This window comes from Patiria miniata, unplaced genomic scaffold, assembly GCF_015706575.1.
Source record: "Patiria miniata isolate m_02_andy unplaced genomic scaffold, ASM1570657v1 HiC_scaffold_8, whole genome shotgun sequence".
Taxonomy (NCBI): domain Eukaryota; kingdom Metazoa; phylum Echinodermata; class Asteroidea; order Valvatida; family Asterinidae; genus Patiria; species Patiria miniata.
The window spans coordinates 4,545,376-4,617,235 of NW_024037075.1; the positions used below are offsets into that span (position 1 = coordinate 4,545,376).

Consider the following 71,860-nt stretch of genomic DNA (forward strand, 5'->3'; position numbering starts at 1 on the left):
GGGTCTATCGACCTGCCGATTTGCATGCGGGTTGGCCCATTCATCCGCTTCAAAATGGTACCGAGTTTGTCCAGATCCATCAGGTTAAGGTACCTTCAGGCTGCGATACATGGGAGCCATGCGGGTTGGCGCTGACAGGCCTCCCTATGGGACTTACTGCACAAAATGGAAAGAAGGGGCATCCGCCGCTACTTCTGGGATTTTCTCCAAAAGTTTCGGGTCTATCGACCTGCCGATTTGCATGCGGGTGGCCCATTCATCCGCTTCAAAATGGTACCGAGTTTGTCCAGATCCATCCAGGTTAAGGTACCTTCAGGCTGCGATACATGGGAGCCATGCGGGTTGGCGCTGACAGGCCTCCCTATGGGACTTACTGCACAAAATGGAAAGAAGGGGCATCCGCCGCTACTTCTGGGATTTTCTCCAAAAGTTTCGGGTCTATCGACCTGCCGATTTGCATGCGGGTTGGCCCATTCATCCGCTTCAAAATGGTACCGAGTTTGTCCAGATCCATCCAGGTTAAGGTACCTTCAGGCTGCGATACATGGGAGCCATGCGGGTGGCGCTGACAGGCCTCCCTATGGGACTTACTGCACAAAATGGAAAGAAGGGGCATCCGCCGCTACTTCTGGGATTTTCTCCAAAAGTTTCGGGTCTATCGACCTGCCGATTTGCATGCGGGTTGGCCCATTCATCCGCTTCAAAATGGTACCGAGTTTGTCCAGATCCATCCAGGTTAAGGTACCTTCAGGCTGCGATACATGGGAGCCATGCGGGTTGGCGCTGACAGGCCTCCCTATGGGACTTACTGCACAAAATGGAAAGAAGGGGCATCCGCCGCTACTTCTGGGATTTTCTCCAAAAGTTTCGGGTCTATCGACCTGCCGATTTGCATGCGGGTTGGCCCATTCATCCGCTTCAAAATGGTACCGAGTTTGTCCAGATCCATCCAGGTTAAGGTACCTTCAGGCTGCGATACATGGGAGCCATGCGGGTTGGCGCTGACAGGCCTCCCTATGGGACTTACTGCACAAAATGGAAAGAAGGGGCATCCGCCGCTACTTCTGGGATTTTTCCAAAAGTTTCGGGTCTATCGACCTGCCGATTTGCATGCGGGTTGGCCCATTCATCCGCTTCAAAATGGTACCGAGTTTGTCCAGATCCATCCAGGTTAAGGTACCTTCAGGCTGCGATACATGGGAGCCATGCGGGTTGGCGCTGACAGGCCTCCCTATGGGGACTTACTGCACAAAATGGAAAGAAGGGGCATCCGCCGCTACTTCTGGGATTTTCTCCAAAAGTTTCGGGTCTATCGACCTGCAGATTTGCATGCGGGTTGGCCCATTCATCCGCTTCAAAATGGTACCGAGTTTGTCCAGATCCATCCAGGTTAAGGTACCTTCAGGCTGCGATACATGGGAGCCATGCGGGTTGGCGCTGACAGGCCTCCCTATGGGACTTACTGCACAAAATGGAAAGAAGGGGCATCCGCCGCTACTTCTGGGATTTTCTCCAAAAGTTTCGGGTCTATCGACCTGCCGATTTGCATGCGGGTTGGCCCATTCATCCGCTTCAAAATGGTACCGAGTTTGTCCAGATCCATCCAGGTTAAGGTACCTTCAGGCTGCGATACATGGGAGCCATGCGGGTTGGCGCTGACAGGCCTCCCTATGGGACTTACTGCACAAAATGGAAAGAAGGGGCATCCGCCGCTACTTCTGGGATTTTCTCCAAAAGTTTCGGGTCTATCGACCTGCCGATTTGCATGCGGGTTGGCCCATTCATCCGCTTCAAAATGGTACCGAGTTTGTCCAGATCCATCCAGGTTAAGGTACCTTCAGGCTGCGATACATGGGAGCCATGCGGGTTGGCGCTGACAGGCCTCCCTATGGGACTTACTGCACAAAATGGAAAGAAGGGGCATCCGCCGCTACTTCTGGGATTTTCTCCAAAAGTTTCGGGTCTATCGACCTGCCGATTTGCATGCGGGTTGGCCATTCATCCGCTTCAAAATGGTACCGAGTTTGTCCAGATCCATCCAGGTTAAGGTACCTTCAGGCTGCGATACATGGGAGCCATGCGGGTTGGCGCTGACAGGCCTCCCTATGGGACTTACTGCACAAAATGGAAAGAAGGGGCATCCGCCGCTACTTCTGGGATTTTCTCCAAAAGTTTCGGGTCTATCGACCTGCCGATTTGCATGCGGGTTGGCCCATTCATCCGCTTCAAAATGGTACGAGTTTGTCCAGATCCATCCAGGTTAAGGTACCTTCAGGCTGCGATACATGGGAGCCATGCGGGTTGGCGCTGACAGGCCTCCCTATGGGACTTACTGCACAAAATGGAAAGAAGGGGCATCCGCCGCTACTTCTGGGATTTTCTCCAAAAGTTTCGGGTCTATCGACCTGCCGATTTGCATGCGGGTTGGCCCATTCATCCGCTTCAAAATGGTACCGAGTTTGTCCAGATCCATCCAGGTTAAGGTACCTTCAGGCTGCGATACATGGGAGCCATGCGGGTTGGCGCTGACAGGCCTCCTATGGGACTTACTGCACAAAATGGAAAGAAGGGGCATCCGCCGCTACTTCTGGGATTTTCTCCAAAAGTTTCGGGTCTATCGACCTGCCGATTTGCATGCGGGTTGGCCCATTCATCCGCTTCAAAATGGTACCGAGTTTGTCCAGATCCATCCAGGTTAAGGTACCTTCAGGCTGCGATACATGGGAGCCATGCGGGTTGGCGCTGACAGGCCTCCCTATGGGACTTACTGCACAAAATGGAAAGAAGGGGCATCCGCCGCTACTTCTGGGATTTTCTCCAAAAGTTTCGGGTCTATCGACCTGCCGATTTGCATGCGGGTTGGCCCATTCATCCGCTTCAAAATGGTACCGAGTTTGTCCAGATCCATCCAGGTTAAGGTACCTTCAGGCTGCGATACATGGGAGCCATGCGGGTTGGCGCTGACAGGCCTCCCTATGGGACTTACTGCACAAAATGGAAAGAAGGGGCATCCGCCGCTACTTCTGGGATTTTCTCCAAAAGTTTCGGGTCTATCGACCTGCCGATTTGCATGCGGGTTGGCCCATTCATCCGCTTCAAAATGGTACCGAGTTTGTCCAGATCCATCCAGGTTAAGGTACCTTCAGGCTGCGATACATGGGAGCCATGCGGGTTGGCGCTGACAGGCCTCCCTATGGGACTTACTGCACAAAATGGAAAGAAGGGGCATCCGCCGCTACTTCTGGGATTTCTCCAAAAGTTTCGGGTCTATCGACCTGCGATTTGCATGCGGGTTGGCCCATTCATCCGCTTCAAAATGGTACCGAGTTTGTCCAGATCCATCCAGGTTAAGGTACCTTCAGGCTGCGATACATGGGAGCCATGCGGGTTGGCGCTGACAGGCCTCCCTATGGGACTTACTGCACAAAATGGAAAGAAGGGGCATCCGCCGCTACTTCTGGGATTTTCTCCAAAAGTTTCGGGTCTATCGACCTGCCGATTTGCATGCGGGTTGGCCCATTCATCCGCTTCAAAATGGTACCGAGTTTGTCCAGATCCATCCAGGTTAAGGTACCTTCAGGCTGCGATACATGGGAGCCATGCGGGTTGGCGCTGACAGGCCTCCCTATGGGACTTACTGCACAAAATGGAAAGAAGGGGCATCCGCCGCTACTTCTGGGATTTTCTCCAAAAGTTTCGGGTCTATCGACCTGCCGATTTGCATGCGGGTTGGCCCATTCATCCGCTTCAAAATGGTACCGAGTTTGTCCAGATCCATCCAGGTTAAGGTACCTTCAGGCTGCGATACATGGGAGCCATGCGGGTTGGCGCTGACAGGCCTCCCTATGGGACTTACTGCACAAAATGGAAAGAAGGGGCATCCGCCGCTACTTCTGGGATTTTCTCCAAAAGTTTCGGGTCTATCGACCTGCCGATTTGCATGCGGGTTGGCCCATTCATCCGCTTCAAAATGGTACCGAGTTTGTCCAGATCCATCCAGGTTAAGGTACCTTCAGGCTGCGATACATGGGAGCCATGCGGGTTGGCGCTGACAGGCCTCCCTATGGGACTTACTGCACAAAATGGAAAGAAGGGGCATCCGCCGCTACTTCTGGGATTTTCTCCAAAAGTTTCGGGTCTATCGACCTGCGATTTGCATGCGGGTTGGCCCATTCATCCGCTTCAAAATGGTACCGAGTTTGTCCAGATCCATCCAGGTTAAGGTACCTTCAGGCTGCGATACATGGGAGCCATGCGGGTTGGCGCTGACAGGCCTCCCTATGGGACTTACTGCACAAAATGGAAAGAAGGGGCATCCGCTGCTACTTCTGGGATTTTCTCCAAAAGTTTCGGGTCTATCGACCTGCCGATTTGCATGCGGGTTGGCCCATTCATCCGCTTCAAAATGGTACCGAGTTTGTCCAGATCCATCCAGGTTAAGGTACCTTCAGGCTGCGATACATGGGAGCCATGCGGGTTGGCGCTGACAGGCCTCCCTATGGGACTTACTGCACAAAATGGAAAGAAGGGGCATCCGCCGCTACTTCTGGGATTTTCTCCAAAAGTTTCGGGTCTATCGACCTGCCGATTTGCATGCGGGTTGGCCCATTCATCCGCTTCAAAATGGTACCGAGTTTGTCCAGATCCATCCAGGTTAAGGTACCTTCAGGCTGCGATACATGGGAGCCATGCGGGTTGGCGCTGACAGGCCTCCCTATGGGACTTACTGCACAAAATGGAAAGAAGGGGCATCCGCCGCTACTTCTGGGATTTTCTCCAAAAGTTTCGGGTCTATCGACCTGCCGATTTGCATGCGGGTTGGCCCATTCATCCGCTTCAAAATGGTACCGAGTTTGTCCAGATCCATCCAGGTTAAGGTACCTTCAGGCTGCGATACATGGGAGCCATGCGGGTTGGCGCTGACAGGCCTCCCTATGGGACTTACTGCACAAAATGGAAAGAAGGGGCATCCGCCGCTACTTCTGGGATTTTCTCCAAAAGTTTCGGGTCTATCGACCTGCCGATTTGCATGCGGGTTGGCCCATTCATCCGCTTCAAAATGGTACCGAGTTTGTCCAGATCCATCCAGGTTAAGGTACCTTCAGGCTGCGATACATGGGAGCCATGCGGGTTGGCGCTGACAGGCCTCCCTATGGGACTTACTGCACAAAATGGAAAGAAGGGGCATCCGCCGCTACTTCTGGGATTTTCTCCAAAAGTTTCGGGTCTATCGACCTGCCGATTTGCATGCGGGTTGGCCCATTCATCCGCTTCAAAATGGTACCGAGTTTGTCCAGATCCATCCAGGTTAAGGTACCTTCAGGCTGCGATACATGGGAGCCATGCGGGTTGGCGCTGACAGGCCTCCCTATGGGACTTACTGCACAAAATGGAAAGAAGGGGCATCCGCCGCTACTTCTGGGATTTTCTCCAAAAGTTTCGGGTCTATCGACCTGCCGATTTGCATGCGGGTTGGCCAATTCATCCGCTTCAAAATGGTACCGAGTTTGTCCAGATCCATCCAGGTTAAGGTACCTTCAGGCTGCGATACATGGGAGCCATGCGGGTTGGCGCTGACAGGCCTCCCTATGGGACTTACTGCACAAAATGGAAAGAAGGGGCATCCGCCGCTACTTCTGGGATTTTCTCCAAAAGTTTCGGGTCTATCGACCTGCCGATTTGCATGCGGGTTGGCCCATTCATCCGCTTCAAAATGGTACCGAGTTTGTCCAGATCCATCCAGGTTAAGGTACCTTCAGGCTGCGATACATGGGAGCCATGCGGGTTGGCGCTGACAGGCCTCCCTATGGGACTTACTGCACAAAATGGAAAGAAGGGGCATCCGCTGCTACTTCTGGATTTTCTCCAAAAGTTTCGGGTCTATCGACCTGCCGATTTGCATGCGGGTTGGCCCATTCATCCGCTTCAAAATGGTACCGAGTTTGTCCAGATCCATCCAGGTTAAGGTACCTTCACGCTGCGATACATGGGAGCCATGCGGGTTGGCGCTGACAGGCCTCCCTATGGGACTTACTGCACAAAATGGAAAGAAGGGGCATCCGCTACTACGTTAGAGAAAGTAGGTAGTGGAGGGTGCGTACTGCTCGAGATCCTGGGGACGAGGTTGATGGCTACCTGACCTTAGATTCATTAGGGTGCACTGAACCAATCAAGCCCCAAACAGTGTAAAATCAACAAAGTTCAGAACCAAATAACCTGCAAGCCGACATCACTGGGGTTTCTCAAACAAAAATTTAATTATTGTCTTGTACTTCATCTTTTTATTTCATTTCAATTTTGGGTAGTACTAGCTAATCGGCTCGCGTAGAAATTCTCACTTGCATTAATTCACTGCACCCATCAGGAATAATCAGAATCTTTTGGTCTGGGAACCAGACCATCAAATTGTGTAGGGTAGCAGACCAGTAAATAAACTTCCATAGACCCCAATGGTAAATGCTCACACTTCGCAAATTTGGGGAAAATACTCACAATTCTGTTGTTCGAGACACATCAAATTAAAGCTAATTTCATCATGGAATAGAATAGAAATTCATCTTTCATTTTCTTTTCAATTTCCGGGGGGGGGGGGGAACTAATGACCTTCAGGAAAAAATTTCCCTCCGAAGATAATCACCCCTGAAAAATAGTCCTGAAGCCCATCGCCATGTTGAAAACGATGCCTACACTCCATTGCAAAATAGAGCTCTTTAAGGGCCACAATTTCGTCCAAATTGAACGGAACTACACGTTCCCAGTCCTGTGCACGGCTTCCACCCTTATTTTTTACAAACCCTCAAATTCATGGCCCACAGCATGCTTAAATACTGAAGATTTTGAGGGCATGCAAATCGTGATTTAGCCAGCGCAGGCAATTTCGGACCGATTTACTGGTCTGCACGACACACCTGTAGAACCCATAGAACCGTCTTTCGTCAATGTGGCATAGCGCCCTCATTTGTTCAACTTTGGCGAATGTTGTCATTTAATTTTTTTTTTGACGTGACCCACATGCGTTTTTGACATCAAGCCGAAAGCCCTCTCGTGGGAAAGTAAGCGCAGAAAATATCGTCGGTAAAATGCTCGATTTTCATCAGTTTCTGAGCAAGAAGTGGTTTTGTCATTTGTGGATTTTGATTCTCTGCGTGTTCGTCGTCGAGTCTATGGTGGAATTCTGGAGAAATCTGGATACAATTTGGCCGAAAATTCATGCAGAAAGCGCGACTGTCCGCGGGATTTTTTTCGGTAAGTTTATTTACATGTACCCTCGGTGCATACATGCGTGCATGTGTGGATGGTTTATGGTGCGTCATGTGCACGTACTTCGACATGTGGCGTGTTCTGTTCAGATGTGTCAATATATGAATACTCTTTAAGTCATCAGAACCATTGTTGATACATGTAGCTCAAGTGTTGAATTATGAAAGGTACATAATTTGGATCCAATCTGTACACAGCATGGTATAAAAAATTAAGAAGTCAAGGAATTAGAAATGTTTCAGTGTTTGTGTTAGTTTTTGTTTTGGTGTCAATTGGGAAACAAAAAAAGTATTGAATTACATATTTATTTATATCAAATCACGAGGTATTTGTTAGAATGGGAATAAATTATCAAGGTTTATTAACACTAACAGTGTCTGATGGTCACACAGGTTTAAATCTCGTCAGTCAGTTTTTCTTTGGGTTGAGTGTAGTATCGTTTCCCCTTGTTTTCACAGCATGTGACCAAAATCAAGGAGGATACATGGGGGAAGGAGTCATGTCATTGTGATGTTATTTCCTTTAATTTACAAACGTTTTGGGAAAAGAAAAACGAATCCATTGTAGAAAAATTAACAAAACTTGTGTGTCTTCCCATTGACTTTTTTCATGAACATCAAAGTGGCATCAGTGTACTAATTACTATTCAGTGTACTAATTACTATTTTTTCCTTTGTTTGCCCTGTAAATTAATGAATACCGGTACTTTAATTAAAGCTAAGTTGATGTCAAAAAAAATATTTTCATGTGAAAGTAAGCAACAATTTCTATGTATTTATTTTCAGTTTTAGGTCCATGTAAGCACAGTGCGTCACTTTCTCCATGGTGAAACTAACATTGTAAATTTGTGTTCCACGTACACAGATTACATTTGAACTTTGCACTGTCAACACGTGTGCTTTCATGTACACTGCATGTACCATGGAAACAATACGGGTTTTCCCCTTCAGTTCTACAAACGGCCAGGTCTATTCTTCCTATTCATTGAAATGTTTATTTTTAGACATGAAGTCAATATATGAATGCATCCATTCTCTGCTGAACAAAAGTGCAGAATGGGGAAGTGACGGACAGGAGTGGATATAATGATTTATTTAGATTCCTGTGTGGGACTGCTTCTGTAGGCTGCTGGTTCCTGGCCCGGCGTTAATAGCATTATGCAAGAAGGTCAAGTTGTGGAAGTTAACTTCCTATAGCAGATCTGAGTTGACAGATACTGGATTGTTTATTGAGGGATTGAAACCTAACCACCTGAAAACTGTTGCAGCTATAACACCCATGCTTAAATAAGTAGGATTAAAGGAAGTATGGCCATGGTAGGGCCAAGTCTGAAAATTTGGGACTCTCAATACTGTGTATGAGAGTCCCAAAAATATTGAAAACATGCAACACAAGAAAATAGACTGGCACATGAAACAACCAGTCCAACAACTCTTCAGTACTGCATCTACCGGTATCAACTGTCAGCTGACTGCCAAAAGAAATATGTAGGATATCAGATACTAGGTCACTATTTCTACACATTTCCCCATACTTAGGCACCAGACTAATGACAATGAATGAAGACGTCAGTCTTGTCAAACAGTTGGACCATGGATGGACATGTACAAAGCTACATGTAGTAGTCTTTAGCCTTATTTTGAAATCACTTAACTTCCCTCTCATGAGCAAATTCTATAAATTGCCTCGTCTTGTCTAAAGTAGGGTCAGGGAACCAGACTACGAGGAACATTTTCCTCGATTTTTCCAGCATCTGTGAACACAAAACTTTGAAAGAGGCAGTGGAACAACTTTTAGTATAAAATACTAACCCCCAAATCCATCCATTCCTGAAAATTACAACAATTTAGCAAATGTTGTATCTATATGTAGTACCCTTAGCCCAAGTCTGTACAACCACAGATAAGGGAAAATGTGTTTCCTTGGCTTTGTATGTTTTCTTTACAGCTCAGCCACTGTTTACATGTAACATTGGTTGGATTGTGGCTCCATCAGGAAGGCTACTTGCACAATCAAAAGTTGCCTTTGGAGGCTGAGGTGTAGGGAGATGTAATCGACAGTTAAGATAGCAGTCCTGAAACTGTTTATTAGGAAAAGTCAACTTACAAGTCATGGCAGATGGCATCATGTACATTTTGAAATCCAAAATGCATTTTACATGCCAATTTATAATCTTCAATTGTTGGTTAAGCCCAAGTTAACAAAAAATACCAGTTAATCGTCCCTGCCTGCATCCTACATGTATTTTGAAGCGGCATCCTTTTATTTTTTATATATTTTTTTTCTGACCTCAAAAATCTATTTTTGTTGTGCTTAAAACATGCATAAATTGGGTCAAATACATGTAAACATTGTCCTAACATACCGGTACATGTAGATTACTCCACTTACTTGTAGGATAGCTTATAAAAAAGCTGGAGGTCATTTTGAACTGAAAAGTTGGTGGCCACTTTAAATTGAAATACATGGCAGCCATCTTGGAAAAAAAAAAATATATAAAAGCCCTTCATCCTCTTTTGTGAAGAAACCCGGACGCAGCAGTAAAAGGTCATTGTTTTAAATCCAAATATTTTACTTACCGAATTTTAAAACATTTAATTGTTGAGCATACCATGTCCAAAAGCATATTTTACACCAGAGGATTAAATAAAAAAATTATGAGAATGTATAAAAAAAAAATGAAATTCAACTTAAAATATTACTGGAGACTTAAATTCGAAGAAGAGTATCGGACTTCACAGTGCATATTTTCTTTTACTTGGAATCAGCACAAGACACTAGTTGTCAAGTTTGAGATTATTTCTTATTTAAGTTGTTTTAATTCAAATAAGTAGTCATTCATCAGTGGTTTAATATCCAAGTCCCCCAATGTGTGGGAATTGTAGCAACACAAAGCCACTTTTTGAAACCTTACCTTATGCTGTTATCAACCCTTAAATTCACTTATTAATGTTGCCTACATGTAGGGCTACTTTGGATATGTATTTTGATTTGCAAACCTGTTTAATAAAAAATAATATTGTTGAGGTTCCGTGAAGCTAATTTCTTTTAGAATTCATTGAAATATTTGCTTCTATTACATGCATTACTTTTTCTTCATCATACATGTACTAAAACCACAATCAATTTTGAGAAAAAAAATATGTAAGGTGTGGAACAACGTTTAGAACTTGTGTCCTCATTTGTGTGGTATTCGGACTTTAGTCATGCCTTTCTCAGCAAAATCAAGCCATTGTGATTTGGAATTTGTAATATTCAACTACACAATGGCAAAACAAATTGCTTAAATGCACTGCAGGGAAAAGTGGTCAAATCATTGAGTAATAAGTGTATTCTAGGATCCCCTTTCAATGTCATATCTTGAGTATGGTTTTTAAAACCCCACAACGACAAAAAAAGTTCTGTCATCAGGTGAAAAAAGGTCACAGTAAAAAAATCAGACATGATTTAATATTTGTCCCTGAGTAATATCCATTGGGATTTAAAGAGAATTACCTCAAGGGTAAGGTGCTTTTCTCAGGATATTTGGAAAATTCTGAGAATTGCATGTAAAGGAAAGTTCCTCTTCACATTAATTTGCCAGTTGGGTCAGTGAAAGTCAGGTTTTTGGTCCAAGTTGCTCAAATAGGAGCAAACTTGCCAATAAAAGGATTTAAGTTAAAACGAACAAGGTTTAAAAGATTTTTGAAACAAAAGTCAACTTCCATATTTCTCCTCAGAATAAACAATACCCAAACAAACATGTAATTCTTTTCCCTTGTCCAGATTTTGTATAAAAAAAGTCAAGTACGGTAGGATCAGATCCATGTTTGTATAAAAGGCCAACCTAACCTTTGTTATTTTTTGAATAATTTACAAAAGAGAACTGTTTTGCTCCACAGGATCAGTCTCCATTTTTTACATTTTCTTCTAAGGCCATGTAAAAATACACCAGTTTCTTGTCGCTGTCTGCTTCCTTTTTTTCCTTTTTTTTTTTTTTTTAATTCTTATACAATTTGCAAAATTGTGTCACTTTATTTGTTGCCAACAAAATCGTAGCTAGTAGGCTCCTTTTGGGTCAGCACAACAGTGGAGAAAATGGAAGAATTCCTTCGTTTTTTTTTCTTTTTCCAAAAGGCCGGACGAGAAACCACTTATTGTTTTTTTACTCAGCCTAATACCCTTAAGCTCAATTTTAAGACAACTTACACTTAGCTGAAGGGCTGTATCGAGGAAGAAACTATGGAGAACAGAGACTATTAAATAAGTTAAATCTTGAAGTATGGATAAGTGTACATTTCGCTATCAGTTTGTGGATGACGGATGATTTGCTGTTTGTCACCCATCAGCAGCTCGTAAGCCCCCTGTTCTTAGACGATCATCAAACGCTGCATAATCAGGCACGCACCTGGTTTTGATGATGACACAAATTTCGTTACCCAGCAGGTTTCCGGAAGTTTGACGGAAATGAACTTCCCTTTAAGGCCTCGGAAATGGCCAGCCCTGAACTTGACAGTGCGTGATCATGTTCGGTGGATTGCTCAGCTGATCATGTAGTTAACAGATGGTCCCAAAAAAAGTTGCAGTGTTACGATGTATGCACTTGTATTGTAAAGAGAGTGGAAGAATTCCTTGAAATGGTAAAGATTGGCGCTTGGGAGTAAACAAACCTTCCAGGATCTCCTTATATCCAAAATCATTTTTTTCTTGATTTTTGGTTAATTGGATTAGTAAAGCCCATCCGCTGTTAGTTTTAGTGTCCTGATTTGGTGAAAACACAAGGGTGTGCTGATAATTTTCATTAGTTTCAATGCCCACAGTTCCTGTGTAGACTATGTTGTTGGTGTGGTTTGTTGTTTCATCATAGAGTTTTAGTGGTTTCAGGTTCATACTCCACTCTAGTCAATTTTTTGCTCTCAGCCTCCAATACATAAACTTATTGAAAGCAAAACTCCAACACTGAAAGGCACAAGGATTTCCATAAGGAATTGAGGTCATTTCAATGTTGGGATGAGTGTAGTCCAATTGTCAAAATAGTTACACCTTCTCAGGCTACTTTCCCTGATCTGCTCTCATTTTCATAAAAGGAATTTAACAGTACTATTTTTATGATTTCTTGACAGTGGGGCAAAGGCACTCATCATCAGATCAAGCTGGACGTTAAAAGGACTCCTGCCTTTCCCGAGTGTTCCTCAACATCTTAAAAGGATCGCTACCCACCATGAGCAACCCCCCACCCCAGGGGCACCAGCACCACCCCCAGTCACCCCCAGTCCCCTCCAGCTCCTCATCAGCCCCACCGTCGGCCCGTGAGGGTCTGGTGGGTTCTCCCACTGTACCCCAACCACCATCTTCACAGCCTGTCGGTATCCGCGAGGGGGATCTGCCGGCTGGAAGGGTCGGCCATAATGGGGAAGCTATGTCCAGTCCGGGCATCGTGGACGGTGCGTATGACAGCGACAGAGGCAACAGCGTAGCCAGCACGGGAAGTGACGATAGAAAGGTCAGTGCACTTTTGTTTGTCAAGGACAGATCTGGGGTGAAGAAAAGGATTTCGTGAGGGTGAAGAATTATAGGGGATGGGTGTGAACAGGAGGGGGAGGGAAGCTGAAGGCGGGCACAGACCTTTGCAGGAAATAACCACAGCCCAGTTTCACAAAGAATGATACCCAGTTATGTGCCAAGCAAAAAGCAGAACGGAACCGCTCATAAGCAGTACATTTACTTTCATTTTGGTTTGTATCGTGCTTCAGCTAAGCAAGTAAGTTCTTTGCGTGGACAAATCTCTGTGCTTGGCAGCTATGTAGAATTATCGCCATTTGGTTGGTTGATTGTCGTATGGCCGTGTTTTGGAAAAGACATTGATATCTACATTTAGTTTAAGGGCTCAGGTGCTGTTTTATTTTGCACATTTTGAAGGTCCGTTTCAAGTACATGTAACATTATCAGTTTTACCAGAAAAAAAAATCCCAAAACTCGACCCTAATCTCCAGACATGGTGTTAATTGGTACACGTCCCTCATTGGACATCATTTCTGCTTAAAACATACTGCAGTATTGCTCATTGCCCAACTATTCAATGCTTAAACTTGCCTCATCATGGGACCAGGAGTACTACATGTGTGCATGAAGGTCGCTTCAGAATGGGCTCATTATGACTAGCACTTTTGATTTCCCTAGCCACAGTCAAAATCATTCACATTCAGCTTTCAGATTTGACAGCTGTTCCCTAGTCGGGCCTCCCAGAAACCCAACTGCTTCACCCCTCCCTGTCCCTTCCTGGCCATGACAGCAAGACACAGGAACTTCTCCCCCCCCCCCCCCAAAAGATTGTAGAGCTGACCCCTGAACGAAGAGGAAGGCTTTGATTGATGAAGTATGTTGAAATGAACCGGTAGAAGCTGGCAAGGCTGACTGGGGGGATCTGTGGTTAGCTAAGAGGCCAAGGTGGAAGCCGTGTACATGTGTACATGTAGGCGCAGGTCCCGGTACATGTAGGTCATAAGGTGGAATGACCTTAGAGAGTGTTAGGTGAGGGATTGGACTGTCATCATAATTATCAGAGTTCAAGTATGACTGGATTAAGTATTGCAAGTCAGTGAATGTAGGAATTCCAACCAGGGAGGGCCTTTTGTCCCAAAACTCTGTCTGACTAGTAGGTCCTCTACCGAAAATCCTCCTCCTTTTTTCCTGAATGAGTGGTAGTTTCTTGAGAAAATGTTCTACTTACAGTTCAGCAAATTTCCACATATTTGTTGGAATTACTTAAGACTTCATAAAATTTCAGCCATTTCAGTTGATTCACTCAGCTTTATTTAAATTGATTCACATTTCAATTGAAAGCAACATCTCACTTTTAGGAAAGTGACTTGGGTTTTACATGTATGCCTACAGTATGCATGTGATCACAAAAAACTGTATCCTAGGTTGTTGGATTGGAACTCCCTAGAGGGTCTATTTTTATCAAGTATAACATCATTCATTTTTGGTTTAAAAAAGATATTAAACACTTTTAGTCAGATTGGATTTTTAGGGGGGCGGCCGGGGAGGGCCAAAAAAAATGACACTTAGGCCTACCATAAAATACATTTCGTAATTAAGTGAATTGAACATAAGGTTATAGCTTCCAATCGATTTATTCCCAAGCTGGTTGTAAAAAGAGCCAGCAGGAAACATCAGTGCTGGATGCCGCTGTCTTGCTCTGGGATCCTCCACCTAATGGTAGCCATTTCATCCTTCATTTGCACCCCTCCCCCTTGGCCACTGTGCTGCTTGCTTGTTCATGGTCTTGGGGGGGGGGGGGAGGGGTCTGACCGGGTTTTGATGATAGTAATTTCTGAAGTTCACGGCCGGTTGTCTGGCCCGCAGTAAGCCCCCTTCAAGGAATGGGAAGCGAGGAAGGACGTAGTTAGCGCTGCATCCGGGTGGTGCCAGGAGCCTCAGCTTGCAAAAAAGCCCACTGGGTTCTTGAAGGATAGGGATTCATTAAACTCTTTTAAAGGTGTACTGTAAGTGCTGTCAACCAAACCTACATGTAAAAAACCCATTCTACAAACGAAAGGGGACAACAATGTTCTTTCTTGTCCAGACTTTTGGTACATGGGCAATATCACACTAATGGGCCAAAAAATGAATTTTTCAGAAGACCTTCAAGTTTTGATGATAAAACTATGATCTTGGGTCTCTCAATGTTTGCTGTACCGGTACACATTGCAAGCTTCAAACAAATATCCTCACCTGCAAATGACACAACGTGGTATTGTATTTTAGAAAATAAAGTGGATATTGTTTTAAAAAGTGTTACGTACGTAGCGAAGGACAGACGTTTTAGATAAAGTCACTAAGTAAGAAATATAAAGTTTAATGATCCCCTTATGTTGACTTATTTAAGAAGATGTACCGGTACCCTGGAGGAATGCTTATCAGTCAAAACCTAGAAAACTTAGAGTCAGTGTGAAGAATTATTTGATATTTTATAATCAGGATTTATACGTACAAACAGACTGGACATTTGTCACAAAAAGTGGAAATGCCCACATTCAAGTCTGTTAATACAAAAGTACATTCACCAATGACTGGTTTCTATCCTTGATGAACCATGGCTAGGGGTATCAGTTACTTTGAAAGTTTTTCATGTTGACCCTAAATTCTTAATGAGTCTTATTAAGAACGTGACCAAGTCTGCGAAAACCAGGCATGCAACTGGGAAATCACAAAAAAACAGAGGAAATTGAAATCTTTCCAATACATTGTACAGTGTTTTTCTATTTTTTTTAATGGCACACGTGGGAAGTTAAAAAAGAGGAAATCAGCTGATCCGAGGAAAAGTTGCATGCCTGCAAAATCCATCACTGACTCTGCTTCACATAATGCTTCAGGTCCAAATTCGCCAGAATGCACCACAAATCCACCACTGCTATAGGTGGATTTTGATGGACATGGTACTCTTGACTTGTCTGCCAAAATCCCCTCAAAATGAGGGGATGGATATTGATGGAGTTGGGAAGGTTAGGGTTAAGCTGGCATCGTTATCAAGTCCATGACTTTTGCCTACACCTACTGGCACTCAAATTTTCAAAAGGCCTCTCAAAAATTTGGGAAATCGTTTTGTCATAAAAAATGTGGGGCGGCAATCCACCTTTAAACCAATGTGTTTCGAAGCCTTAGGTGTCAAACATAAAACTGTTTGCAACAAAAGGTCTTCCTGCAGAATTAAAAGGAATTCCCCTCTGGCAGTTGAACAACCAAAATATTATGAAAAGGCGCTGGATAGTTGTTTCAGCACGGGACTCCACACAGAGGGTGGGGCCGATGGAATTACAAAGGTAATATTTCAAGCAATTGATTGAAAATTGACTGCTTTTCGTGACCACACAATGAAGGGGAAGTGAACTATTGTAGAGAAGTCAGGGCTGTGGGAAATTGGGCAACAACATCATGTAATGAGCGGGGAGGTAGTAGGGCTGGTGATATTTATATTTCTGTGCAGTGGAAAAAGTGATTGAAAGACAGAATTCCTCCTTTGAAATGGAATTCAGCTTTTAAAGGAAACCCCACAGAAAATATAAAATGTGTATAGCAATGGCGGTACATTGTAGTACCAACAAGCAGAAGCAGCAGTACTGAAGTAACTGAACCGGAAACTGCAGCAGAAACTGTGGCAGCAATGCTGCAGTAGCAGCAGAAAGCAGCAGTATTGTACCGACATGGTACCGGTAGCAACATTAAATGCAGTGGAAAGCAGAAGAGCAAGAACAAGCAATGGCAACAACAGCGGCAGTAGCAGCAACAGCAGTTTTTCACAAGCCAACTTCAGCGGCAGCAACAATACAGCAGCGAGGTTAGCAATTAAGTTTCAGCAGCAGCACTGAGCAGCAATTTTTGTTGAAGTTTCATAAGCAGCTGCAGCATAGGCAGCGATGGAAGCAGCAGCAACAACAGCAGCAATTCAGCACCAGGAGCTGTAATACATGTAGTCAGAGCAACAATAGGAGTGGGAGCAGCAGCAGCGGCAGCAGCATCACAAGACAGCAGTATAATATAACAGCAGTAACAACAACAGCTGCATCATAAAACAGTGGCAGCACAGCTATACAACAGCAGCAGTTGCAATAGCATTTCAGCAGCAGCAAAGAAGCAGCAGCAGCAGCAGCAATGGTAGCAGCAGCAATTCAGCATCAGAAGCTGCACTAGTTAGTATACCGGTACCGGTACTAGAGCATTAGCATGAACAGGGCAACAGCAAGAGTGGGAGCAACAGCAGAAGCATTAGCAGCAGTGATGGCTGCAGTATAGCAGCGACAAAAACAGCAGCAGCAGTAGTACACAATGTTCAGCTGCAGCACAGCAGCAGCAACAGCAAAGTTAGCATCAACATTGCAGCAGCACCAGCAGTGGCAGCCTGCTGTGACAGTAGCTGCTACTTTCTGATCCCAATATTATTAACCTGAACGAAAGAATTCTAACAGTAGCAGCAGGAGCATTTAAACTTGTAGCAAATAGATCTTCCTGAAACAGGCAATCACAAAATGATGAAATTAAGGGGTAGTGCACTTTTCCCCCCATCCCACTTAAAAAAAAGGAAATAAGGTAAAATGGGAAGTTCCTTTACACATAATTAAATTCCTAAATTGATTGACCGTGCAGGCTTTCCCCTTGCCTATTCAGCATCCCGGCCCACTGTGTGTGGTCATGCATTACTGCTGCCTTATTAGAGCACAACAAACTACGTGAAGGTATGCCGAAATTCCATTGTTGAATAGTGACCTACAAAAAAGGGGAAATGCTTTTGAAAGCAAGTAATTTCTTGCACAATAGGCTGTGTAGTTTGACAGTGGGATTAGGTGGTATTTTCACTGGGAGTGTTTAATTTGACCCACAGGAGCTTGTGGTGGCAATTACAATTTATCTCAGATTTAGTAATTGAAATATCTACATTATTGACATGTTCTTCTTATGGTCCAATTTATGGAAATGCTAAGCTTAAACATTTCTAAGCATGTTTGAGTGCAAAGCAAAAAAATCAGTGCATAACAAGTCAGTGGCAAGAGACATCACATGACATTTTGATAAGCATCACATGACATTTTGATAGATATATCACATGACATTTTGGCATGTAACCTGTTTTTTTTGCTTAGCAAAGCTTTTCCGTGCTTAGCACAACTTGGTGCAGCAGGTTGCTTGGCCACATATACACTTAGTATGTCAAATATCCACATTGGATCACGATTTTACAAATTTCATGTTTACTTCATATACTTACAGGACGTGTGTACATGTACACCTACATGCACACATGTACTGTATATTCTCTGAAATTGTGTACACTGTCTGTAGACAGATTAAGTTGTCTGGTGCAAATCATTATGCACTGTATAGCGTCTTCGACCTTTTGTCGGAAGGCCGAGAAACAAATTAATTTGGGACCTGTTCACGATCTCATACATTTTTACACATACATGTACAATGCACGGGAATCGAATGGGGACTCATTTGTACAGGATTTCTCCAACCGCCCATCCCAGTGTAGGTGAACGCAGGGGATCGACTGGCGTCCTGCAACGCTTACCGTAGAAGCATCCATAAATGTCAGGGTTACCAGTGAAGTCTAACCCTCTCTCTCAGTGAACTGGGTGGAGAATTTGTATGCGAGGAATTCATGCCCTGCCAAGCATGGCTTCCCTTGTCCTTAAAGGGGCTATGCTCATCTGCGCCATGATTTAAAGGGACTACAAATAATAGTTAAATAAAATAAAGAGGAGGAGGGGCGCCCTACATGTACAGCCGCATAGCCAGGGTTGTCACCATAGGGGGCGAGGGGGGGGGGAGCTGGATGTTACAGTGGGGGTGCCCAATTTCTGTAAAAATGTGTTAACCATGGTCACTAATTTCCAGTGTGGGGGGGGGGCGACAATTTTGTGTTGGGGGGCACACTCCCCTTCCCCTTGGCTCAGCGCTGGTGCCCTAAATCTCCTATCATACCCCAGTTGGCAACATTAAACCTTAAAAAAAAAAAAGAACTGACAATTTGTTTTGGTTCGAAAAGGTGGCTGCCAGATATTATTTGGAGCCCTGCCCCCTAAAAAGTAAAGGCTGAAAAATGGAATTTGCATTTACTTCTAAGAAATGACAGATTTTAACCATGCCCCCCCCCCCCACCCAAAAGTAAAAACATGTTAAAACCTTACTTTGCAATAAAAAGTAACGGTTAGAGTAATTATGTTAAAACAGCCAGCATTTATGGCAATGATATTGGACTCCCGGTGAATTTGAGTTTGCAATTAGTCACGCAACGTGATCGTTTTGTGAAGTCACCTCAGACACGTTGCTTTAATTTCCTCACCGAAATCCTCTCAACAAGCAGACCAAGACCAAAACAATTGGTCGTTTCCTCCCTGACATACTCAACAAATTATGAAAAATTGAAAGCAGCAATCACTAGGGGTTTCAGGCACATTGCGCATGAGGGGCAGACATCGGTTGGGTGAGGTGTCAAGACTCATTTTATTAGAACAAACTTTGGCTACGCAGAGTGTCACAACAGTGGAACAGCTAAACTTTATACAACTTAATTTTGTTTAAAGGCTATATGAAGGGTGTATGTTAATTACAGAAAAAGAAAGAAACGAACACCAAGCCCAAAGTAAAGGGAGAACTTTACTCACTGTCACCCAAAGTCCATAGCATTTTTGCCCGGAATCTTCCTGAATCCTTCAAATGTATCCATTCCTTTACCGGAAACCTATGGCAAATCCTTGGGAGAAAAATTCCTAAATAACACAAAAATTATGGTGGATTTTGGAGGATTTTGGAGTGTTAGCATTTTAAAAAGTTTAAAATAACAGTATTTCATAGCTGATGGTTAAAACTTTCATTCTACAACTTCAAACCCCCAACCAAGACATTAAACTTTCTTTTGCGCTGATTTATAGAGTTTGATTGATTTGTACACTCTCTGTGAATAAAAACAAATGAAATTTACAACTTGTGGCTGTTATAACATGATTTTGCACATGTGGGTCACCATCTGAACTTTCATTTTCAAAGTAAGATCAGTTGGACTACCACCACCATCTATTGTGTCCTGGTTTGGCACAGGGCCTGAGTGCTTTGCATGGGACGTAAATGAGTTCCCTGAAGATGTTGGACCCGATCAGCATTGTGAAATTTTGTCCAAACCGGACATTGATCACAAGTTTGTTCCAGGAAAGACATTATAATGCTACCTTTCCATCTGCTTCAGTACTTGTCAGTGATACATTTTACAATTCAAGGAACGACATTTGAGCTCATGCCTTTTGGAAGTTGATTTTCTCAAATTTGGTGTCCCAAGGACGTTTTGTTAATGATTTTTCCTAGTTCAGATATTTCAAGAAAAGTACAAATTAAAACTTGTTTGTTTTCCCCGTGTAATGATTGCTTTCTCTATGCTGAATATTGCCACCGGTACGCGGGTAATGAAGTTATTGGGGAAAAAAAATGTTTTTGAATCAATACAGTTTGAGAAAAAGAGGCTACAAAGGTAACAATTAATGTCTGACAAATTTTGATTTTTTACCGGACACTGAACACAATCTTCAAATTCGTTACAACATAGTATCCATACTTATGATAGTTTTTTTCCAGGCTTTGCATTTTCGACAGATTTCTTGCTGCATTAACATTTTCCATAGTCAGGTCTCTTCACATCTTGGCCTTCCAGCTGCTTTCCCTTCAGACAGAATTTAATCCCAAACAGGTCTTGCCATAAACCTCGTAAATCAGCTCCTTGCACTTTCATTTCCCTTTTCCTTCAGCTCAGGGCTAATATTCTCAGAGATGTTAAAGTAATAATGTAGGACCTACAATATGTGCAAACATCAAAAACAAAACCACCAAATTACTATGAAATTACCTTACTTGACTGTATAAGTGATTAATAGTCTCAAGCATCCTATGAAATCATGGCACCTGGTATGCTGTCATTTTCAAGAAAAGTGGACTTTTTGTTCAATTTCTAACGATGGTTGGCTGACCATCGTTGGAAAAAAAACTGACTTTTAAAAAAAATATTGCCCCCAATTTACAAAATTGAGTTATTCCACATTTTGTTTGCAATTGTTAACACATCTGGTTCCCTGATCTGACCGATGATCCTCCGGCATCTATTAATTGTTCCGTTTTGTCTGAAGTAGAGTCAGGGAACCAGACTACAAGAACAGCATTTTTTTGGGTTTTTTTCAGCATCTATGAACACAAAACTTTTAACAGGTCAGTGTTACAATGACAATGTTTGCTATAAAATACTGCCCCCCAAATCCATCCATTTCTGAAAATTACAGCAAAAGCAAATGTTGTACCGTAGATTACCTTTAAGCAGAAAATTGTGCTAAGCAAATTCATGTAGTAAGCCACAATAAGCTGGACACCAGTCATGAGCTATAGACATTGCATGATATTTGGCCGGTAACCTATTTTTGCTCAGCAGATATTTTCTGCGCTTAGCGAATTTGTTTGCTGAAGAGCTCTGTCAGGTTCCCCCCCCCCCCCCAGCATACCACTTTCTTGCGCTTTTCTTTTTGCCACAGCTCTGGTAAACTCCCCTTCTTGAGATTTGCTCACAAATCATGTCTTGCACTTTCATTTTCTCACAGGCTGAGGTGAACTTTTTTTTGGGGGGAGCCCTATCCTGGTTCATCCAACTTCTTGTTGGGTGATAACCAGGCTTTCCCCATTGGAACCACTAACATTGCATTCCTGTGGTTTTTGGGTCAAATAAATTGGATGTGATTGTGGATTTTCCTGACCAACAATGTGGTTGCGGTTTGTTGACCTAACTGAAGGCCTTTTCGTGGGTGATATACCGTACCTGTAAATCCTGGGTGATACCTGTAAATCATGAGTGCAGATGTTTAAAGGGAATATACAACATTTGCAAACATCGAAAAATAAAACTTCCAAGTTTTTATGAAATACCTTACTAGGATGTTGGTAAATGACAGTCTAAAGCATCCTGTAAAATTATGGCACCTGGTGTCGAGTCATTTCCAAGAAAATGTTATTTTTGTATACATTTCAAACGGTGGTCGGCCGACCACCGTTGGAAAAACCTAACTATTTTTCAACTACTGCTCCAAATTTACAAAAAAATTTCAGTCCAAATTTTGTTTGCTATTGGTTACATGTTCATGAACGGGTGCAGGCCAGCTAGACTGGTTCCCTTATCTTACAATTTTCCAACATCTATAATTGAGCCATTTTATCTTTAGTGGAGTCACACATCTTTAGTGGAGTTCGAACACAAAACTTCAAACATGTCAGTTAAACAATATTTGATATATTATACTAACCCCTCAAATAGTTCATTTCTGAAAATTACATCAAAGCCAATGATGTACATTCCCTTTAAAGATGTTTTCTCTAGAAGAATGTGAAACTTAGTTGAATAATTTGGCAAGATTTTCTGTGGTATCCACTTTTTGCAAGATGGGCTTCTTACTCCAGCTAACTTAATATTCTCACATAATCTGAAATTTACACTGATAGATTTAAAGATAGATTTGAAGGACAAACTCTCAACTCTGGTTTGTGAAGACCCTAGAATGGAACAAGTACTTGCATCTAGCAGTAGCAGTGTGTTCATGCAGGGGAGGGGGTGGGGAGTTAAAACTTTGTTCATCATGGGCTGGGATTTAAGGCGAAGTAAAAAAACAAACATGTTTAGCGTCCCCGCCCGCTTCCTTTTTAGAGGCCGCCTCCTTTTTTTTTTTTTTTTTTTTTTTTTTAAAGACAAAAATTGATAAATTTTAACGATCTCTGCGCAGAAGAGATGTTCGGTTCTGCATAGTTACATCATTTTGGTCTCATTTTCTGTTGCATCTTGCCCATAAGAAACCAATATGTCATTTCCTGAGTCCAAGTGGCGGCCATTTTGAAAAAAGCTGGTAACCATCTTGAAAAATAGCCCGACCGCGTTGTCTTGAAAAATGTGTCGGGCGGCCATTTTGAAAAAAAAAAAAAAAAAAAAAGGGCCTCCTCCTTCCTTTTTGTCAAAGAGGCAGGACGCTAAACATGTTTTTTTTTTATTTTGCCTAAGCTAGTTTTTAATAGCCTAGTGGTGACTTTCATTTTGAAAAATGCACAAATTTTAGTAAATTTTTTAATCAGTTTTGATTTGTTATGCTGAATTGTGACATTGATTCAAGAAACAGTCATTTATTTAAACAAACACATTATTCACTGAAAAAAAGTTTTGTTTGTGTGGTGTGGGGAAGAAATGGGAGGGGGAGAGGGAGGGGTGGGGACAGAAAGGGAGAGGAGGATAGAAAGGGGGGGGGAGGGTGGAAACATGTAGCTCACCCTCAAACCATGCGCAGGGGGATCAGCTGGTAAAAATCAGCTAGTCACCCACCATTGTGGCTGCTATTTCTGCCATTGCTGCCATGAACTCATATTTATTAACATTTATGAAGAAAGGTGTGATCTATTTAGCAGAAAAAGTAATATTGATATGATGAGATGACTAGATGATCCCTGCGACTGTGTACCTGTTGGTATGTGCACGCCCAGCTCATTCCACTTGTGTCTTCAGGGTGGCTGTCATGCCCATGCCATGTAACACTGGGGACCCGTGTATTAAAGCGGCAGTCAGCATTCCATTAAAGATGTGACTGGTTTTTCTTATCATTGCTGTTTTCATAATGAGTGCCGTTTAAAGGGGCAGTCAGTTCATTGGTTGTCCAGTAAAGGTTGTCGATTACAGGGGTGTGTATATGTGTGTGTGAACAGCTCTCCATGGTGTGAACAACTTTAGGTGTGTTACAATCTTTGTAATTTTTATACAGTGTTTATGTGGGGGAAAAAAAAGGTCGGTGAAGGGCAAAACTCAATATTGAATGAATATGATGAGTTAAATCCTTGTGGCTGTGTTCATGTTTCTATGGGCGTAACAACAGGTTTTGTTAGAGACGAGCAAGTGCACGCGCAGCAGGACCATATGCACTTGTGTGCATCCCTTTAAACCGGAGCCGCACTTGACAGCCGTATGATTGCCACAAATAGATCTTACATGTATGTTATGATTTCTGGCTGAAAATACATGTAACAAGCGGTCTTGGTCGTTGGTTCATTGAAAGCCTATTTATATTTCGTCCTGCAGTGGCCGTGTAGGAATGGCCCAATGCGACTTTCCAGCGAAAAGTCAAAATCTTAGCGTCATTACAGCGCGGTTCACATTATATTGTGAGTTGGATCACCCTCAAAATGACTGCAGTACCGGTAGGCTTGGAAAATGTTCAATTTCATAGTCCAAGTTTTCCGTTGTCCTCGTTATTCCCGGGAAAAAAATATGCTTATGAAGTTAAGGCCCACAAGATTCTTCAACGAAACGATGATTTGCATACAGTTTCCAAGAATTATACTGTTTTTCTCACAGTTTGGGAAATATTTGAGTTCGTCCCTGTCCAGCCCAGTCAGTTAACCCCCATGGGGCAGGCTGTGAGATCTCTTCTACTTTCGCAGTGTGGGAAAAGCCCTTAGCCCATGGGTTTGTAGACTTGGTTCAAGCCTGACTTTTAATCCGAAGGTGCTGCATTAAAGCCTTCTGTATCGGGTTTGATTCGTGTACATCTCAGTGGTGTGAGCAAGAGTCGAACCCTTGTGTGTAAAAGCGCTTGGTGCCAAATAAAATTAATTATTTTTGCTGTTTAGAAGCCAGGATCAAAGTCAGGCATAGACCAAGTCTAGCCCAGGGAACAAGATCATCACACTCTGTGGTTTAAACCACATGAATCATCCTTGCCCTTGTACCCAAAGGGTGACTGATGTGTATGATCCCGTAACTCGGTGTCATCAATCACTCAAGTTTAGGGGGGTTATTAAATTGGGAGTTTCCCAAGTTCTTCCTGCAAGCCTTGGAATGTATTTTCCCGATCTTGAATATTTTGCATCTAATTTGAAGGCTAGTCCCAACATCTGAGAATTTTACCTTAAAACCCTAACTCGCTACTGACTCAGTGCAAAGTCTGCCAAAATCTATCACTTACTCTTCTTCACTGTTCACATAATGCTTCAGGACAAAATGTCCTGAAATCCACTAATCCACCGCCTTGTAGAGATGGATTTTGAGGGACTTGGTACTCATGGCTTGCGTACCAAAATTTTCCCCTGAATAGCCAGTACTTTTATCATGGAATTACTTTTGAATAATTTGGCTTTCAGGGAGCATCTTAAAAATGGAGGGTTGGAATTCGTAGAATGTTCACTCAGTTGACTGAACATCAGCTATTCAAAATGTTTTTGTCTTTTGGAACAGCCCAGGAATTCCAAGGGTACCAGTGTGGAAATGCTGGTGATGAAAGCACATTATGGACACTTCGCCCATGCATAAGTACCCCCTCTGTGGTGAAAAATTCCGAAAGAACAGTCAGTATTGAAGGACCATTGGGGACCATTTTGGCTTCCGCACATTGGTTCAGTAGATTAACCCGAACCTTCCCAAATCCTCCAAAATCGTCTTGGCAAAATGGATGATTTTGCAGGATTGAGGCTACTGTATTTTGGCAAAAGTGTGTGGCTGATTTCGGAGGATGCACTTATGCAAGGTCTGAGGCCGGACCTTGTGTTGTTTATGCTCACTCGTGCATAACTGTAGGCCTAGATTATACTTGAAATCCTCTGCACTGCTCCAGGATGTCACTGGCTGTGCCTAACATATTGACTGTCATTGCCGGAGGATTTTGCAAGATTTGAGGCAGTGGTCACCCCTCTAACTTCCAAGGACCACATTCAAGAAATAACGATGATTTTGCAGGATTGAGGCTGTATTTTACACGGAGGCAGTTGGAGGATTTTGCAGGATTGAGGCAGTGGTCACCCCTCCAACCAAGGACCACATTCAAGAAATACCGGATGAATTTGCAGGATTGAGGCTGTATGCTTTTTTTACATGCAGAGGCAGTTGGAGGATTTTACAGCATTGAGGTTGCATCCTATAGCAGAAATACCTGGGGAGTTAGGGTTAAATGAATGATGAACAGGGGATGAACCAATGCAGTGTCCTTCAGAGATGCTGTCATTGTCAGATTACACAGCGCCCTCTTTTGTCCACGCATGGTTCCATTTCGTACCGTGCTCCAATATCAAGACATTAAACTCATGCACCGGAATGGAATGTTCCAAATTTAGAAGTAACATACTTAGATGATCCCTAAGAGAGTAATCATGGAGTGATCGCTTAGCAGGATTTTTCATAAGCGAGTTTTCTCGAAATTGAACTCTGGGCTGAGGTCTTAAATCAGTACCTCCCTCTTAGTTTATGACCGGTCTGTTGACACGCCGGAAACCAAAGTTCACCAAAACAATGAAGATTTGATATCTGCCATTATATATTGGCCAATTCAACTTGTTCAGTATAGTGGCGGGTTTGGGATAGTCTTTACAATACTGAATAATTGTCTTATCACGAGATAGCTGAACTTCTTCAAAAGTTTAAATCAACACGGATTGTATAACCAGATAAACTTGGCTGGTTGATAAAAGACATTGTAATGTTTTTGATTAGCTACTGGCATGTTTCTCTGTCTGTCTGTATGAAGTCATTTCTAACGTTACATTTGTGCAATTCTGTTTGTCAGTCAAGCTAAATGTGTGTCTGTTAGGCCAAAAATAAAAATACTCGGTCTCTGGTCAGGGCGCGCGTCGATTTTAATCATGCACGTCAACCTTTTTCCCCCTACAAATTAACACGGAAGCTACAACAGCGCCCTTTATTGCTGCACCTCCTCAAATGTTTTCATACCAAGGAGCACAAAGGAATGGGGAAATTGCACCAAAACAAATGATAAAGGGCACCAAGGCAAATTATGAAGGACACCAATGTACCGGTATGATGAGGACACAAAAAAGCAAAATAGTACCCTTGTCTGTACAATTCAAGCTTGAAAAAAAAAAAAAAAAAAACACCAAAAAACCCCCCCAAAAACGCGTTGCCGCATCAATTCCGGAACTTCGGTCTGACCAGAGACCGATATTTATTTTTTTGGCCTTAGCACAAGTTAGTCCCAATGTTTTGATTTAATAGCCCTCCTATGCAAACATACATTCAATCAAGTGGCTGTTTTCAACAGCTAAGAGCTCCCAGCGTACACTGGCTGTTACTGTTTACTAGGTACATGTATGTACTTGCTACAGCGGAATCGACCTTGACATTGACACTGTCCTTAACTAAGATGTCACATGGAAGTCCGATGAAGCTGTCAAATGTAAGCTCGGAAAGGGATGTTGCCCATTAAGTAATTAACACAAGATGCTTAATGGATTAATGACACATATGGCTTCGCATGCTATGTCAATCACAGCTTTGAGAAAAAGGTTTAGTAACGAACAAGAAGGAAAATGATTAATTAGTCTGTGAGATGTGATTAATACAAAATGTGGGTTTTGTCAAGCTCGGAATTTTAAAGCAGTTTTCAAAACTTGTGTTTTGCCTGTTTATCTTCAAAATGAAAAATCAAGTTTCTGAGATGTTACTGGGCCATTTTAAGAAATTGTCAAAGTTTCATATTTGCCAAATACTAAACCGTTGATCATTCAAACCAGAAGGAAAATGCACATAATAGATTGGGCATATATTCAACCTTTTTAAGCAATTAAAAAATTTTTTTTTTATTGTTTTTAATATGAAAACATACATGTACATGTAGGATTAGCGCTTTAAAACAATTACAGACATTTTCTGTGGTTTGGGATTTTTTTTCTTGTGTGTGTGTGTGTGTTTTTTTTTTTTTTATAATACAAAACTTTGGTATTTGAATATTGTACAAGAAAAGCATGGTCACCCAAGTATTGTAGCACCCCGCTGTGATATCCACTTGATGACCACTGGAATGCAACCCGCCTTAAGTTCTGGGGGGCATTTGACCTCTTTGGACCAAGTTTATCCACCGACCCATACCCTCAATGCAGTGAAAGTTCCATGGTAATCACCAACAATAGGATGACCTCAGTTGAATATTCCTGTCTAACAAGCAAGCCTGAACTGTCCGAATTTCATTACAAAAATCAAGCTACAAAACCCCTGGGGTGATAAGTATTAACTTTGGCCTGGTCTGACCTTCACTGCACTGAATAGTGTATCACGCTGGCGCTTAGTGTTTTACAATAAAATTATCAACTTAGGCCAAAACGAAAAAGACTCCGGTTTCTGGTCTGCGTGCTCGTCGCCGTAGCCATGCGCGTCGGCAAAATTAAAAAGTTTTTTTTTTCAATGTAAGATGATGTCTCAAAACTGCCAAACTCACTGGTTTGACTGGAATCCTGCTGCTGCACAATTTTAACATGTTTTTAGATGGGGTTACGATCGAGTATTACTTTATGTGGCCTCTCTCGGCTATTTTGCACTGAATTTAGTCGGGCACCATTTGCAGTCATCAGCAGACATTTGAAGAAAGAAAAAAAAAAAAAAAAAAAAAAAGCTGCGTCGCTGCACCACTTTGGGGCAAGCTCCACACCAGAAACTGAAGACTTTTTTGGGGGGCCTTAGCAAAAGCAGTATATAAATATTAATCAAGTAATTTGTAGGTTCCTATTTGTCACTCTATTCTCAGCATTAGGGCTGTTCATTTTCGATATTTAGTATTTGATTACTCAAAACTGCGTTTGACCGAATATTTGGATATTCGAAACTGCGAGCTGCAACTGTGTGCTGCGCTGGTAAAAAGTTGCGCAAAGAGCGCGCCAGTTAAAATTGGCCTGCGGCGATCGATAGGGGGCACTGGAGTGTTTTGCAGTAAATATTTTATAACTCTGTAAGGGTTTGAACCTGCGAAAAGGATGTGAACAATGAACCGCCCTTGACAAAAGACAAACAAGTACCAAGTGGTACAACCCACAGCTGCCGGGTAACGTGTGAAGATGCCTTTAATTCGGCACTGTCAGTGCATCCGAATGAGGCGTGATCTATAATGCCAAAATATGCAAATTAGACACATGCTCATCAGTGTTTTCAAAACCGGTCTTCGAATGCAAAGTTGTAATACTCGAGTTGCATAAATACAGTATATGGCCGAGTAAAGTGTCCACCAACCAACCAACCAACCCACCCACCCACCCACCCACCAACATAAGCATCTCAAGCCCACGGCGTGTTTCACACCCGCCGTGGGAAAAAGTGGACTTGACAACAAAGCTATTCAAATTTTCGGTTGATAATCAAATATTTGAGTGTTTGATATATTTGGGACAGCCCTACTCAACAGATTTGGAAGTTTCACAAGTTTGCAAATTGGCTTTAGTGTAGGTTGTCTGATTTTGGAGGTGTGGGTTAGATTATGAGCTCAAACTCACTCAAACTATGTAAGACTTCAGTGTGAATGTCAAGTGTTGCTCAGGTCAGATCCAGCATCTTTAACACATCTTTCAAGGTAATTCTGTGAACATTCTGTGAACATTTTGGGAAGTCAAGTTGGCGTAGCGGTACTTTCCTGCCAGATTCCGTGGGGTTTCCCCAGAATATTCTTCTGGGCTTTTCCTCTCACCTCTAAAACTGTAATTTCTTTTCATTGTCTTCTCTCCACAGGTTTCTTCAGGCTTTCGAGCTACAGTGCCTCGGGCGCTTTTGAGGAATCCTTGGTTTCATTACCAGAAAGGATTAATAATAATAATAATACTAAATTATGCAAATTGTTAGGCTGCAAATCTTAACTGACAGTGTTTCTCTTGTTTCAATTTCAGCTCACGCCACAAAACAGACCGGTGGCGGTCTTCAAATCCAGAACGTCGTCCTCACCGGCTGCGCCAGTTGCCTATGCAGTCAGACCAATACCACAGCATCATCTGACAGTAAGTATTGGGGGGGGGGGGTAGGGCATGGGTGTTTGATTCAGAAAAAGGTGAAAGGGGGGGGGGGTGGTTGTTGAGGGGGAAGATTATCTGACTCCAGGGTGCGCTTTCAAAGGTTAACAGGACTGGGCAAATGGTGGCGCTGTTTGTGGCGTCCTCTTTTCTCAAATTTTACACAATTTTGATTTTTGAACAATGATTTGGCCAAGAAAAAAGAGTTTTGGGGAAGTGTGGGGGGGGGGGGAGGGAGTGGTCAGGTATGCATGGGGGTTGGGCATTGTCACCCTAAGACACCCCTACGATAGACTTGTTATGATTTGTGGTCCATCATAGGTATCACAATGTCATTACGTCCAGAATCTCACACTGCGCATATCATTCCATCAGCTGTTTATGCTGAGTTAGTCACTTGCCACCAACAGAGGGCAGTACATACATCCACTGTATGGAAGATCACAAAATACAGGGATCATACGGAGCATGTACATGTACATGTACCGGTACCAGTACATCTTTATTATGAGGTCGTGCACTGTGTATCTTTATGGGTCTCAAAGTCAGTTTTACAGCAGAAGTCTTGTTTGTATTGGAATACAGTGGCTACATTTTTAAAGTGATTGTCATGTGTTTATTCATGCCTCAGTAGATGCAAACATACTCTGCAAAGCAACATTAAACAAGCTTTTATGGGCCAAATTTATTTATGCTTCACTCTTCATTAAACTTGAGTGTGTTTAGGCACTGCAGCGCAACAGTTACATTGGAATTGACATCCATATTGTGCTATGAAGGAATGTTCAGTGCACACCACAAGATGTGTCACTGTTGAATGTAACTCAAGTTTCGTAGAAAGTCCAAGACTGACTGAGTGATACCAGTAGCTCAAAATGTGGACTTGAAAACGCATCATTCAAGAACAATTTTAGCTTCAAGACAGCACGGACCATTTACTCATTTACTCACGTAACATAATCTTTGTTGACTTAGCAAACTATACCTTCTGAAAATACTTAACAAAATTATACATGACATTTACCCAAGGTCCACAAAACTTTGCCAAACACAAGTCCCCCCCCCTCCTGCATGAATATTCCACCATGGTTTAAATATTACAGTCCACAGTCTTGTGTTCTCTTCCCCTAACAGTCCATACATTTCCTTGCAGTACAGTATGCTTAGGTGATAACCCACCTGGTTTTCAGCACAGCATCCATATGCCTTGCCATGTGTGGCTTTGGCAGAAGTAGGTGCTAATCACCTGCATGACAGGTGTACGCTAATTGATGGAACTATGGGAACAGGTGGCCCACATTAGGGAGGCTAGGGGACCTGGATTTGGTTACTGTGTGAATTGGCAAATTGACTGCTTGATGTTAAGTAAAGTTGACACTGATACCTTGTCTTGTGAAATATGGACAAGTAAGACATTGGGTGTGTTTTATGTCAACTTTTCTCCCCCAGATTTTGTCAGCATTCTCTTGATTATTTCTGTGTGCTGAGACACAGTCTTGTTGGGGTCTTGTTTATCAAACCGTTGCATTGTTTCAGTTTTCATCTGCAGTCCTGACTAAGATTTGGGGCACTCTGGGAACCGTTTGTCACTTCACTTCAGGAAAATCAAAATCCTTCAGGCACATCCAAGTTCTTTGAACATGCTGAAAGGCACTTTTTGTTTATAATTGTGAATAGAAAGTGGTATGATGTACAATGTATGAGTGTTTTGACTTTCATAATTTATGTCATGTGTGGGATGTTTCTTTGAAAAGACGGAAATTGTATGACCACATAATGAATGATTGATCATATTAATCTTACGTTGGCAGGGTGAGTATTTTTACGGTGATCATATGGGGATTAAGTTTCCAAATTAAAAAATAAGGACTTCCTCATCAAACTTTAATGAAATTAAAGGGTAAAAAGTCATGTACAGTGTATATTACAATCATCACAGCCGATGGTACAGTCAAATTTTGTGAGAAAGAAAATAAAAAAAAGAATTGTTAACATTAGGCCGAGTAAAAAAATAAGTAGTTTCCTGTCCATTTTGAAAAAAATGAAGGAGGCGCGTGTTTTTTCCCCCTTTTTTCTCCCAAGATAGTAGATTTTCCAAGATGGCGAATGGCTTTATTGACTATTTTGCTGATATAAAATATTGTACAAAATATTGCTACTTAGCTACAATTTTGTTGGAAACAAATAAAAAATCAAACAAACATAAAGACAGTATACATGTATTGACAATATAATGTGCCAAATGAATTTAAAAAAAAAATGAAAAAAAAATGGGGCGGCCGGGAAAAAAAAAGAACGGGCGGGGACAAGAATATGTTTTTTTATTTTTGTATTTTACTGGGCCCTTAGTTTACTTTTTATTATAAAACACAAACGTACCAAAATATTTGTAAGAAAATTAAATTCTTAAAAATCCTGGACACTTCTCTAAAATCAGCTTTTGCAACTTGGTTTTCAAACCTGCCAAATCTTCCCCTAAAATGTCTCAGATTCTACATTCCATACTCCAGTTTTGTGCCTCACGGTGACCAAACCTTTGTATCACTACTGAAGGACCCACCACCATGCTTGAACATCGTCCCCCCTTTGGTCAGTAAATAAGCACCCTGAAGAAAAGCAAAATAAATCAACCATCCGTCCCTCCTGCTCATTTCTGCCATCACTCGCTACCCCCCCCCCCCCCAAAAATCTTGCCAGATAGAAATAACATGTGCACTGGTCCAAGGGGGTAAGGCCAGTTACCCAAATGCATTATAATGGGTGTTCAGCACCCCTTGCCTAGGGTAGAGGTGGGTTAACAAGGACCCCCATGACCCTTGTACAGTTGTATGGATCCGCCTGGCAGTTTTGGGAGTTTCCATGGAGATACGTGTCTGTCCAATGGTGTTTTACAACTTTTGGGAATTGACCTCAACGCAGCTTTGTGAAATATTGTCCGATGACATGATATTCAAATGGATGTGAAACGCGCAAAATCTGAGACAACAAAACTATACAAAATTTCTTAGGGTTGTCTAAGGGGCGTGGCTAACTCGCAAATGCTAAAGTTCAATTAAGTCACATTTTGGTGGTCAAGACTTGTAAACAAGTACACAAACATTTTCACTTAACTGCTTTTTTAAATCTAATATTAGCAGTTTTTATATTCAAAATAATTTTCATTTCTATATTCCATATTTCCATTACAGCAACAGCAGAGAGTAAACTTGACAAATTTGGTTTCTTCTCCTGACATACGGTACAATGTACATGTACCCAAATCAAAGTATTGAATAGTGGTGGGATTAAAATTCACATTTTTTGAAGTTCGGTTTGAATTCCACTATTCTGTTTGGATTTTGGAAACTGCATTTTGGAAACCGGGGTAGTGGAAAACAACTGGAACATCCCCCAGTTAGTACATGTAGCTCCATGGTCCCTGATTGTAACTGCATTCACTCACTAGTGCCGGGTAGTGGACTTCTTGGTTCATAAATAACCTGCCCATTCGTAGGCTGATCAGAGAGCTCCCATCACCCATTGTTTTTCGACATTACAGCTCTTAAGATTCTTTAAAGGCCCAGTGGTCAATCAATGCCACAATCTACATGTATACCAAATCATCGTGTACAGCATTCCGTGCCGCACCTCACTGGTCACATTTTGTTGGCATGACTGTGAGCTGAATGGGAACATCCTGTGAAATCAAATAACTGTTATTCCATTTGAAAAAAAAAATTAGGAAAACCTGATTTTGAAATCTCAGATTTCTCCCACCACTAGTATTGAATTATTTTCTCCATTTCTATATTTCCAATTAAAGGGAAAATACAACATTTGCAAACATCAAAAAATAAAACTACCAAATCATTTTGAAATACCTTGCTGGACTGTTAGTGAATGACAGTGTAAAGCATCCTGTAAATCATGGCACCTGGTATACTGTATCAATTTCCAACGCTGGTCGGCTGACCAGCGTTGGAAAAAACTGGCTTTTTTTCAAATACTGGCCCCAATTGACCATCGCACTTGTTTGCAATCGATTACACACCCATGAACGGGTACAAGCCAGCTAGACTGGTTCCCTGACCTTACAATTCCCCAATGTATGTAAACTGCTCTGTTTCTTCTTATATGGAGTCAGGGAACCAGACTACAGGAAAATGATTGTTTTTCTTGGTTTTTATAGCATTTTCGAACCCAAAACCTCAAAAAAGTCAGTGTAACTATATTTGCTATATATTTCCAACCCCCCAATTCCATCCATTTCTGAAAATTACAGCAAAAGCAAATGATGAATATTCCCTTGAAACGATAGTAGTAGAGAAGAAGTCTGACAAAATTGGTTTCTTTGTTCAACATTCTCAACTTAGTTACTTTTAATTCGATCAATTTTCCCCGTTTTCCAATCTAGCAACAGCAGAGAATACCTTACATCGCCAAACGTGCCATGTCCCCTCAGACCCACCATCCCATCGTCTGGCAGAGCCAAGCAGCCGCAGCAGCAGCAGCAGCAGCAGCAGCAGCCTCCCAGGGATGGACGCAATACTTCCCCCGACAGACCGTGGTGCCCCAGGGGTTACCCCAGTCCGTCTCCCCCCAAGGTGGTGCTAGATATCAACCCCAACCCCAGCCTTACCCAGCCTACACGTCACACACTCCTCCAATAAGTGGGGTAAGTACAACCGTTTCTTCTCGTAACCACACCAAACTCAAAAACAAGATCAAATTTATAGGATGCTGCTCCAAAAACTCTTGTTGAGTTTTACAGCTGGTTCATGGGTTTGAAGGCAAAGTATTTGCTCAGCTAATCTGCTAGAAGTTGAGCCACGGATCCTCTACACAAGGATAAATGACTCATCTGAGCTCGTGTACAAAATATACGGAACGGATTGTCAACATGCGTGATATGCCGCGTCCGCGCATAGAACAATGCACAGAACTGTAGAACAATGCACGCGTGCCATGATTGCCGACAGCTGGCGTTCTGACAGAAATTTGACCACGCGCCAAGTCTCGCGCACAGGCACGCATGACGCGCAAGTGCCGTATCATGCATCTAACCAGAAATTGGGGAAGTCGTTTATAAATCCTTGTGTAGAGGATCCGTGGATGAACACATCTCAACTCTGGCAAATTTCGTTGGAAAATTGTCTTCTCATTATAGCATGAACTGTCCTTTTTCCACTGACTCTTTTGTTAAGAGTTACAGTTGTTAACCTACAGTTGCAGCAGATCTGAGAGTTTCTTGTCAAGAAAGTATAATGATGGTTTGTGCTTGTCTTCAGAAAGTACTTTACAAACAAAGTGCATTGGGAGCTACATTGAATTAGTTTAAGGTGTCTCTGTAAAGCAACCTCATCTGCCACCCCAATACAATGTTTACAATCGATCCTGTTGCTGAAAAATTATACCTTTATTTCATTTTCCTAATAAGAGTACACGTGCAGTAATTTCTGCCTACCGGTACAAATCTTACAAGGCACGTCATCTGATTTCCCCTTCCCCATCTCTCACAGCAGAAGGAGCGCCCAAAAGTCATACCCCAAAAAATTATACCGATGCAATTTCCTTCATTTAATTCGCAGTTTTTTCCCCCCTGAAACTGTGAAAGTCACAACCTACTAACCCACTTGCTGTCCCCAGGCAGTGAAGGCGTATTTTACCCAGCATCTATCACGCAGTACCTGGTACATATAATTTTTTTTTAAAATCAAAAACAACTGTATTCAGGTAATGAGATCTTGTAAAAGATGCCCCGTGTTGAGCCTAGGGAGACAAGTACCAAATTGACGTCCTCTTCTTTTTTTTTCCGAACATATTTCGCTGCCCGCACACGTACCTTATATTGGTTTTGCTTGTTTCTTATCTGGTTTTTGGATCTGGCACGGAATGACGATTCGGTTGACATATCTCGAACTTGATATTATTACCTGAGGGGATTACATGTATGCGTACATCAGTGTCTGGCGAGGCTTCAAACAGAAGTGTCGGGATGGGTTTTAATTCTCGCGTCTCACAGATGGTTGATGTGTTTCTGTGGAGAAATCAAAATCTTGATCAGTTGATTTCATCAGCTTTTTGATGTGATGATGTGCCCTGTCGACGTGAACGTGTGACGTGCTGTTCAAAAAAAAGTGCCTCTTTTGGCCAAAAAAACATGTTTTACATATGTACCTTCACAGGGCTTGAAATAGACTTTTTAGCCTATCTTCATGAATCTCTCTTGGATATTTTGGTTACATGTTTAGATTTTCTTTCAGCGTTTTGATTCCCTGCTCTGCTTGAAGAATCTCATTGAAGAAAATGGGACTTGAGAAATTTGAAGAAAAAAAAAAATTATTGGCTTGGAATAAACCTAGGAAGTGTTCATTGGTAATTAATGAATCCATTCCTTTGAATTGAATGTTTGATTAATGTTTTGTTTCGTAGAACCGCAGCGCCATTCATGCATGCTGTTTAATTGTAAAGTGAAATATTTGGTATAGTAGAAGAAAGCAAAAAGGAGACACATTTCCTATATTATCTGTCTTAATCCGTTTGTTTCGTAGAACCGCAGTGCCATTCATGCATGCTGTTTAATTGTAAAGTGATTTATATTCGGTATAGTAGAAGAAATCAAATAGGAGACATATTTCCTATATTATCTGTCTTAATCCGGTTGTTTCGTAGAACTGCAGCGCCATTCATGCATACTGTTTAATTGTAAAGTGATTTGCGGTAGAGTATATGAAAGCAAAAAGAGACATATTTCCTATTACCTGTCTTGCTCCGGTCCTGGAAATATCAATAATTAATTCCACGACCCCATCAAATCCATCAACTCATGATTCATATCTCCATTTGATGTCTCCCTCCGCCTGAAAGATTTGTCAAGACCCGTCAAATTTACGGCACTAAATCTTGACAAACTGTGAAAGGTGGATGCCAAGTAAATTCTTACATTGTACATTAACATCACGCAGTGTTATTTTTGTGTTTTTAAATTGATTTTGGAGTTAAATAGAGAGAGGGAGAGAGAAAATATGAACAGAAGAATTAGAAATAAAAATATTTGTTTTATTTTCATTCCGAAATATGATCTACTGTGAATTGTGGATGCCTTGTAAATTCTTTTGTCAACATCACACACACTTTTTTTTTAAAAATTGAATCTGGAGTGAGTTGAAATTCAAAGACGAAGAAATAAATAACCAACAACTGAACAAGAAAATTGAGGAGACTTGTTTGCGTTGTAAAAAGCCTGCTTGCCGATGCCCGGGGTATTTTCTGATGCATCTCACCGCGTCTTGCTCTTGAGGTTCATGGAGTGGAGGTTATTTTTATCCTGAGCACAGTCTTGACCTGCGACGGTCTCTCTTCTGTCTGGCTTGTTGATGAGATTTTGTTCCGATGTGGATCTAACCACCAAAATTTGAAGACCGAATGAAAAAAACCCCAAAACCAAACAAACACGAAAATAAATAAGACTGCAACAAACTCCTTTCTGACAGGATGTATGTATATATACAATTCTAAAAAATTAAGGTATTCTGACGTTCTGATCTTAAAAAGATCTTCTACTTCTTCTTCATAATCTTCTTTTTGCCTCTGAAGAAGATCAACGTCAGGCCGCCCTGATTTTAAGATTTGAAAGAAAAAAAAAGTGAAATGTGAAACAATTTTGCAGAAATGTGGTAAATTGTTGTTGGGTCGCATTACTATTAAAAAAGGCACTGTGGAGTTGGACAATTTTGTGTGATTTCTTTTCCTTGTTCTTTCCCTTTTTAATTCTGCCAGGAGCAATTATAATCAGTCACCTTTGTGTAATCTTAATTAAAGTGTTGTTTTTTTTATACATAACAGTACAATTGCACAATATTGTGTGTTATAGTATCTTAAGTAATACTTTTTGAAGGATTAGGCCTATTTGAAGTTGTTGTTGCAGCCAAGATGGAATTATCTGTCTCGATTATAGTGGAGTACCCTACAATTATTTTGTCTACTACATGTATGTACAAATGCACTGAATTGAGTGATATGATATTTGTTTGTAGACCTGGCATATTGTGTGTGGAGTTGTTTCTATTTTGTGTGGATGTTCCTGGCCAAGATGGCTCTTTAAGATGGAGAATCATCCGACCCCATTTTTTCCCCAAACCTTTTTGGACAGTTACTGTGTAAGGGTAGCCGGAAGGTACAGGAGAACCCGCTTTTAACTCCTGACCCTGGCTGATGATTCTATTAATGCCCAGCACGTTTCTTGCCGTACCTGCACCGTCTCCGCGTATTACGGGGCTGGTTGGAACTGCGATGGCTTGTGAAACCCTCAAGGGGGGGGGGATGTTAGAATGTAGAGATACGTATCTCTGTCGTACTGATTCTCCAGCATATATTCGACAAGTTGCACAATCTGGGACTCTGATTTTCTTTTCAATGCCATCAATTCTGTGAACATTGACATGTATTTTTGTAACTTAATTTTTTTTTTTTTACGAAGCATCATGTTCACATTGATATTATTTTATTTCACAAATTTTTTTTAAATTTTTTTTTGGAGCATCATGTTCACATTTCTGTGAACATTGATATTTTATTTCACATATTTTTTTTTTAATTTTTTTTTTGGAACATCATGTTCACATTTCTGTGAACTTTGGCTCAATTTTTTTAAAATTTCCTGTGACATGAATTTCTCCTTTTTAAGGCCATTTATTGCGGGGGGGGGGGGGGGGGGTGTTTTTGCCTTGTTTTGTGCTTTGTACTACAGTGAAACGCTGCTATAACGAACACTGCTGTAACAAAAATTTGGCTATGATGAACATTCCCTTTGGCTCCACAAGTAAATTCTATTATAATGCACAGACACTATAACGAATGACCACTGCAAGGAACATTTTTAATGGGCCCCATCATGTTCGTTATAGTGGCATTCTACTGTGTGTGTGTTAAACTTGTGAATATTGATGAGAAATTAAAAGCAGGTTTTTTGTGTTAAATTCCATTAGAGACTCTGCGAATGAATGTTTCAGTACCTCTTGTTAAATTATTTGTGTTAATGCTAGATACTTCATTCAGTTTTCATGTGTCTGAAACAACTGCATTTTTTTTTCACGAGTGTTGTGTTAGGGACAACAGTGAATTTTGATTTCCAGCTTGGCCTCTCAGCATGCATTTAGGACCTACATGTATGATATTTCGAAAATTTAGCCATCGTCATTAGGCCAAAAAAAAAAGTCTCCGGTTTCTGGTATGGAGCTTGCCCAAAAAGTGGTGCGGCGATGCGGCTTTTTTTTTTTTTACCTGACTTTTTTGCTTCAAATGTCGGCTGATGACTGCAAATGGTACCCGACTAAACTTAGTGCAAAATGTACGGGAGTCCAGAGAGTCCACATAAAGCTTATTCTCGATCATACCCCCATCTAAAAACACGTTTAAACTGTGCTGCAGCAGAATTCCAGTCAAACCAGTGAGTTTGGCGGTTTTGAGACATCATCTTTTATTGAAAAAAAAACTTTTTCATTTTGCCGACGCGCATGGCTACGGCGACGCGCGCGCATACCAGAAACCGGAGACTTTTTTTTTTGGCCTTATCATCATTATCTTGAAGGATTCCTCAAATGAGCACAAGACGGAAGAAACTGTGGGGTACATTTATGTTATAACAAATATACAGTTACATGTAAGGATGTAAAAAAGGAAGAAAATTTGGTGTTGGAAGTAGGAGGAAAACTCCAGACAAACCAATATTCTAGGAAAACAAAAACAGAAACAGAAAGAGATGAAAACACGATGAATCAAGAGGGCTTCGAACCTAGGCCACTGAGGTCAAAGTCATTGAAACTACCGCAGTGAAAAAGGAAGAAATTTTGGTTTTCGTGGTGGGAGGAAAACTCTAGACAAATCAATATTCGAGGAAAACAAACAGAAACAGAAAGGGATAAAATTACATGTACGATGAATCAAGGGGGCTTCGAATCTAGGCCACTGCGGTCAAAGGCATTGAAACTACTTCCGCACCAAATGTACTTCCCCTTTAAAAATAAAATACTTACAAATATATTCAGATTACAAAAAAACAAAAAAACACACACGAATGTTGCTGTGTTACACTTGGCAGGTTTTTATGTTCCAAATAAAATTTTTACTAATGCCAGGAAATGTGCACATTTTTGCTATTTTATTGCATAACACTGATTTGAAAACTGAAAAAGAACAGTTTCATACCAGCAAAAGTAAGAAATGGAAATTTATATCGCCAACAAACCAAACGAAAGTGCATGTGATTTTAAAGGATTATTTTTCCTGGTAATTGTTATATTGCCTATTGTCTTTACGTTGTCTGGTGTGCGCCGTATACCAGTGGTTTTGTTTCCTGTGTACTGCCCATATTGGTTCAAGGGATTGTACACTCTGAGGCTTCCTTTTCTTTCCTGTTCCCACAACGAGATTGTCACTTGTCGAATTGTTTTAGCAGCGTTACATTTTTTTTGGGTGGCTGGCCACTTCCTTGTGTACACACTCCGGTGACCGGTAAAGGAGGATTTTGCCGTTTCTTCACAGAAATAACGTTGGCTGTTGTATCAGAGCATTAACCTAGGAACATTAGGTTGGCAAGCATTCTCTCAGAGTTTATTGTATCTGCCATTTCAGATTTTTACAAGTCTAAGGATTCAGAGATTGTATTCACTGACTTGTGGCTGGAAATAAGACTACAGGGTTAATCAAATATATTGATCGAGCGTGTGAACCCTTGTATTCAGATTGGAGTAGAGGTAAAACCAGCTGTTTTTTGATTCCGTGACTGCCAATTGGATTATGGAAACCGGTAAGAAACAGTCTCAGTCCCAGCCTCCGAAAAACAACCGAAACCCGGGGAACACCGGTAACCGTTTCGACAGGGGACCGGCGGGTGCCCATATGAATGGCAACAGCGCTCAGTACCGACGTGAGGAAGGCTACCACCATGATTTTGGGTACCACAGGGATGCTGGGTACCATCGCGATACCGGGTACCATCGGGATGCCGGGTACCATCGGGATGCCGGGTACCACTCAAACTCCTACCGCACGGATAACTTTTACCGGAACAACTTCTTCCGGGATTCGTACCGAGAGCCAAAGTGGACAAACTACCAACGAGCACGTTTCAATCAGCTAAACCAGGTATCATTCATTTTTTCCTCACGAAAAAATACTCATGATTACAGAGCTAATTATCTTCACACACATTCCTACCTCCATAATTTACAAAAGATTTCCACCGCAGTGTAGTGTAGAAAAAGATAATTTTAGTACAGTTTATTTAGGCTTCTGAAAAGTATTGTTTTAAAACTCAATTACATACTTGAAGCATATTCTTTTGAAACAGAATATTTTCTTCCATAACACCCCAAAAAAGTGTGTGGTTTGATTCACCCCCCCCCCCCCCCAGGGACTAACATGTAATAGTGATTGATTTCTTAATTGTCAGCTCCACGTATTCTTCTTAGCTCAGTCTTAGGAAGATATTTTATCCTAAAAAGGCCCCTTGTTTTGTATTTAAATATTGTAGGCGTGCTATACATCAAGCATGCAACTTTTCCTCGGATCAGCTGATTTCCTCTTTTTTGACCTCCCATGTGTGCCATTGAAAATAGAAAAACACTGTACAAAATCTTGAAAAGATTTGGATTTCCTCTTTTTTGTGACTCCACAGTTGCATGCCTGATACATGTAGATTGAGGCATTCCCTGCCCATGATGTGCATGTAGGCCTAATAAATAATCGGCAATGTTGTGTTGGACCAGGAAAATTTCATATCCTGCTTTAGGCTATGCCAACTTCATGCATAATTTATCAATTTTGTTAAATCCCAGTTTTCAATCAAACATGAAACTTTTCATCCATGTGGCTATCCGCTCAGTTCCTCCATTTGTGAAGGTCATCTTAGCAGGAAGGATACCCCTTTGAAACGGAGCATCACTTCCCTTGTTCTTTCCTTCCCTTCATGGTAATCTTGTGAATGTCAACTTCATTTATTTCCTTGCTCTGATCACGTGTACTGTGGCCAGTCCTTGTGGTTTAATGTGTACACTGTACATGACCATATTATAATGCCTTGTTATATTTTCTAACTTTGGAACCAGAAAAAAATACATTAGGCAAAGTAAAAAAAAACCCATGTTTCTCGTCCCCGCCCGCTTCCTCTTTGGAGGCCGCCTGGATTTTTTTATTATTTTTTATTTTTGAAAAATGCAGTAAAAAAACACCGAAAAAGTCCACAAATTCATCGGAAAATAAATTGGAGACCAATACAAGTCTAAATGACACTGTAAATATGTTCAGTTCTCTTATCCAACTTATCTTTCAATTTAAAAGTGTCTTTGAACAGTTGAAACACCAACAATTGCAGGAAATTTTTAAATGGCGGCCATCTTGAAACAAATAAAAAATAAACTGCCCCGCTTCCTCCTTTTTTTCAAAACCCGGACGAGAAACTTTTTTTTTTTTATTCGGCCTTATAATTTTCTGATTAGCCCTAGGCTAGATATCTGTTGAATTCACTTTGGCTATTTCCTTGATGAAAGTCATTCCTTGCAGTTTATACACTGTGCATGTAAATGTACAACCTTATCATAATACCGGTAGCTTGTCCAATCCTCAAAACTTTGGAACTTTGGAATTTTCTTACAATCCCTTGGCTTTTTTGCTGATCATTTTCCTAACCCATGGAAAATGTTACTTGTCTGCAGGACAATTTATAATTTTTTTTGAAAAATATTTTTTCCTGTGAGAAATCGCTCTGTAATACAAGCAGTTTGCTGTAAATGTTGCACATCATCATCGGTGTCTTGACTTGTGCTTGGTTGGTACTTTAAAAAAAATAATGAGCCATGATAGTTGTTAAAATTGTACTATGCCATTTTTGAGTGTCGCCCAAAGACCAAATGATGTTATTTTTGCTGTGTTTGTAGCAATTATTTGCGTTTTGATGAGACATGCTGCAAAAGCAACCCAAATTCCTTTTTTTTTTTGCCAGAGGGTTACAGACACCCAAAAAAATTAAACAGCGATTTCTTTTCATTAAATTAAAAACACCCAAAGGTCAAAATTTGTGAGGAGAAAAAAAAATGAAGTCGTTGAAGAGTACGGACAAGTACTTCTTTAAACAGTAGTCATGTGAGCAGAAAAGTTGACCATTGTTTAGTTGGTCGAGTGTTTCTTTTACGGACATGAATTGCCACACTTCCTTGTTCTGTTTTGACACGTAGGTACATGTTCATGGAGGTTTTCTCTATTGCGTAGTTAATTTTATTAACAGATGCGTGTGGATATATATGCAGAGTCATATCACGGGTTTACTCAGGAGGTGACTCGGCCAAAATAACGTTTTTTTTTCCCGCAGTTTATCCGTTTGGTTTGGCAAATTTGTTATTTTGGTCCTATTGTTTAATAATATTTGTTTTTAGAGAGTGACAGTTATTGTTTTGGAGAAGGGAACTAAACTTTGTTATGTTTTACATGTATCTAAATAGTGTCCAACACTGAACAATAGGCCCTATTCATGGGTCGGCCATATTAAATTGAAAGCAGCGTAAAATATTCATTTTCGGAACTTGTAAATAGAAATGAAAGCAATGAAATAAAGTTAATTACAAATTTATACCAGTCTGCTCTGATGAATAATTTAAAATTTGTGATTAAAAAATACCTTAATGTATAAAGCCACATTTAAAAAAAAAAATTAAAGTGAGGCTTGGATCACATAAATAGTCTGGCACCATCTCATTCATCAGTTTACAATTGATAAAATACATTCAGGGAACATGATCACGAATGACTTCGTCATGAATAAGGTCTATTCCCTTGAAGTTTGTTGATCAGAACAGGAGCCAAAGGTCTGGGATACCGGTATAACAGAAGACTTTTTGTTAGAATATGTAGGGTCCAGGACGCTTCACTGTTCACACTTTGCTGCCATTGGATTTGTGGGATTCCGTTGGATTCATTAGATTGCATGGTTTTCCAGAGAAACTTGTGCAGTTGTAATGTGCACAATGACCATTTTTAAAACTGGAAACAAAAACGAAACATTAACAAAAAAATTAACGATGGTAAATGAAATTGAAATCGATGTGACTCTGAAAGCTTTGGTTTACTATCTTCAGGATCAGTGAAACTTAAGATTTCTTTCTGTAAGCTTTGACGTACATGTACCGGTACGTACATGTAAGATTAGTTTGCGTCTTACAAGCACAAAATGATGAAAAGCCTCATCGTAACTGATCTAGACATGACGATATCAACAGAATGCAAAGCGGTTTTGTCCAACCTCTAATCTACATTTGTACTTTCATTTTTCTTTCAATATATAAATTGACATAGGCTCTAGGATTGACAATACAGGATTTGTGTACGTTTGTTGCTTAGTACAGCGTGCATATTGACACTTGACACATATTGACTATGATCTGACTAGACAGACGACCATGGATAACATGAAGGGGCCAAATCACACTTCGCTTTTTACGATGATACCTTTAAATTCTCGAAACCCAGAGTTAATGAAGTTGGCTTGTGTTTTTTTTCTCTTCAAATTTTGTAAGCATAGCCTAAAGACACGGTGAATTTAGGCCGCTTTAACAATAGATACCTGCCATCCTGGCACACACTTTATCTCTGTTTTTCTTCTTGTAACGTTGATATCTCGCAGATGTCATGATATATTATGATACATGTATCTCCCAGATATCATAATCAGACAGCCGTGGGCTATATTTTTACCTGAGTAATTAAAGCTGGTGGGGTGTTTTCTACAGGCTACCTGTACATGAAAGCATTAAGTGTGTCAGTAAAAGTGACATAACTAAAAGTCAATTGTATTCGGCATCCACCTTTTGAGGTGTGTTTTGTTAATTCATGAACAATGAATGCCCAAGATCCCTTTTGAACAAAAAACACACACTTCCATGATACCTGGCTGCAGTGCAAACTCATCGGTCGCACCACGGAGTGACATATCGTGTGCACAAGGTCGATAGATGATACGTCTCTTTGTCTCTCCGTGGTGCGACCGACAAAGTGATGAAGTGTGTTTGTTAGAATAATTTCATGACAAATTCGAGAGGTGTCAAATTCCATTTTTGTTTATGTCGACAGACTGCTAAACAATTTCTTATACATGTAGAAGTATATTGTGTATCCATGTATTTTGTTGCACCACACCCACTGTCAGTAATGCTATGTCTAGCTGTTGTAGTTAATGTGTGTGTATTGCTCATAACATTCCCATTGGAAAATTACAACATTCGTGGGCTGTGGGTTTTTGTATTTTGTTTATGTGAAATTACTTGAAGCAGGTAGTCATGTGGTGCAATTGCCACATAACTAATCGTGACACAATCGCAAGTTGGTTCTGTGTTGATCAACGTACATCCACACAAGTTTATTGTCCACATTCGTCAACGGAATTGACTTACAAGATGTCAGTTGTTTGATATGAAATAACTAGACATCCAATGTTACCATTCATCTCTGTTTGTGCTGATCATAGAGTCATTTTTCAAAACGAAACCTGGCCAATCAAAGAGCCGATAGCCAGATGCCATTGACCAACCAGTGACCTTAGAAAATCTGGCTCCTCCCACCACTGTGGAAGCAATCGACCAATCAGACATCTGGTAACAGGTAGCTCCACCCACATTGGCTTGCATTGGCCTATAGTCAGTAGACTTGGCTGTTGGTGGTTGATGTAAAATGATGTGAACTTTGCCCAGCAAGTCTATAAAATACGCTTACCAAACCCGTACTGTGGATTCCAGTCGTTCAAGTTCAAAGTTGATTCGGAGTTGGACAGGAACTATCGATATTGGAGAATTTGCCGAGATGTTTCTTCGTTTGCAGGTTAGCTTTCTATCCGTTGTGTTTTTATCTGCCTCATTTTGCAATCAGTGTACAATTGTAGTTTAGACCTCAAACATATAGAAACTCTGCCCACTTAAACATTCAGCCAATCGGAACACACCTTGGTAACCAGTGGCTTGTGATTGGCTGTATGCATTCATGTGCATCTGCATAAATACATTTGGTTAAGAAAAGCAAACTCTTATCAGTTGTGTCTGCCATTTTTGTGTGCTTCATTGTCATACTGTGCTATCTAAAGATCCAACCATATAAAATACCTACACAATATTCAGTGCTATATTTCGCGGGATGATTATATAAAGAGTGCATTCAAGGTCAGAGTTCACACAGAGGACAGGAGTTCAAGGGTCAAGTTGATGGAATTTAAAGGGAGTGGAGCAGGTGAATTCCTCCGGTGATCCCAGGCCAACAGGTGAGATGTGGGCTAGAGGTCTGCTATCAGATCAAAACATTCCTGGAGTTTGTAGGAGTTGTCTTCGATGGGTTTGTGTTTTAAACCGCTTCGTGGTTGATTTCTAGATACATCCAACTTTGAAACAATTTGAGATTAAGAAAAGCTATGTATTTCCAGCTCTTTATTAAGATTTTCTTTCTCATCTGGTGTTCTGGTGTTACGAGCACAGATTGCAATCTGTTAAATATTGAACTTATTGTTTAACCTGTGATGATGTGTTTTGGTAGTGGACCAGAGGCAGACTTCTGAAGAAAATTCATGGATGAAAGAAAGAGCTTTTGAATTGTCTTTGGCAGGACTTAGGCCTATACATTGTGACAAGGATTGGCTTCAGAGAGTCAAATGGGAATTGGAAATTTGGCCCCAACATTTTTTAAATATTGTCTTTCGCCCTCCCACTTTTGGAACCGCTGTTGCAGGAATTAACACATTGCAAGTATATCCTCCACTTTCCAAAAAAACTTCCTGCCTGCATTTTGATTGCAAATTTAGATTGAACACATTTTTGTGTGTAATATGATTAGAATTCCAAGGACAAAATCCTATCAAGTTGGGGAAAACCTGTAAGGTGTCATGTTCACCACTTTTATTCCATTGATTATATTCCAGCTGTTTTTTTTTGGGGGGGGGGGGACAAATCTAACAGAGTTCGCTCTTTACCAGGTGGTCATCTGGTCAGTTTCTACGGCGATTTTGTAAAATACGATGCGATGGTTGCTATGGAAACCAGGGGTCAGTGTAAATTTATGGTAATCTGGTGTTTGTGATGCTTTAACAGGTGTGAAAAAAGTGGGTCAGTGAATGCTTAATTGGTTAGAATTGTGGTTAACACTGCTGGGAAATCGATAATGAAAACAGAAGTTTGTCAAGCAAGTAAACATTGAATCCAGCAAGAAAGTCAGCAGAATATGTCAGTGGACAAACTGGGTACCAGCACAGCTGACTTGAATATGTGTACAAATACAAGGGAGTAAACTAGCACTGTAGCAGGCTACTGCGCAAGCTTGAGGGTGCAGCAAGAAACACAAGCCAAGCAGCAATAACTGAAACCGATTTTACAATATAACTTTTCAAGACAATTTTTTGATGACTTACATGTGGACAAAAATATGTAAGTGAATTAATTGACGAACTGTACCCAGGCATGCAACGTTTTTCTCGGATCGGCTGATTTCCTCGTTTTTTTTTTTTACTTTTCATGAATGCCATTACAAACTGAAAAACACTTACAAAGTTTTGTGGGGTTTGGAATTTCCTCGTTTTTTCTAAATTCCCCCTTGCATGCCTGTGTACCGGTACATCCTCCTGCAATTGCCTGATTTTAGAAAACATTGGAACCATACATGTACATGTGTGTATACTTTTCCTTTATAACTTAAGTTTCAGGCAAAAAAATGTCAAGAGTCCACTTACATCCCTGAAGGACAACTTAAGAATCATGTTCTGCATCTTAAAAACACATCCTGTGTTTCTCCCTTCTTATTTTTCTTTCCTATTTTGAGAGACTTGCAGTAAACTACATGTTCATGTACAAACTGGTGAATGGTCAGTCCAAGTTTTAAGATCACGTTCAGCTGCGTCGTCGTGGGAATTTGCAGCACTGCACTTCCCAAGGGGACGAGACAAAACATGGAAACATTATTGCAACATGAAACCACGACTACATGAAATGTTTTGTCATTTTTGTCCCTTCCCGTCTGTCAGAGTTCAGGGTCATCATGTAAGCAGAACATGAATCAGTTTTTATTTTTGCCAGTGAAAGCGCCCTCTATAGGCAATGGTAAACTGGGCAATTTTGGTTTGATCTTGTTTTGTTTGACAGAATATTTATTTCAATTTTTTTGTTTCATTCGGTGATTGACTATATTTCAGAGTACTGAAAGCTATGAAGCGCTTAATAAGATGTAGCATATTGTTCAAGAATTGGAAGCTTAAAAACCAAATGCCAAGAAATCAATGGTATTATTTAAAACAAAAATGCCTATAATTTTGTTTTCATATTCAAAAGAATTCTGACACTGTTTTTTTCTCACTTAAAAATTAAACGAACCAATGAGTCAAACCGCCAAACATTTTCATAATTTACACAATTGCATGCGATGTGCCCATCATCCTAAAAAGGTTAGGCCTACTTTGTATGTATTTCCATTTTTTTTTGGACTACCAGGTCCACAAAAAGGCATCTATAAATATGTGTCATAATGTACACACGCATCGTTGTGATTTATGATGTGTTTTTTATGAGGGTTTTTATAGTTTTGTCCGCAACTCTGATCCCATTGTAGGGGGGCATACTTCCAACAACCAGGTTATGGAAGGGCCAGTTTGCTTCATCATAAAATATAAAATCTGCAGTGATGTTTTAAAATATTGGTTAGTTATCATTTATTTTTTATTTTTCAAAGAATTTGATGTTTCAGATATCTGAAACGTGTGTAAAAAGTGTGGAATTGGTTCACTGCATAATGATATATATTTGTAGATTTAGGAGCAAATTAATATTGACCAAAACCCCCCCCCCCCCCCCAAAAAAAAAAAACAAACAAACATTATCCCTAACCCAAATCAATCCTCCAAAAATGGCCTGGCGGTTTTGGAGGATATTGATTTAGGAGGATTGAGGATGAATGTATTTTACAAACACAAGGATTGTGGAGGATTGATGATGAATGGCGTTGAAGCAAATGAGGATTTTTGAGGATTGAGGATGGATATTGTTTGAAGAGGAGGAGGAATTTGGAGGATTGAGGATAAATACATTTTGAGAGGCAGGACTGTCTGACAATTTTGAAGGATTGAGGTGCTGGGTATCCTTCATTTGAACATACATGTAAGTGCAAAATTTTGGAGGATTTTGGAGGATTGAGGATGGTTCCTAGCATCTGAAATGTCTCATGGATTTCAAAGGATTTAGATGCTTCTTACTTTGTTTACTCAAAACAAGAGACAACAGACTGATGGCGGGGGAGTAAACCTTGCCACTATTTTTGATGGATCCTTGCCATCATTTTTTTTGTGATGTGAAGATTGTTTTGTTTCTTGATTAATTGAAAAAATATAGAAGGCCCATGCACGAGCTGTTCTTCCCTTTAATTTAATAGGAACCACCCCGGCTGACATTTTGACAAATTACAAGTAGAATTTTGATAAATTGGAAGTTCCTGCTACTAATAATTTCTTGTCAAATTTTGATATTAAAGGCAAACACAGTCCATCTGACCTTCAGTTTTCTGATTGCAGAAAAAAAAAGACATCAATTTTGTCAGGTTGGTGAATTAAATTAATTCCAAACTTTTTTTTTTTACAAAACCTTGAGGTACAGTTTTTGGAAATATCTCGTTAAACAATTTGTAAAATATTTTCTCCTTTTTTTTTTTTTTTTGATGAAAAGTTTCCCCGTTCTATGTGCCATCCAGATTTTGTATTAAGGCAAAATGGACGATTTGATTTGTAGCAAAATTCTCCTATAGTGATACTACGTGGAGTTCTAGAAAATTGTTTTAGTTTCATTTGGACAAGTAAACAAAACAAAAAAATGTTCTCGTCCCTGCCTGCTTCCTTTTTTTCCCACCCGCCTACTTTTTTAGTGTTTTTATAAATTATTTTTAATTCATACATTTGCATTATATTTTGCAAATATGTGGTCAATAGGGGGGCCTATATCTTCTTGTTAGTTGTTTCCAACAGCATTGTAGTTATGTAGAAAGAGTTACAGCTCCTTTGGACACAATTTTTTAATTGGTAAAAGAGTCGAGGAAATGGAAGAATCCATTCGCCATCTTTTTTTCAAAAAGCCGGACGAGAAACTATTATTTTTTTTACTCGGCCTCACATAAACTATTTGGGAACACGTATAAATACTTGTGCAAAGGCCTGATCATTTGGTTGCATACATTTGGATAAGTTCCAAATAAGGAATAAAAATAAACCGTTTGAAAAAAATTACAGTTGTGGGTAACAGTGGAACGCCGCTATAACGGATCCACAAAAATTGTTTGTAACAGCGATCGTTCAGTATAGCGATTGTAAGGTATTGGTGCTCCGATACTCACTTTTCAATAAATAGTGCCAAGAACTTAACCGTGCATGCCCTGGTAAATACAGAAAAACGACTTTCAACATGAGCCGACTATTGAATCATGTAATTACACTGTTTTTGAGCTTACTACCTACAATCATGGGTGGCTTTTCCCCTCGGCTCCTTGGGGAAATAATACTAGCCACTTGTCACTCTTCTGTTGACATTTTAAACAACAATGTTTGGTAAGTTTTGTATACAAAAATCAGGAGCCAAGGACGGTGTTCGGTATGGCGACGTTTCACTGTACTTGGACAGGCAACAAAATGGGTTTGGAGGTTTTTGCAGGGTGGAGGAAGATATACATGTAGCTTGACCTTTTTTAAAAGTCAGATTGTACCCTGGAGAATTTAAAGTAGTCATGACTTTGTGAAAAACGTCTTGATGAGTTTTTGAGTACTGAGCTGCAGACTTTGCTTACGGTAGGGTGTGGGCAACTATGACTACATAAAAAAAATGAGTATAACTGCTACCCATGTGATTGCAACATTGCAAAGGAAGTCTAGGCTAACACCATAGAGACATCAGCAGAAAAAAATCCACCAATGGACTCTTGGGTCCAGGATATTTCGCAATTATTGACAAACCGCAAAAAGTGGATTGGGACTGACAAACCGCAAAAAAAAGTGGATTGGGACTGTCACCAGGATCGGCCAGATTAGAAATTTCCTTCCTCTTTTACGGAAGGGAGTGTTGCAAATCTTTGCAGCCGAAGTAGATCCCGGTATGAGTCTTCGTGTAGGTGTCCCGACAAATCTGCAGGATATGGTTGTGGTTTAGAAGCCTGTCGACTCGTGTTAGCGTTCAGTACGGTAATGAGAGCGTCAGTAATTGGTTGGTTTCCTTCGAGCTCATCACACTCATGCCGTGTTCATCTTATACAGTTATTTTGCATCAGTTAGGGGAAAAAATGAATGAAACAGATGTGGTATGCTCTGGATGTCACACTGTGAAAGACGGTTATCGTGATTGGCATATTGGATGAGGAAGACTGCATCAGGAGTTACATGACGACAGTTTCAGAGATGAAGACAGTCATTTGGCCTAGTGATGATGGAGTAGCTCCACCCTTTTCTGTCATTGCCCCGCCCACTCTTCCTTCCCCTTCTCTGCGTCAATCAATGTTGAAATCCTAGTCAGGGAAATTCAAGTGCATGTGTTTTATAGACTGTATGAGGCTCGCTGTTATACACTTATAGCCGAGGTCATATATAGCAGTAGTAAAGCCAGTGAGATTTTGCAAACCATGGTTTTGTCTCGGGCCTCAGATTCAGAAGATTTTATGGCCAGGCCATTTAAAGTTCCTGATGGGGCGGATCTAGGTTTGGATGAAAGGGGGGGGGGTACCGTAGCTGCCAAGAGGGGGATTAGCAGACATTTGCTGTATTTTTCTGCATGATACTCCTAATTTTTTTTTTTTGGTGTCACTGCCTTATTTTGAACCAAAACATAGACCCACATGACATGTACATGAAACTAGAGTCCCCAAAGTTCCGGGGCCTAAACATCTCCTGAAACCGAAACTGGAGACGAACCTGGCAAAAATCCAAGATTTCGAAAACACCTCTGTAATTTCTTCCCCAGGTACCGACCTTGTTGCCCTGACTCACCAGGTCATCTGAGGTGACTTCTTTGTCCTTGGACAGAGGGCATTGACCCTTAACTACATCTGCTCTAGGGGGTCACATTGAGATGGACATCTTCCACAGGGGAATTCAAATCCAAGAAAAAGAAGAAAAAAAAGTCTCATTGGTGGACATTTTTGGCAGCGGTTTTGTAATGGCGCCCCCATAGGTACCTCTTTATCATCAATCAATGGTTAGAATTGAAACTAGAAAAGGAACTTTAGTAGGCCTACTGTTTTGGATCTTGTGCCATATCTTGGATTTGGGTTTCTGTATGGATATAGGTAAGAGGGGAATGCCTGATGATGTAGAATTTATGAGTATGGTATTAAATTAGAATCTACTGGTGCATTGTTTTGTTAAACTTAAATAGTGTTTGACTTTCATACATTCAAACCAGTTGGCACATTTCATAGGGGTAATGGAAGTGCCCTGGCCTAGCTGTAATATTGAACTGCAATTTACACTGCCATCTCCACAATGGGGGGGGGGGGGCCTTGAATGACCTTGATCGGATTTAAATACCTTTCCTCATCTTTGTCATTGAAAAAAAGATCAAAAACACGAAGGGCAGAAGTGGTTCTCACCAATCTACTACCCCGTCCCCTATCTACTCTGATCCCTCCCTCCCGAAAAAGTCCCTCCCACCATTCTCTCACAACCACTTTCCAAAAATCCCTTCGCTTGTTTCTACCAGTCCTTGATAATCAGGCACTCTACCCTACACTTTAAACCAAGTTACATTGTACATGAACCTCTTGAAGGTCTTTTCCTCTTGTCATCAGTGTCACTAGGGTCATGTCTCTGTGTTTGCAAACTGCCATTAAATTACCTTCCGGAGAACAACCACCTGTGGATTTGGGGGGGGGGGGGGGGGAACTTGACAGATTCAGTGAACAAAGTTGCAACTGATGAAAAATGTTTGGGAACCAGTCTCATTGTCTGAGTGGCGATTATTTTCAGAGTGCCATTTGGAACAGGATACTTTCGCTGATAAATGCATGATCATACATGTACATGTATGTGAATTGTTTCGATGAAGAAAGAAATTGAAAGTTGACTGACTCAGTTAATTGACCTAAGAGTAATAATTTGTACAGGTCTGAACCTCCAGAATACATGCACTGTGCTCCAGTGAGCTTCTCAGCTCCATTAGTCAATGTCCTTGTTCTTGGGTAGTTCACTCTGTAATGATCAGAAATTTCCACATTTCAAAATCTTCCGCTTTCCTGACTTTGTATTTAACGTTTCTTCTCATCACCTCTCAAATTATCAGTATCTTTGGTATCCGTCTTTGGAGAGCTCTTGATTTTTGCCAATACACACCATGTCTAGTTGTCTGACTGCTACTTTTCCAAATTCAAGCTCTAAAAAACGGGTCCACTTTTACACTAATTATATTAAAATATTTTCCATTGTCATGGAAACACCATTACTCCAGCCATGGACCCCTCATCTTCAAAGGGGGGGGGGGGGGGGGGAGAGAGAAATTAGAGCCCAGGTCAAAAGATCAATATTTTTTTTACAGTTTTGACAGCTTCAGGATCACAGCTCACGCCAGTTGGCAACCAGTTGTCACCAGTTGCTAAGTCTCAAGTCCAACTATGCAAGAGTTATGTCATTATAATAACCCCAACAAAAAAACGTCCACCGCACCCCTTTGTTTTCTCTGACCAAAGCACCACCCCTGACTCCCTTTTGTCACCCTCGACGACAGACAGAATGGCCATTTACCGGACCGTGAGAACTAATTCTTCAACTCGGCATTAGGAGTTGAACTCAGAAAAAAAATGAAAATATTGGTCAAACTACGGGGTTCACTGAGGGGTCAAATCAGTAGGAGGAGAATCTTGTTTCCACACTAAATAAATATAACTGGTATCAAAACAAACACGGTCCACGGCCGGGTGCTCTCTGGGGAAGCAAGCTAATAACGTGGGGGATCTCAAACGGAAGATGGATGCTGGAGAATTCACCAAAGTCACATACGTGCTGTGAATAGTTGTACATGTCGATTAATACATGTACGTATGTATGTACTGCAGGATTCTGACTTGAATTGAAGGGCATTGATTAGCTTTTTGGATCCGGCTGGCCGGACAAGTGTCGGTTATGATGCTGCATAAATTTTGGGGGAGATTTCATAATTTTTTGGGGGGAGGGGGAAGGAGTGGGCACATGGCTTTAAAGTACAGGAAGTTGTTAGAAAATCACGAAATTGATTATTTGGTCTTGAGCTTTACATTATACATGCGAGCGCATTAAAAACGTACATTAGGCTTACAACTTTGAACGTTTATGAAACTACAAGCATCAAAAATTTCCAAGTTGGAACCTTGAAATTCCTAGTTTTTTTCAACAAGTGGAAGTGGAATCATAATCAAGGCAACCCTTATTGGAGCGGTTAACAAGCCTCAACGAACCTCCTCCTCCTCAGCAGCCGCTCTTCAACAACTCCTCCAAGGTCAAACCTCAAATGTCAAAGGTCGCAACCCCAAAGTACTAGAAATTCCTGCTGTTATTTTAAGGCATGTTTGAGGTGACAGTTACCAGGGGGGTGGTGCAGATAAAATTTACTACTGCTTGACTAAAGGTACATTATTCATATCACGTCCCTCCCCTTAAAAGTAAGTAAAATTCTGATAAAAAAGTCAATCCCACCCATAAAATTCCAGGTACGTGTGAAGGTTCAAGGTCCATTACAAACTAAAGTTATTTTGATTTATCTATTAAAGAACAAAATATAAAATGGAAATCAACGCAGGCATGATCAAATCCATGTTGTGTACTCGTGATTTTCAGGGCAGTATAAAGTTTCCCCCTTGAACTTCTCATCAGGAAGGATTATCAAAAAATATATATAAAAATATAAGCAAACCATGAATCAGTATGACAAAATTTGCACATTGGCGTTACATAAAGAAAACAGAATGTAATTTCCATCAAATTTTTTTCTGAATCAGCATCGTATAAATGTCCACCAAGGTTTAAAGTTAAAAGAAAATATTCCGGGCTTTGAAGTTGAGAATTTGTTTTCCAAAAATAGAAGAAAATTATTTTGATATTTCATTCAAGCCCCTGAAAAAAAATTCAAAATTGCATTGTTTTTTTCCGTGCGTTGTTGATTAAGTTTTCTGAAAATTTAATCTCAGACACCGAGTTAAAAAAACCAAAATAACTGGGAAAAGAATTATTAATTTCAAAGTTGAGTACAAGAGATGATGATTTAATGAAGGCTTGTGTTGTCGTTGAGATGTGCACACGCAATTTTCTTTATCTTTCGGCAAAAATTAATTAGTTGCCGCGAACACGCGTCGGTCCTGGATGCGTCCGTGACTTGAGAGACAGAAATAGATGGAATTTCATTGTGGTCGGGAAATTTTGTTTGGCAGGCAGAAAGTACATGTACAGTTGGCAACGCCGAGGGAGGAAATTAGATCAGAGTGCGTGGGAAAAAAAACATGACAGACAAGTTTGTGATGTTTGGCCTGAGTTTTTGAGGAATAATGTTGGGCCAATGACTAGGTGTACAATGACTTGTGATAATTGTAATTATGTCTGCAACGTATTAACATTCTAATTACATGTGTGCACATCAAGATCTGCAACGATTTTCACTTTGGAATGAGAGCATATAATGGGGGCTGGGGGTGGTGGTAAAGCAATGGGAGCTAAATCTCTATCTATTATTCATCAACTGTTGTAAAAGAAGATTGAATGTAGTTCACACACTGGAGAGAATATAAAAGGAATATTGAACAAAAAATACTGCACAGTCTTAAGAGTTGAAGAATTTTGAACTTGCCTCAAAACCAGGATCTAATTTCATAGTGCTGCTAAGGCAAAGCAAAAAAAAAGTTGGGGTTTTTTTGGCAAATTTTTTTGTGTACGATCATATGGAGGCGTCAGCATGTAGTCAAGGGTAAAAGGTAGTAATTGATGGTTTTCAGGTTTTTTTTTCTTATTCCCCCCCTCCCCCTCCCCCCCCCCCCAAAAAAAAGATAGGGCATGGGCTGTCAAAGTAAGGTAGGTAGGGTAACCAGAAGCAGAACTATTATTTGTTTGGGCCTAAGCAAACGATTTTCTGCTAACAAAGTGTTTGTCTATTTCATGGACACCGTAAGCAGTAAGCACAGCAAAAGCACGCTTAGCCCCAGAGGAAAAAAAAAATTGCTTACAAGTAAGTCAGTGTCATAACAATGCACAACTGTTAACACATCCACACCATGAAATAGTGCTTAAGGTTAGCACAATTCTCTGCTATAGTCAGCACAACGTTTCCGCTAACTGTTAACAGCGCCATGAAATTGAGACCAGAACTAAATTCTTCAATGTTGTTGCTACCCTGTAAAAATAGCTAATTTCTTTAGGTTTAACCTTTTTATTTTGCCACATGTCCATCCGTTCATAGCTACTAACTTTTTTTGCCAGCTGATTGCAGTAGTATTAATAAAGATCCACAGAATTCTGAACCTTTCGTCTCTGAATACATGTACAATGCATCTTTTTGAGCATTGTGCGAGCCCTACTTGGGGAATTCCCCTGAAATATATTTGAATGATGAAATTCCCTTCCCTTCCAGGAATTCTGATATCAACCACAGACGTGTTTACATTGGCAGCAGTTTCATTTTACTGAACCTCAATAGGATAGAAATATCCAGGTTGGGGGGAAAAAAAAGGATTTTATTGTCAGAGGCCTCTTATGAAAGACTTAGTGAGTGATTAAAATTGTAAAAATTAAATATTAACCTGAATCAGTTTGATATTTAAATGTTAGTCAGGAATGTGTAATGGGTAATATTTTTTTTAATTTTAACAAGGTTTTTCCGTTAATGTTATTTGCATGTTAACAACACTTTAAATATGCATTTCAAGAGGTGCTGATGAAAAATAAAACAAAGCAGATTTTGTTACGAAACTTTTGCAAGGTTTCACACAGGTTTGCACATTCATGAGTTTCTACTTTTAAATTGGCAATTGTTTTTATATTTCATTTGTGAATACATTTGTGAATACATTGCCCATAGTCAATATCATTTGACACATTCATTCACATGCTACTGTATCTAAAGTTTGTCTTGAGAAATTCTGTCTGAAAGCCATACATGTACCTGCCATATTGCATGACAATAAAGAAATCTATGTATCAACAATGAGTTATCATATATTTCTAATAAAATTATAACACAGGGAACACCCCCCTGGCTTTTAAAAAATGGATCAATCCAATTGGATGCAAATAACAACACCCCCATACCTGTCACTGAATGGCTGGGACTGCTTGCACAAAGTTTGCCACACATTCTTATGCAAATGAGGACCATTACATTATAAAAACCTGGGGGAGGTTTTCACCTGATACTGTAAGTGTAAGCCAATAATAAGATTAGCATTCTTTATTGATTAGATACAAATCCAAAAAGTCAGGGATGATGCTTTTATCTTGATGTCAGCTGGACTTGTATTTTGACCTTTGATTGTCGTTGTATTGGTACTTCACATGTATATTTACTTATTGCCCTAAGCCTTATGTTGTGCAGTTGTATTGTGAGTGCATTCACGGCCTACGGTACATTGTACCTGTGTACAAATGTACATGTGTTGAAAACACTGCCCCTCCCACTTTGCCAATCTCGGTGTGTCCGTGCTACATACCGTAGTAAGCAGGTCACCGCGCACACTGATCTGATCACATGGAACCCTCCCCCATGTAATCTATACAGGTTTGACATGTCAACTCTGTGCATGTATGTATATGTACATGTACATGTACCGGTACATGTGTATATGTGTACACAGGTACAGTAGAAACCCTGCATGCGGCGATAATTGTGCAAACCTGTTCAGCGTGTGTGGCTGACGTATAATAACCAACAGTGGCATGCCTGCATATAACCCAGGCATTTATTATTTTCGTGGTTTGGCACCCAGACTATCCTGGCATCCGACACCATAGATTCACACACCCCTTTTTATTGGATTCGGCACGTGTGGGAGGAAGCACCACGCTTGATCAACCAACCACGTAACCCACTATCCATACCCTCTATTCATCCAGTGCTCCATAAACTGCTCTATATAGACCTCCGTCTATACAAATCAACCCAACTCGATTTTGTTGATCGTCAGGAAGTTTAAACACACCCAGCTCTTCTGCACAGTTGAACTTGTGAAGTTGTGCATATAGACACACCGGGGTGATATCTCTATTATTATATTTACCCTACAACGGGGCGTAAAAAGAAATCCTCCGTGTTAATAGGTCCAGCGAGCGCTAATAACTCATCTGTAATCTCGAGACCCATCGCTGTGCGCACAAACACACACTCGTCGGATCGTAAGTAACACCCACCGCTGTACAGCTGTTCGACCGATGAGACTGTCGTTCTGACCGGTATCACGGGACGCTGGGTTGTAGCAATCTCTCCGACACGTAACGCCACTGAGTATAAATTGACCAGCTGAAGGTTTCTGGGACTCCCTCCTCTTCTTCCTGTCAGATACTTGCCATATTTTTGGTTTTTGTGGGTTGTTTACATATCACATGTGGAATATGGCAACCATTACATGGCGCAAGCCTGACGTGGTTCCGCGGACACAGCAGCATCCAGCTTATGCCTACGGCTACTATCCAGTCCCTAAAAGAGTAAGTTGCAAACAAATTTTCAAATTCATCTCTCTACCCATCAATGTTTTGTTGGCAACTAGCTATTGTTTCTCAATTTTGTATGTCATTGTTGTGGTTTGCTGTATTTATGTAGCAGACATTGCTTCAAATTGTTTTTAAGATCTAACAATAATTTTTAATTTAAATATTCATTGAACTTTAATCTTTATTGGATGGTTTTTAAGATTCAGAAGAAAAATTGTCACGATTTTATTTTATGGGCAAATACGGTAGCAGACAAATGTAATTCAACCCAAACTGTTGTTTTTCAGTACAAAATTCAACATCCTAATTTTTCTGCACCAAATCTATTTATAAATGTAATTGAGTATGTCTGGTAATTATTTAAGGTTGTTAAAGGTCAAATATGGTAATTCAATTATCATTTATCATCTGCTGTTATTTATTTCCCTTTTATTGTGCAATTCAGATATATATTTTACAAATGAAGTGTCAAAAAGCAGCTAAATTATTCAATTTGAATGCATATAGTGGCATAGCCAGGGAGGTTGGAGGGGGTTGGGGGTGGGGGGGGGGTGGGGGTGGGGGGATGAAACCCCAATAAAAAAATGTCGCCTCCCCCAGTCACCCCCCTTCCCCCCCCCCCCCCCCACTGGAAATTGTTCGTCCTTTATTAAAGTGACCATGGTTAACATGTTTAAAAGGGATTGGGTGCCACCCACTGTAACATCCAGCCTCCCAACCCCCCCCCCCTTGAATGGTGAGAACCCTGGCTACCCCGCTGTATGTACATTGCACGTCATAGAATATCCTTCAGTATTTTGATATTTCAACATCCCTCCGATATTGACTATAACTGGCATTGCAGAACATTCACTTTGACAATTAGGAAAATTAAAAAATTTTTCTAAATGCAAATTGCCATTTCCAATCTATTTTTTAACAACGATCTCATTTAGAAAACACAAGCTACTTAAACACAGCACCAAAACAAAGGGCAGACTTAATAATACAACATTCAAACAAATTAACATGCCATTATTATGGAGCCTTTTCCATGTCTACTGTTTATGCAAATTGCCATTTCCAGTTTTTTTTTTAACAACGATCTCATTTAGAAAACACAAGCCACTTAAACACAGCACCAAAACAAAGGGCATACTTAATGGTACAAACGTTCAAACAAATTAACATGCCATTATTATGGAGCCTTTTTCATGTCTACTGTAACTAAAAGGTTTTTTGTACCAGGAAGGTTTCATAAATGTAAACATTTTAAGAATTTTACTATCATACCGGTATATTATTTTTGTCTGCCGACCAAAAAAAGAGATTAATCTTGTGTTTACAGTCTGTTTTGTCCGTCACATAAAGAATTTATATAGAATATGAAAACAAATTCTTACCTGAAAAAAAAAAAATAAAGTGGATTTTTTTCCCCCCTAAATGCTAATGAACTTTCTGGACTCTGTCTAAACTCATAAAAATTTACTGTTGAGGTCATGAGTCTCGGTCGAATTACGGGCTCCACACAAATAAAACAATGCATTTCTCCTCATCTGCATGAAGAAACACTTGTGATTAAGTATGTCCATTTTATCGAAATATTTTCCATAGCAGCGGGAAGGTTCATATATGTATGTTGTTAAAATCATACATGGAATTGTTGTTTCAATCAATTTCGAGCTGATGAGGCAACAATAATGCCACAACAATTTGACCATGATTAACTGATATTTCCCTTAGGGTAATTTTCAATTTTGTTTGCCGTTTAAATTTTTCGTAGCTCTTTGATAGTTATTATTTTGCGAATCCTATTTGTAATTTTTTGGAGAGCTGTTTATATGCTGACGTTTCTTTCATTGACGTCATCGTTTGTGTAGTCACCATTACAAGGTAGAGTATATATGATTTGCAGCTCTCCAAACTGATGAAATTGCTGTTGAAAGGCAGACTTTGTTTAAAGATAGTAATGGCACTGAAGCCCTGTGAAATTATACTTTCTAGCATGCTGTAATTTAAAAAGAAACAATAAAATAAGGTCCTTTCCAAAGATGTGTCTAAAGACTATTTTTGGAAATTTCCATTCGTAGTGCGTTTGTAATTTGTTGAAGCCGTGAGCGCGCAAGCGTTGACATGAGGCACACGCACGCGCACGGTTGCTATTATGCAGTTTGGTACGTGACATTGCGTAGCTGCAATCGCTAGAATGATAACATGTCCCAGACGCTGATTATGGGCACAATTCAAACCATGACTCGGCAACTTTTGAATTGAAATCGAGATCCTAGAATATTGTTTTTTTGTTTTTTTTAAATACAACATTCACTGAGCTAAAAGTTCATCAGGTTAATTGTTACGCACCCTGTAGATTTTTAGCACTTTTGTTGCTTCAAACGACAAAATTGCTCAAATTACAAATGATGTACTCTACCTTTAAAATTACTCATTTTGACTTTTGCAACAATTACTTGCAATTCGCCTAATAAGTAACTCATTAATCACAACAATTCATTGATGACAACAATAACAACTCTAACGCATTGCAGTGGGACCCGTACATTTTAACAAAGCCCTCCGATTCAGACATGTCACATTGACAAACACATCAAGTCATGTCAGTCGCAACATTATTCATGCGCCCACGGCACCCTGCATCCTCCGCACGAAGCATTTCGTCGTCCGACATCGCTACATTCAATTCCTTGCATTTCGGGGAACGCAGACGAGCCCGTGCTACATTCACTGATAATACGGGACAGTATCCTCAAGGCCCGAGAGGCAGAATAAAACATGTCGGCGTCGAAATGTGTTGCTCTCAGTTTACCTTCATCGGTGTTAGGAATATGTCGGGACCTCGGAATTCCCCGGAGAGACATAGGAGAAGAAAAAAAAGGGAATAACCACATCCGTCTTAAAGAGGGAAACGCAGAGATTCATCTCACGTGGCAAGGACTCGGTGTTGTCCAAGTTTGAACCCTGTCTGTATAATGAGCTTCCTTTGTTTAATGACATTAATATTGAATTTTTTTTTATTGATGTATCGTCTGTCCATCACTAGCGGGTGGATTTTTAAACAAGCTTGCCGTAGACAAAGGAAGCATGCAGCCTCTGAGGGCAGAATCTCTGTAGCACCTTTTTAAGCTTTTCTCTTCATTTCTACTCGTCCTCGGAAAGTGTTTATTAGAAAATTCACAACTGTTGAATGTTGGATTTATGAGAGGAAGAGTTGTCAGGGTTGTCACGGTAACCATCAGCACTTTAATTCAATTCAAAAACAACGTTTCTCTCTCCACACAATATTAGTAACATCAAAATTTATGACACCTGGACTAAGAATTTTTGTCTTTAAATCTCTTTGTCACCAGCAAGTTGTCAGAGTGTAGAGATTTACACTTCCTGTGTTGTCAATGCTCTGATTTAAATTTATGGCCATTTCAGAACTGGTTCATGATAAAACGACCAAGTGTAATTTTATTGGATTATGAAACATTTTGTCAACATAATTTCATTTTGTCTGTATGCAAAACTCCACAGTTTTTATTTGAAAACAAAAGTCAAATGTTGTTTGGAGATTTTGTGGAGAATTTACATTCTGTTTTTTTTGGGGGGTTTAATTTTGGGAGTAAATTTCTATGCTATTATTCTAAAAATAATGCAGATAACTTCAGATTTTCGTTGTTTTTTTGACGTGAAGCAACAAGCACACTTAGGATTCAGGAAACCTAGTACAACCATTTCATCGCACACAGCTGCAACTGGACAGTGACAGATGAACGATATCGCTGCGACTCTCAAATCGTAAGAAGGGCCTCTTCGAACTCGGGGGGGGGGGGGGTGTTGTGTTTCGGACGAGATTTATCTACAGAAAATCAAATTCTTGGCGAATACATGTACGATCACACGCATCCATGTCAGTGTAACGTTATCATGAATGTGCTGTGGGCCACGAGGGAGGCTCGGTACAAGAGAGAAAAAGCAGGAAATTCAAGTCATCATGATCTATCTGATTCTCTCGCGGTGATTATCCGCGAATTCCAGGAATGGACGGAGATACTTCTAATGAATTATTAAGCTGTTACATTGGCTTCTCCAGTACATCATGTTTTGGGCATAAATGTGATAGTCAAAAAAAAAAATGCCATGATACTTTACCTTTATTTATATGATTTCCTATTTTTTTCTCTCTTTTCATGTCCTATTATTTCCTCCATTTTCAGCATTCTGTTCTGTAGACATTACACATTAATTAAAGGGCCTGCAGGAAAAGATTTTCCCATTTTGTCTGAGGGTTAAATATCATGCCTGCAAGCAGAAGAGAGATTTCTTGCAGGTGAAGAACAAGGATTGATATAGTGTACTTGTCATCAGAAACATCTTATGGTAGAAGCATGTTACTCCATCAGCCCCAGTACCGGCCCGTACCGCCCTGCCTGTTACTCCTTATACATGTACCGTCTCAAACTGCCCTAGTACTCTTTGGCTTCATCAAGGATTAAATACAGTGTAGTACAATGTAATACAAAGTGCTAAATAGGTTAAATCTTATAATCATAATCCAACTTGGATAAACAGAAAATGTGGATTAATTTCTAAATTTAGATACAAGTGAACACAGCTTCAGTTTATTACAGATAAACATCGTACAAATCCCAGTATCATTTTTCAAACCTTTTCACTTTTGTTTGCTGAATTTGGCTATTATTCCAAACAAAGAGCCTTAATTATGTGAGCCTACGCATTTTTTTTTTATAATATGATGATGCTTGTTTATTGGTAAACTGGCCTACCGTTCCACAACACTGCTTTTAAAACAACATTTTTTTCTGCAAGTTTCTATGATTTATATTATATTGTATTTAGTTTCACTAGTCATGCGTTAAATGAAAATTTGCAAAACATGAAAAAATTTGCAAAACATGTAGTTGAAGCTGACTCGACAGTTTGGAAATTATCGTGATCTTTTATGTACAATTGTACTTTTTCCAGTTTCAGCCTGAATTAAATCCTTGTGATTTGGCTCATAGGGTCTAAGGATGTGACTTCACTTTTGATTTTGTAAGCATTTAGCAAATATTTTACATCGTGTATACACCATTTAAATGTTCACCATTTGGCATGACGTTGCCCATGATGTCTGCAGATGGGCGTGATTGACATGATAAATCAACAATGATTGATATAACAAAAAACGAGCAGTCATTGAAAAAGTTAAAACTTACCTGTGTACATGTTCGTGTACCCAGAATGAAATCAAGCAGTGTGGTGCTTTAAGGTTTCGTAAATTAAACAGGTTTGAAAACATTGTTAATTATTTCTGTTATGTATGTTTACTCAAAGAAGATTACATGAACGTAGGTCCTTTTTTTTATAATTCAGATTTTATTTAAACATTTTGGTAAATGTGTTAACAGATTTAGAGTTGTTTTCATTTAAACGTTAAAACGTCACAATCTTAAGGTCGTGTGAAGAAAATGTATAACCGAAATTCAAAGGTATTAACAGAATGCCAAACCTGGCAAGCTGTACTGCATATTGACATTGCATTGATCAGTGCATAGAGGTTCACACCGTTATTACCTCATGTCAATATGCTGTACAAACATGCGGTGTATGGGGTCTGACGAGGTACCTTCGAGGGTGATGCATGGATGTACGTTTCTCTTAAGAGGCCACATTGAGGTTTATGTACGTGTAAAATGAGGTTCATCTTACAATAAGTTAGAAAATGAAAATGAATAAAACCTCTGCAAAACGCTTACTGGCTGTATTGACCTAAAATATACAAATGACGAAAAAACAATTTGAGAGCCAAATATTTCGGTCCTGGCAAGACTTACTGGACTTAAACTTCATTATTTACATTTGTGTTAATTTAGGTTTAATCAAACTCAGCAACCTTGGAAAGAGAGCTTCACTTAAGCCTATTGAAGGCTATTTTTCGGAGTTCTTTTCTCTGTGCAGAAGCCACAGCGAGGTTTATTTTTAAAAAAGTGATTAAACGTTTGTATGTTTTGTTTGTAAGTTAAGAAAACCTCACAACCTCAGAAATGACAAGCTAGTGTCCGTAAAGTTGCTGTTTCTCTCTCTATGAAGAGGCCACGTTGAGGCTTAATCTAAACAAATTTTACCAAAACTGTTCATGTTTCTTATTGATTTATTGTCAAACAACCTTAGAAGTGAAGTCAACACAGGCCTCAAGTGCGTTAATGATGTAAACACTGCCAATTCTTGCTTCAGCAAGCAATGCATGGATGCTTCTTTGACTAGCCGCTCCATAAAAATGCAGGGCTTCAATATTGAGCCTCTCACAGTGGCTTGCAAGCTGGATAGGAAGATACATGTACGTAGCCATAGCCCAAGACATAGCCAGCATGCTACAGTTGAGAGACTCTGTAAAGCAATAAATCAGCCGAATCTCCAGCCTTCAACACTTTATCATAAGACAGTCGGTAAACATATGTGGGTACCAGCCAATTTGACCACTTTTTTGACACGGTCGATGACACTGTGGGCCCGAGATAGTTCTGGACGACATTTAACAAGGTTTGAAAGATGAGACAGGGTCTAATATTATTTTCTAATATCCCCAATTATTAAACAAATGAACTGATAATTAAAATTGGACGTCCAAATACACCACGAGACAGGATACAACAGCTGTTCTTCGTATAAAATTTCTTTCATCATAATCACCGGCAATTTTGTTAATTTCCTGTGTAATTGAAGTCTTTATACAAGATTGTGTCCTGTTTCAGTTTCATTTCATTGGTATTAACTCTTTCAGTGCCAAACTCGTACATGTACGAGGTATAGTTGTTAGTACAAAAGCGCCAACTTCGTACATGTACGAGGTAATGTTCGTACTTAAAATTGCCAAACCTCGTACATGTACGAGGTAGAGTAAATATGTTATCAAAAGGGGGCGCTCTCGCTCTTTCTAATGGTACCATTTTCATGCATGTACGACCTGTATTTATTTTTTCATTCGAGTTCTTGCAAGAGGGCGCAGCACTAAATCTCGTATTTTCTGCAAAAAGTGCGGAATTCCCCTGTGTTCAGGCCAGTGTTTCAGGGTGTATCACTATGTTTGTGACTACTTTTGACTTTCCAATATATCAAGGATATACTAGAGAGCAACAACAACAAATTTAGTGAGTAAAACTTATTGACTTTTTTATTTACAGAATTTCGAAGAATTAACAAAAACGCTCGGAGTTGGGCACTTAAGGGTTAAACTTTTCAGATTTCGCGGGCACTGAAAGAGTTAAATGGTAAAGATATCAATCAGAAATTAATAATAATATGCATGGGCATCGCCAGGATTTTTTTCGGGGGGGGGGGCAAAGCAAATTTTTGCCCAAATTCCTTAACTTTTTCATTACATTCTCAATTTATCATTTATCATTTTTCTGAGCATGAGCAGGGGAGCGTTTGCCCTACCCCCTCCATCAAATTAACAGCAAAAGTGCCCCCTTTGCCCCCCCCCCTCGCGACGCCCATGATAGTACGAGTTTGAGCAAACTCGTACATTTATGTAAAACTGGTCGTATCTTGGAGATTTCTCTTCAAGGAGTCCCCCAGAAATTGGGGATCGGACAAGAAATTATTGGTGGATAAAGTTGATGTTGCTGAATCACTTCAAATGGTCATCTTCAATTAAATTGCAGTCTCAATCTAGGTGGAATAAATGAGATGATTTGAAGAAACTCACAGGACATTGTACATCAGGTCTGAAATCCAAATAAAAAAATGTACATGTACCTCCTCAGGATCTCAGTAAATCCCAACTCAAGAAGAAAACAAGAAGACTTTTTTATACTTGCCCCTCCCCTCTCCTCCAAAGGAAAAGTCGGGCCTAATTTCTGGAGGATCCAGATTTTCAAAGAAAAACCTCTCGTCAAAGGAAAAAAAAAGAACAGGGAATATTTGGTCAAATCCCTAAAGATATTTTCAAACTCAAACTTCGGAAGGGAAGTCGAGATAAATATTTCACAGAAGTCACAGCATTTTTGTTGGAATCAGCAGCCTCAGGCATAGGTCTGTGGTTATTTGTTCAGCCACCAGGAACATCTTGTCTTCATTGGTAACCAGCCTGTGAGTGGTACCGGGCATCTATCGCCAAGGTAACACTAATAATTTGGGTGGCTTGACTTGGAATGCAAGGCACCCCAAGAGGGTTTGATCTTGACCCGAAGTCACCTTGAGAATGCAATCTGCTTCTAGGACATCCCCAAGAAAACCTTGCTCTTTCTTTCCCTGTCTCTTGCTGGAATGATCCTCTCAAGGAGAACTTGATCCATGTCTGGGACTGCTTCTAGAAAACTTGGCCCTTTTGCCGGGAGGGTTGTCACTTCCATGAAATTGAAGTGGATGTGATGTATTCCTTGACAAATGTACATTTTTAATTGAGATTTGTTTTGTTCGATTCGTTCATATTTTATATAATTTTTTTTTTGGGGGGGGGGCGTATCATTTTTATCTGTAGTCAAAGGTTTCAGAAAGTTAGGGCTACGTTTGTTTTAATGTGGTTTTCCACCATCTGCCTTGACTCGTGAAAGATCCCAAACGAATTGATTTAATGCAGATGAAATCTTCTATTTTTTATGGTAAAATCCATAATTATGGGAACCAGCTTTTAAAAACCTAAAACATATTATGGAAAGAACTCTAAAGCATTTGAAGATGTCAGTTTATTGGTTTCCTGGATTATGATGAGCCATTATTATTTTCATTGTTAAATGTGAAACAGAAAGATTAACCCAGTCTAAAATCTGAAATATGTAAAGCCCTGTCACAAATCATAAACCATCAAATCAGCTAGTAATCAACACAAATGCTTTAAACCCTACATCTGCAATAGCAGCAGAACAATCAAGATAATTAGTAATTGTATAGGGCCTACCAAGCAAAACACTAAATATTTTGAACTTATGCATTATAGGCTTAATATAAACTGTGCAATTTGTTAAGAGCATTTGCCACATTATCGATCCCGATCAGCCGTTTGATCGTAATGGCAATTTAAAAACAAGCATACAGTGTATATATCATTAGTCATGTCTGTTATGCAACATCCCATTAAATCCCCAAGACCGCACGCTGTATCCATTGAGAATTGTTAAATACCTCTCTTTGACAGACTTAAAGGGAATATACATCATTTGCTTTTGCTGTAATTTTCAGAAATGGATGGAATTGGGGGGTTGGAAATATAAAGCAAATATAGTTACACTGACTTTTTGGAGGTTTTGGGTTCGAAAATGCTATAAAAACCAAGAAAAACTATCATTTTCCTGTAGTCTGGTTCCCTGACTCCATAAAAGAAGAAACAGAGCAGTTAACATACATTAGGGAATTGTAAGGTCAGGGAACCAGTCTAGCTGGCTCGTACCCGTTCATAGGTTTGTAATCGATTGCAAACAAGTGCAATGGTCAATTGGGGCCAGTATTTGAAAAAAAGCCAGTTGTTTCCAACACTGATCGGCCGATCAGCGTTGGAAATTGATACAAAAATACCACTTTTCTTGAAAATGACAGTATACCAGGTGCCATAATTTTACAGGATGCTTTAGACTGTCATTTACCAACATCCTATTAAGGTATTTCGCAAAAACTTGGTAGTTTTATTTTTCGATGTTTGCAAATGTTGTATATTCCCTTTAAGGTTGTAATTTCCTCTGTAACCACATCTGCTGATTACAGAGACCTAAATGAATGCAAATTTGTATTGACCGTGGATGAGTGTCTCAGGATTAGGTTTTTAAAGGATTATGTGTAGCCATGCTGGCCGGTTGAGGATTTCTTTTCTTTCTCCGTTTCAAAAGGCAAAACAAAAATCAATTGTATTGATTAATTGTACAGGAAGAAGTGTGTAGTGTCGATTGCAGGGTTTGTACATGTACTTTGTAGAGATTGAGGCTTTTTGGTCGTGTGGGTGTATGGGGGTGTTACCGGTAGCTGTGTAGGCCGGAACCCATTTTGATATTGTCGTTGCGCCTCTGCTTTTGCAGGGTGCATGTTATTCATTTATACCCATTTGTAAAAAAGATCGATGTTCTCCTCCTACGACGTTTCAGGTTCAGTTTTATGTCTCATTGTGAAAATTGATTTTTTTCAGAAAATAGGCTACGTATTTTGAAATAAGGGGTTGGGATTTTACTGACCTGTAGGAGTAAGGTAGGAGTTGGTAAACAGTGGTTTTTATTGAAGTGGATTTGAAGTTTATTCACACTGCTGCCATTTTGGACATGTTCCCTAAAACCAGGGTTAAAAATGCACACAGCTTCATCATTCCTGCATAGGTACCTGACTATTTTCTTTGCAAACATGAACCAATCTCTGAGCTCACAGACTTATGACAAAACCAAGATGGCTGTATACCTTCATTGACCAGCATGCACTTGTCTCTTTAATGGGATAGTGAACATTTGAGCAGTCTAGACTCCAGTCCACATGAATTTTATTGATTTAGAAATGGCTGGAGCGTGGGTAATAATTGCTCCTCGTGCTTGCCAGACTAGAGCACATACTGTGGCTATATGGTTAATGCATCAGGCGTATTGATGGAAATGAAAATATTGCCCACTGTTTTCAATTCATTAATGCAACTCCTGATTTTTTTTTTAATCAAATCTAACAGCCGAAGTATTGCTTTCTGCATTGTAATTACGATTTCTAACCAGCTAGAATATTTAATAACTGATACATTTTCTCTCTGTACAGAAATACATACATCTGAGTACATCTACAAACTTGTGAACACAATATTGTTTAATATTTTTAACTGACATTTTTGAGTTCTTCTTGTTTTGTTTCTTCAGTAGAATTTAGTTGTTGGTTGTATGTTTCATTTTCAAGGGTTATTTTTATACTTGGAATATGCCATTGCTCACTTCATACACAACGTCATGTCTGAATAATACGAAAATTTGCAGAATGAACATACAATATTAGAGGAATGTTCTGAACTAATTTTAATTTGGATTCTCATATTTTTGCCATTTGAATTAAGATAAGACGTGTTAACATGTAACCATCTACAGATAAATTGGCATCATGTGTGGCCAATTAGTAAAAAAGTGAAAAATCAAGAAATTATTTTAGGGGGGAAAAGTTGATACTATTCAGGAAACAAGACAATACTTTTGTGCAAATAATGGGTATGCCATCAAACTGCCGTGAAGACATTTTATGAATCAAAACTTCATGAGAATCTCCCCTTATCTGACCCAGACGTGTCTGATATTTCCACAGCTGTCTTTGAGTATCGACCCAATGGGTTCTCAGTCTGGTAACATTCTAGCCTGGGGCTTATTATCGCAGCGTGCAACATGTCTACCTAATTCCGTTCTCCCTGTAAAACAATAACTTCCTACACTGATATGGAATTCAAATGACACTCTTGGCCTCGGGCATTGCGGAGAATGATATCTTTTTAGTTGAGGTTTTTGTTCATCCCCTCTGTGTTAGTACTTCGATAGGGGTCATCTTGCGAGTCAAAGCGGCCATTTTGTATTTTGGGGTGGTCTTGTACCTAGAGGGCTGAGTGGGAATTACTGTGGAAAAGTCAGTCAGGACACTGAGAGGTCATCCATGTTATTCAGAATTCAGATGTTTCACATGTTAACAGTGTTATTCTTAACAGATTTCCATGAAATTTGTTTTCGAGAAAGTGAATTTTTATTTTTGTTTCATTTCATAAAAAAAGCAGTGTCTTTTGAAATATTTTGAGAGAGATTTTTTTATATCATTTTTTGTGTGAAAATTGATATCAGTGTTTTTTATGATATGTGAACAAAAGTTTTGTTGGCATAGTTCTAGTTAATAATTTTTGTTTAATTTCATTCTTTCTGCTTGAAAGTGACTAAATCATTGAACGTCCCATTCATTATTGATCAAATTTCATTTAAATATCTGTGCTCAATTTAAGCACACATCTGTCTCCAAAATTATCCAGTCAGTAGGAGTCGTACATAAACACAACACGTAAAAGCCAATCAGTTCTATTCATCTAATGGCATATTTTTTTTCTTTCCAAAGTTGTCACTCCTTACTGTCATCCACCGTCCTCAGACACCTCGACGTCACAAAACACAGGACGAAAATTTCCGCTCCGAATCTCCAAATCCTATTAAGCATTCAATGCAATTAAATATCCCCTAATTTTAATCTCCCGACGCTAAGCCATCCGGGTTTTAATCGAGTGTCTGTCATTTGAAAAGACATAGACTCTGGAAAGTAATTACCGTTCAGGGTTTTTTAAAATCGCAAACGATGACGCCGCCGCTTCTTTAGGTGCGCAGGGGTCCTAGCTGTCTTGATTTTTTGGGTTCACTTGACCAGCCTTTAATCAGCAGACTCGATTATGGCGGTTGACAAAATATTCATAGCTTGCTGTACTTCATCAACGAGAAACCGTAATTAGCAACACTTTGGATTGGCAAATGCTCCCAAGATTATTCCCGTTTCGTCCCCGGGTTGCCGCGGAGAGCAGATGACATCGTTACCCTCGGGGATCTCGGCGAATTAATTAATTACTTCCCTCGTCAGTCAGTAACTTTTGCAGTTGGACAGTATTTGTGATTTCCTCAAAATTTGTTGAGGGCTGGGTAAAAAGGGAGAAAAGCCCAAAGGGGGATTTTTTGATAAAATTGATGATAGTTTATCCATTGGATTCATGTAATTATAGTAGTACATATACTGTGTATATGGGACCATAGTGCAGATTGGTGAACATGTGTATGTCATCAGTATTTTCTGAACACATGTATTTTTTAAATTGTTTGATTATTTACAGATTTCAAAACTGGCCTGCCTTGCAAATCTTGCCTTAATATTACATTACATATCTGGACCGTTTTGCATTTTTTTTTTTTACAAAAGAATATACTCAAGTAAATTGATTCATCACACTTTGCCACAGCATAATTCATTAAAAGTTTTTTAGTTTATTGCAAGTTTTTTTTTGGGGGGGGGGGTATTTTATTGGGTTTTTTATTGTCAATTAATTTTCTTGCTTATTAAACCTGCCTTGTTGAGCCATTCTACTATTGTGGAATCCAATATTTTTTTTTTTTGGCCCAGTTCACAAAGATTGGCAAACCTAAATTTTTCAGTTCGAGCAAAATCGCAAAAGAAACGACGATTTGCCAAAAAAATTAACAAATTCAGAATTAGAAGCAACCCATTCAGAGCACATGTTAATTCAATATTTCCATCAAAACTAAAACTGAAACAAAATTTGCCAAACCGTAAAGCCCCAACGCTACTTAACGCTTGCCCGACCACGCATACACAGACAGGATACAAGAGGATGAGCAAACAATGGAACAGAAACAATGGAACAGGATACCAAGCAATTAAGACACAGAAATAACTTGGGAAACAATGGACACTTCATAGTTAGTGCACGGCTTGTGGCTCTGAACAATGTCAAGTGCAGCTTCAATAGCGCTGTCAAGTATGGGCAAAACCTCTGTGCATGTAGTAATGTCTGGTTATAGAACATTAACAAGGTTGCTTGTATTTAAAAATAGAATGTGGTCTTTTGAAATGTGTATACATAGGAGCAAAAAGGGGTGGGAAAATCCACAAGGAAACGATTTGAAGGAGGGGAATTTCTTTTTTTTAAATCAT

At 40.2% G+C, this 71,860-nt stretch overlaps 1 protein-coding gene across 1 annotated transcript; it reads left to right on the top strand.

Annotated features, from left to right (window-relative positions):
• The first annotated feature begins 7,007 nt into the window (after positions 1 to 7,007).
• On the top strand, positions 7,008 to 34,327 carry LOC119719772 (basic salivary proline-rich protein 4-like). The gene is made up of 4 exons (XM_038189261.1): positions 7,008 to 7,245; positions 12,363 to 12,742; positions 29,452 to 29,559; positions 33,965 to 34,327. The coding sequence occupies exons 2-4, from the start codon at positions 12,461 to 12,463 to the stop codon at positions 34,310 to 34,312; spliced, it is 738 nt and encodes a 245-aa protein (XP_038045189.1). The 5' UTR covers positions 7,008 to 7,245; positions 12,363 to 12,460; the 3' UTR covers positions 34,313 to 34,327.
• Positions 34,328 to 71,860: the final 37,533 nt, after the last annotated feature.

Bases quoted from the DNA above. Each gene is read 5' to 3' on its own strand.
- LOC119719772 (XM_038189261.1), top strand. From the start codon at position 12,461: ATGAGCAACCCCCCACCCCAGGGGCACCAGCACCACCCCCAGTCACCC. The intron at 12,743-29,451 runs GTCAGTGCACTT...TTTCAATTTCAG, and splicing joins CGGGAAGTGACGATAGAAAG to CTCACGCCACAAAACAGACC. The intron at 29,560-33,964 runs GTAAGTATTGGG...TTTCCAATCTAG, and splicing joins TACCACAGCATCATCTGACA to CAACAGCAGAGAATACCTTA.